The sequence below is a fragment of the Pipistrellus kuhlii genome, unplaced genomic scaffold, assembly GCF_014108245.1.
Source record: "Pipistrellus kuhlii isolate mPipKuh1 unplaced genomic scaffold, mPipKuh1.p scaffold_m20_p_15, whole genome shotgun sequence".
Lineage (NCBI taxonomy): Eukaryota > Metazoa > Chordata > Mammalia > Chiroptera > Vespertilionidae > Pipistrellus > Pipistrellus kuhlii.
Genome location: NW_023425460.1, coordinates 43,737,140 through 43,798,511, shown reverse-complemented (window position 1 = coordinate 43,798,511; position 61,372 = coordinate 43,737,140). Strand labels below are relative to the sequence as shown.

Sequence of the window (61,372 nt, the reverse complement as noted above, 5' to 3'; positions counted from 1 at the left end):
AGCGTTGGGGGACCCTGGGTGGCCGTCGGTGCCCGGCCCAGACTGGAGCCAGAGCCCCAAGAACCCAGGCTGCTGACCTAACAGCACGGAAAACCAGCCATTGGCTCAGCGGCCGGGCGGATGCCCACACCCGATCCGGAGCCCGAGCTCAGGGGCCCGTTGGTGGGCTTCCGCCTGGGACCTGACATGCATCTGCCGAGTGGCAACCAGGACCCAGATGCAGCCCTCCTGAGAGGGAGAGGTCCGGGTGATGTGCGGCCTGGGGTGGGCGGTGGTCAGAGCGGCTGTCACCCCGCTGGGCCCACCTGGCCACGCCCTTGGCTTCCCCCAGAGCACCTGGGAGCCGACCGGGCCCTTCAGGAGTGACGCAGCATTGAGGACAAAGTGACCGTCCCTAGGGCACCCCTGAAGCTCTTGCTGCATAACCCCCCCCCCAAAGCCACAAAGGGGGCAGCAGCCGAACCTCAACCCTCCACAGAGGACGGTTGGCTGTGCTGTCCTTCCTGCTGGGTTCCTCCCGGGAGCAGAGGAGGGAGGTGCCCACGTCCTAAACCAGCAGGCCCCTCCTCCTCTGAGGCACTGGAACTTGGTAGCCATGCCTAGGGCACCTAAAGACCCCCAGCCAAGGGGCTGGGCGGGGGCTGGAGACAGCGAGACAGAAGGGTCTACAGGGGCCGGGCAGCCCCTCTCCGGGCAGCCCCTCTCCGGGCAGCCCCTCCCAGCCCCGTCTGGCCTGCTTTGCATTCCGGCCAGCCAGACGCCCGGAGGCACCAGACTCCCTTTCTCACTGGCCGCCCACCGCCGTGGAAGCGGGATGGAGGCTGACTCCCCCGCTGGAAGCAGCCTCTCTCGGTCGCACACCGGTCACCTCGGTAGACCTCCGGGTCGGCTCGGAGGACGAAGAGGGGAAAGATGGTGGTCCCAGGAGCCCATCGGACCGTGTAGGAGCCGACGGTGGGGGCCACCCTCACCTTCCCGCAGCCTCGCCGGCGGGTGGGGGCGGGGAGATGAAAGGATCCTGCAAATCCCCAGCCACACAGCCCCCGCCCTCCCCCAGACATCTTGGAGCCGCGGGAGGTGTGAATGGCCGCCTTTGTGCCTCCGAATTGAAGGCAATTAGATGCTACTTATCTGGGGGGCATTTGAGCCGTCCATGCAAATGCGCTTCCCACCCCCTCCTCCTCCGGAGATATAAATGCCGCCCGGCCCTGCTAAACCCGAGATAGACCCCGTGCTCCCGCCCCGCTGGGCCCTGCCCCGCCCACACGGCGCCAGCCCCCACCGGCCGTCTGTCCCGCTGAAGACCCCAGCCCGGCCTCCACCGTCCATCCCCAGGAGGATCCAGAGCTGTCCCCGGCGGCCAGCCATGCCTCCCTCCTCCGAACTGCCCAGCGGCCAGAAGCTGACCTCCAGCTTCGGCTCCGTGGACTGGCTCTCCCGGAGCAGCCACGCCGGGCCGGCCCACACCTCCACGCCCACCGACGGCTCCTGGTGCAGACTCTCCGCCCGGGCCAGGGTGTCCAGCAGTGGGAAACCCCCGCAGGCCGTGGGCACGGAGGAGGTGACGTCCTCAGCAGTGTCTACACCAGGGACGTCCACGACTGGTAGGTCTGGGGGTGGGCAGAGGGATCCGTCCTTCCCAGACCGGGCGAGAGCTGGGGAGGGTCCGGGCGAAGGGAGGCCAAACACTCACTGAGGCTTCCCGTGTGCTCAGGTGGGAGGCGGGCCTGCGGGCTGGGGTTCCCCTGATCCCTCTGAAGCAAAAGCCACAGGGTGGGTCTTCCCTCAAGCCCCTTGGGGCTCCTCTTCTGCACCCTCCTCCTGGGGGGACCGGCCCTGGCCCTCCCGCCCAGGCCCGGCTGCCCACGGACCCTGTCCAGGAGTCTCCACCCTCGCCCAGGTCTTCTCCGGGCCATCACCCTGACGTTAGCACCTTAGTGGCTGTGGGTTTCTAGTCCTAATAGTCCTGGACCCATTTCTACAAGAGTAAGGTCTCTCGCTTTTGGCGGGACAGTCCCGATTTTTAACAATTTGTCCTGTGCCCCACGGCGTTTTAAGAAATTCCCGAATCTTTCCAAAAATCAGGACTTTTTTAAAATGCCGCTAGACAATTTGTTAAAAATCGGGACGTCTGGTCACCTTATACAAGAGACGCAGGGCCGCGGATAAGTATGTCTTAAAGCTTGCGACCCCTGCCCAAGCCAGAAGGTGGTTGTGCCCGCTCCCCCTCCCCCCAAAGCTGGGCGCCCAGGTTGGCATGTAGACTGTCATTCCAGTCTCCTGGCATCCTGCAGGCTTGATTTGGGGGCAGCCACAACCCCGGTTCCTGCGGACACAGCCTCGTGTGCATGCGAAGTGTACCTGTGACTTCCCTGCCCTCGGCCCACGCACCCTGAGCCTTACCCAACCCTTCGTCATTTACCGGCCACACTCTCCCAGTTTGCCTTTTACTGGATGTGACTTGGTCATTGCTTGTAGGTTGAGAGTGGGCATTTATGTTATCTGTTAGCTTTTATTTTTTTTAAAGTTTAATTCCTATGGAGTAGTTTTATATTTTAATGAGGTCGAATTTTAAATGTATTCTCTGCAACCAGTAGCTCCCCCCCAAAAAACAACAACAGCCAATGGCCCCGGCTCAACATCAAAATCCTTCGCGCTGGCCAGTCCCCCCTCCACCCCCCACTGCCCCTCAGAGTGAGTGTGCGCCCCTCTGGTGGACACTTCAGGAAAGTGTTAAAACCAGTTTTGTAAAATCTGCTCCTCCCAAAACAAAGGATTGGTGTATCTCATTGGTCAGACCTCTGTTCAATAAAGAGTATGTGAAGGCCCCGTGGTGGGGAGGTGGGGGGGAAGGGGGGGCGTGCTGAGCGCAGTGCCCCACCTCCTAATTTAGAAATCAGAAGACAGACTTCCAGACACACTATTGGTGCGGACTGCCTGGTTCCTGGTGATGAAGGCTGCCTTCCCAGTCAGTCCCTCCAGGCCAGTGGTCGGCAAACTGCGGCTCTCGGGCCACATGCGGCTCTTTGGCCCCTTGAGTGTGGCTCTTCCACAAAATACCACGGCCTGGGCGAGTCTATTTGGTAGAAGTGGCGTTAGAAGAAATTTAAGTTTTAAAAACTTGGCTCTCCAAAGAGATGTCCTTCGTTGTCCTGTTGGATACTTGGCTCTGCGGACGAATGAGTTTGCTGACCACTGCTCTAGGCCTTGCATAGAACGGACTCGACCTGCCCCACCCCTCCCAGCCCCTCTCACCTCCTCGCTTGGTGAACAGAGTTCCCTGTCCGCAGGCAACAGAAACCTGCTGACAGGCGTTCCTTGTCTGCTTTCCGGAAGGAGGTGGGGTGGGCGGAGGTCATTCTTTTGGGAGGAACGCAATGCCCTGGGGTGGCAGGTGAGGGTCTGTGTCCCTCCCCAGTGACCTTCCTGCGGTGTCCACACCCCCGTGCTGTCCTGGGCCACAGCCTCTGGACCCCATTGCACACGTGGCTGGGCGGGGGAGCTGTTGCCAACTCCCAGCGGACTGCAGAACCCTGGGGGCTGTTACAGAAAGCAGGCGGACAGCAGAACCCTGGGGGGCTGTTACAGAAAGCAGGCGGACAGCAGAACCCTGGGGGGCTGTTACAGAAAGCAGGCGGACAGCAGAACCCTGGGGGGCTGTTACAGAAAGCAGGCGGACAGCAGAACCCTGGGGGCTGTTACAGAAAGCAGGCGAGGGAGGGCCGTGAGGCATGTGGGTCACTGTGTCTGTCACCTTCAGCCACAGAGCTTGTGGCACCCACCGAGCAAGGGGAGAATGTTTCTTGTGAGCCATGTCATTAGTCAAATGAATCCAATTCCCTTCCTCCCTCCCTCCCTCCCCCAGGGTTGAGCAAGGAGTCAGGCAGCCTTCGGCCCCCTCCTCCTCGCGTCCGCACAGCCTTCTCTGAGGAGCAGGTCAGCACCTTGGAGAGGTCCTTCCAGCAGCACCGCTACCTGGGCCCCCAGGAGCGGCGGAGGCTGGCCCAGACCATGGGGCTCTCGGAGGTGCAGGTGAGGCCCTGGGCTCAGCAAGCCAAGTGGGACTGGGGCGGGGGTGGGGGGTGGGGGGTAGCCTGTTTGCCCACTCTGACCTTGTTTTCCCCACAGATCAAAACCTGGTTTCAGAATCGCCGCATGAAACATAAACGCCAACTGCAGGACTCGCAGCTGAACGGTTCCTACTTGCCCCTGGCGTTCTGCCCACCCCTCCGTTCCATGAATGGCACCCTGCAGTTGCTGCAGCCGTGGGCAGCCCTGCCTGGGCCCTGGGCCCTAGCACAGCCCCCTGGCTCCTTCTGGGACCCCTGCCAAGGACCCCTGGCCTCCACATGGGCCTCGAGCCGCAGCCAGCCTCCGGTGTGCTGCCTGCCAGACCCTGGGAGCCAGGCGCACACTCAGGGCCCGGCCTTGTCCGGGGAAACCTGGCCCCTCTGTGTCCCGCCGGAGCCCCGAGTTGCGTTTTGAGGAAGCGGGGTGGCCCGGGAGCCCACAGCTGGGGTGGGTCAGAAGCCAAGCCATCCCACACGCCCTGGGTGCGTGCAGAGCGTGCCCGGCACCCCCTGGAGAGACAGACCGTCCACGTGTCGGTTGACACCCCCGTGACACCCCGTGTGGGCCGTGTGCTGACGCAGAGGGGGGGCCTGGAACCCTGGCCCGCCGGAAGATTCTGGAGGGTTTACAGCTGGAGACATCTGACAGCTGCCCCTTTACTGAAAGCTATTAAAGGGTTTGTGATGGCGCAGAGAACAGAATGGAAAGCAGTAGACTTGTTCTGGGCTGGGCTGTTCGCACCTGGTGGAGGGTAACCCATTGAGTCTAAGGTGTCGAAAACATGTTTTTCCGGTTGGAAAAAAATAAAGGTGGACCCTTTCTCTACCAGGGCCAGGCACACACCCCCATCCCGAGCCTCCCAGTCTGTCGCTCAGGCCACGATCTGGGGGGGTGGGCAGGGAAAAGTTGCTCAGACCCCTCCCATAAACCCCACAAGGAAAGTGGGCATGGGTGCCCCCCCCCAACAGATGCAGCCCTTAGGGCACCGGGGTGACCCTGCACACCCCCTCCACCCTGACCTTTTCCATCGGGCTCTCTGGGACACGAGTGCTGTCCCTGACCTCCTGGTTGGGATGGTGTCTTCCTGCCCGGGAAGCTGTGGGCAAGAGCCCTCCCCCCACTGGGGCTGGGGTGCAGCCTGTGACCCACAGGCAGTTAGGGACCCTGGGGGGTGCTGGACGCCTCTTCTGGGCCCGGGAGCCTTGCAGCGGCTGTGAGGGTAAAATGGAGAGTGAGGCGGCGCCTTTGGCATCCTGGATTCAGCCATGCCTACAGCCGGCCCACAGCCGTTCCACTCCGCCACCCGCCCAAACGGGGCCAGACCATCGTGGGGTCTGCTCATGGGATGTGGATGGGAACGCCCTCGCCTGCATTGGGGTACCCTCACACCTGCTTCCCTCTCACTCGAGAGTCCCACCGTAGCCGACCCCCCAGCCCCATTGAGGAAGGAGGGGAAGGGCCTGTTTGGGGCTGGCGTTCCTGCGGCGCAGACCCCTCCCCCAGAGTCTGCGTCTTTGGAGGGAGGAGCGGATTCCTACAGGGAGATTAGGGGAGAGGCCGTCTGGGCAGGACCCCGGCTGATGGAGCTAATCGCTCCATTTGCTCCCTGTGGGCGGACAATTGTCTAAACTCAATCCCCAGGCCTCTGTCCTTTTCTTCGCCTAGAAGTTAAGCCGGGGCGGGGGCCGCTGTGCCCTGGGGGCCTGGCCTCGGCATTCCTGGCAGGCCCATCCTGCTCCCGGCCACCCAGTTATCAGAAGGTCATCAGGAACCACCACCCATGCGGGTGGGAGTCCTTTCTTTACCCTCAGGTGTGTGTGTTGGATTCCTTCCCGCTCCGACCGCCTCCCCTGACCCACGGAGACGAGAGGAAGCCGGCACACAGCAGCCACAACTTTGTTTTAAACTGATGGTCAAAACAACACCACACTTCCCGGGGAATTCGCTTTATTGACATTCCTGGTCAGCACATCAGCTCCCGAAGGTGATTACGAAAGTGTAACGAGGGCGCCAGGAGCAGAAAGGGCTTGTTGATGTTCACGCCATTCTCGTCTCCACAGGAGACCCAGTCCGCTGCCCCACGCGGCCTCCTGCCCCCAGGGAGAGTCTCCTGCCCCCAGGGAGAGTCGGAGAAGGGTCTCGGCTGCCCCACCTGGCTCCTGGGGACAAAGATCAGGCAGGGTTGGGGCCCCGCACCTTCCTCCCCACCCCTCCAGGGCACACACACAGAAAAACAGAGGTTTCCTGATTGCTCATCCCGGGGTACTGACCACGCCGCCCGCCGAGGAGGAGGAGGAGGAGGAGGAGGAGGGCGAGGAAGGGTGCTGGGTCCCGTGGAGGCCGGTGCAGCTGAAGAAGAACCTCGCCGCCCCATTTTCCCATGCCTTACACCTCTTTAGGCCAGTCCCTCAAAGAAGTATACGCATAGGAAAAAGGAACCACGAGAGACTGTGGGTGGCTGCGGGCTCCAGGGAGGCCGTCCAGGCGAGGGTCCCGCGGCGCCGTCCGGAGGAGCTGCTCGGTGCGTCCCGCGGGTGTGCGCTGTGCCGGGCGGGGAGGCAGGGAGGCCCCGCGCCTCCACCTTACCTCGTCCGGAGTCAGTCCCCGGCCCCGGCAGCCGCCGAGGAGCTCGGCCCGCCGGGTGTGGCACTCTGCGGCTCCTGCCGGCTGCGCCCATTTATGGGAGCCGGAGACCTTGGCGCCGGGCGCGGGCAGCGGCCGTCACACGTGGCTGCGGGCTGTGCCGGCCAAGGACCCGGCCGCCCCCGCACCTGCGGGATCGGGGCACAAAGCCCTGCTCTCAGCAAAGTGCTGAGTTGCGCCTTTGGCCGGGAGAGCGGAAGGGCGGGCGGGAGGCCCACGGGGGCTGGGGGCTCTGGCGGGGGGGCTGGGACGGGGCCAGCCCTGGCCGGCCGCCCTCCTCCGGCACTTATCTCCCGACCTGCGACTGCCTGCGTCAGGGCCGGACGTGCACCCTGACGTCTCTCCATCCCCTCCACTCCCCTCCCTGCTCCCAGCCGGGGACAGCAGCACCCCTGCCAGGGCACTGCGCCCCAGGACCACCGCTCTCCCCCAGTCTGCCCAGAGAGCCGGGGGGGGGGGGGGGGGGGGGGTTATCCCCATCACCTGCCTGGTGTGCTCAGCTCTGCTCCCAGGGCCCCTGGGGGTGTCTGCAGTCTCAAGGGTGAGAATGCAGCGCTGCGGGGAGATCTAAAACCCAGGACTGCCCACAGAGAGCCCAATGCAGACACACAGGCGGCCCAGCTCCTGGGATGTGTGTGTGTGTGTGTGTGTCCACGTGCCTCTGTGTGCAGCAGCTCTTACCCTGTTTAGGGGTTTGGGGGCTCCTTGGGCTGTTACATCCATCTCTCTGATGGAACTGGGCTTCTGGGCAGACAAAGACAGGCCCCTCAGGGGGGACAAGTGGACAGGTGGGGGGAGTTGAGTGAGGGTGTTTCCATCCATGTCCCATGAACAGACCCAGGCCCTCTTTTTTTCTTCTTTTTTTTAAATATATTTTATTGATTTTTTTTTTTTTTTATAGAGAGGAAGTGAGAGGGATAGAGTTAGAAACATCGATCAGCCGCCTCCTGCACGCTCCCCACTGGGAATGTTCCTGCAACCAACGTACCTGCCCTTGACCAGAATCAAACCTGGGACCCTTCAGTCCGCAGGCCGACACTATTTACCAAGCCAAACCGGTTAGGGCTACCCATGCCCTCTGAACACAGACCCCAGGTGCTCTGAACCCCCGTTTGGGCGGGGGGTGACTGAAACTGCAGATCCAGCTGAGCAGGACAACAGGTGTAAGTGTCCTCTGGGAGGGACCGGTCCCCCCGACACGGACTGGGACTTCAGGCCACTGCTCTGTGGGTGATACGGGCAGAGGTCAATGATCAGTGGGTCAGGAGCCTGCTGGGCCACCCAAGACCTCTGGGCTGGATGCTCCCTGAGGCTTGGGGATGGGAGACAAAGAGGGTGCACTGTGAGGGAGGGGGGGAGCTCAGACATGCTCACACTCGCTCACACAAACACACTCACGCTTGCACACTCACCTATTGACATCCACAGACACTCCCCACACTCAGAGGCCTCAGAGGGGAGCCCTCCACTGAGCCTTGGGCTGACAGTGAAGCCCGTGGGGAGAGGGGAGAGGGGAGTGGTCCTCCCCCTCACAGCTGTCTCCAGGGCGTGGGAAAGCGCTGCTGCTCTTGACCTTGGGGCTCCTGGGGCCCAGGGTCTGCAGGAGGGAAGGAGGCCAGAGGCAGACAAACAGGGAGACAGAGATATGGAGACAGAGAGGCGGGGGGGGGGGTGGGGGAGGCCCTGGATTGCCCTAAGGCCTCGTTCTTCACTTAGTTTTCCTAGTCTTTTCCTGATTATAAAATTAATGTGGCTGGTTGTAAAGCACTTTTAAATTCCAGAGAGGTGTACTGTAAACACAAAGACAGGCAATCAACCAGCCCTCTGCCCCTGCTTTTCCCTTTGAAATTCAGGAGCCAAGGACTGTCCTTGTTTTTTGGGGTGGGGGAGGGGGTTTGAGCAACTCCCCACCCACTGGGAGGAGGGGGCCAGACCCACTGTCTGTGTTTCCCGGAGGCCAGGCGATGACAGGTAGATTCTGTGTCCAGGTCCCTCCCGCTGGTGCCCTGTGGAGCTGGTCAGATGGAGGAGGTGGCTGGGGGGACGCGGATGGTGGTGTTCCGATCCCACCCCCCACTGGCTATGGACCCTGGAGAGGCCTCCTCAGGCTCTGAGCCCCTCACATGTCTGTCCTGCGGATCTGGGAGGGGAAGGATGGACTCAGGGACCGCTTCCGCCCAGAAAGCTGCGGTCAGGAGGCCCCAGCAGTGTGCCTGCACCCCTGCCCTACACTAAGCTCGGTGCCAACACGGCCACACAGCCTGGCTGCACCCGTCCAGGGACCCAGGCCAGACTTCCCGGGAGCGGTGTGGAGCAGGAACACTGAGCCTCCTCCCCAAACAATGAGGATGGTCCTGCTGGGCAGACGTGGAGGCCAGAGGCCAGATGAGGGACAGGGCTCCAGTTCACATGGGGCCTCCAGACAGACCCCCTACGCCCAGGAAGCCTGGCCTCTGTGCCCTGGTGGAGAGAGAGAGAGAGAGACATACACGGAGGCAGAGGCAGAGGGGGTGGGGAGGAGGATTGCCCCAAGGCCTGGTTCTTCACTTTGTTTTTTAAACTCCCTGATTATAAAATGAATGTGGCCGGGGCAGGGCTCCCTGTGGGATCCAGCCAAATCCTGGCCCTGTGGACCCCAAGAGTGGCTCCTGCAACATCAAATGTGCCCGGCCTGGCCCTCCCCGCGCCCATGAGACAGAGTATCCTTGTGGGCTCTGGGAAGACGTGCTTGGCACGGAGCTGCAGCGAACGGCGATAAGGGGTGGCCTTCAGGGCTCCGCACTCCCTCTGCTCTGTGCCTGGCGGGGGGAGGGGTTCCCACAACTGTCTGCTTAGCTCGGGCCTCAGCTGCCAGCCCCCGAACGTACCCTGCCCTTCATCCTTGGTGGATGCTCCAGGCCCCCTACCAGAGGGAGGCCACCACCCTGAGAGACTCGGAGACCTCGATCTCTGCACTGGCTCCCGGGCTGCCCTGCAGCCCCTGGCGAGCACCACGCCCCTGGTTACTGTCCACTGCGCTCCCCACCCGAGGGGCGGGCCAGGCAGCCTCAGGGGCCCCTCCGCAGAGTAGCTGAGGCCTGGATCGGGGCTCACCCCGCTCTGTTGTGCAGACCTCCTCTCCCGGCCTCGGTTTCCCCACCTGTCCAGGCGGCCGTTGAAAATGGCCAACCCCTTTGGAGACATAAGACTAAGCATGTGACTCTGTGACTGTGACTTGGCAATTCCACGCCCAGGGGTCTCCCCCAGAGAAACGGAAGCATTGGCCCCAAGTGGACCGGACAAGAACGTCCCTGACCAGACGGCCCCCAGGCCCACTCTCAGAGGGGCGATGCCCACCCACTGGCCCGCAGGCCCACTGTGGAGCACAGCTCAGCGACGAAGAAGACACATTCATATAAATTACCGCGTATCTGGAACTGGGTATCCTGAACTCGGATTTGTTCAGTCTGGAGAGAACTGTGCTCAAAGAGGCAAAGTGACAGGGACCAAGGTCTGGACCCCAGGCCTCAGCGTGTGGATGGGGACCTGGGGGCTGGGAGAAAGTCAAAGGTGCCTGTGGCTCCTAGGCACCAGGCACCAGGCTTCCTGAGCAGCCGCCTGACTGGGGAGCAGGGGCCTGAGCTGGGGGTGCAGAGGCCTGAGCTGGGGTATAGGGGCCTGAGCTGGGGTATAGGGGCCTGAGCTGGGGGTACAGGAGCCTGAGCTGGGGTATAGGGGCCTGAGCTGGGGTACAGGGGCCTGAGCTGGGGTACAAGGGCCTGAGCTGGGGTACAGGGGCCTGAGCTGGGGTATAGGAGCCTGAGCTGGGGGAGCAGAGGCCTGAGCTGGGGGTGCAGAGGCCTGAGCTGGGGTACAGGGGCCTGAGCTGGGGTACAGGAGCCTGAGCTGGGGTATAGGGGCCTGAGCTGGGGGTACAGGAGCCTGAGCTGGGGTACAGGGGCCTGAGCTGGGGTACAAGGGCCTGAGCTGGGGTACAGGAACCTGAGCTGGGGTATAGGGGCCTGAGCTGGGGTACAGAGGCCTGAGCTGGGGTACAGGGGCCTGAGCTGGGGTACAAGGGCCTGAGCTGGGGTACAGGAACCTGAGCTGGGGTATACGGGCCTGAGCTGGGGGAGCAGAGGCCTGAGCTGGGGTACAGGGGCCTGAGCTGGGGAGTGGGGGGGCAGGGGCCCAAGTTGGAGCTGTCTCTGGAAGGCCAACGTGACCAGGATCAGAGGGTCCTGTGGAAGCCCTCGTGGGTGCTGGGTCCCTGAGACCTGTGCTCCAGGTGGGCAGTTCGGGGTATTGGCCGTGTGCCGTGGCTGCAGGGTGCGACAGGCTGGGCCGGTGGCTCTGGGGTGGGACAGGTGGGACAGGGGTGAGAGAGGAGGACAAAGGGTTAAGCCTGAGCCCTGGGAGGCCTGCCTCTGCGTCAGGGCTTCAAGGCTGGTCTGTGTGACTCCCTCCGGGGAGAGAGATAACACTGGCTTCTTGATATTTTCTTTCTCTCTCGCTGGCCGCTGGCCGTATCAGGAACGCACCGGCCCTGGGAACTTTCCTCTGCCCGCCAAGGCCACCGTGCAGCGGCCTTTCCGGAGCCCCCGCCCTCTGGAAGGACCAGGCCGCTTGGCCTGGACTGCTGACCTGGCAGCCCGGCCTGCACCGCGGGGGGAACCAGCTGAGCACCTGGCCCGAACCTGGGCCGCGGGATCGCCACACAGGCATGCACACCCCCCCATGCATGCACCCTCACACGCGTACACGCACACTCACACATGTAGACGCATGCTGAGCCTGCCCCTCTCCTAGCCACTCCCTCTGGGGTCCAGCCACCAGGCTTAGCCCCGTCCCCGGCTCCCTTCCTGCCGGCCTGGGCGTCGGTTAGGAATTGAGAATGCTGGAGTGGGCTCAGCCGGACACCAGCCAGCCCCTGCCCGCATGGGCGCTGGCCGGGCCTGCGGGGCCCTGGTCCCTGCTCCCCTACTTTGCTGGAGGGGAACCGGGTTAGCAGGCTGAGCTCGGTTCCCGGGGACAAGCGCCAGCCAGGGTCAGATCCAATATCCCCCAGGTTCAAGGTGCCTCTGAGGAGACCCTTTCCCCGGAGGAGTGTGTTTTGACCCGAGGGCCCTCAGCTGAGCCGGATCCCAGAGGCTGCGGGAGGGGCGGCTCTCCCACACGCTGGATTCCCGTCTTCCCCGATTACAGAGCACGCGTTGCTCTTATGGAAGGTGCAAGCAGTACAGAGAAGAAACCACCGTTTTGCCATCACGGGAACCCTGTGAACCACCTGGTTTTCCGTCGGCCTGCTTTCCGGCATCATTTCACCGCCATCACGCAGGCCCGCCTCCCGCCCCCTCCTGGGACAGCGGCACCCGCTCTGGGCGCCCGCGGTGCAGGACGGGGTCCGAGGCAGCGGTGGGTTCCACAGAGGTGCTCCTCCCTGGCCATGTCTGCCGGGCGTCTGAGTGTCTCCCTGAGTCCGGGCCACCTCCACACGGGGGCCACATGGCCCTGCCCAGCCTGTCGCTTGCCAGGCCCCCTCCAAGGCTCCCACCCTCCTCAGGGCAAAGTCCCAACCCTACCCCCCACCCCCCACTGTGACCACAGCCCACACCCCACCCCGTGAACCCCCTGACCTCTGGCTCTCTGCCCCAGGCCCTTTGCACCTATTGCTCCTCTGTCTCAACCCCCGTCTCCTCGTTCAGTCGATCTTGGTGGGCACCCCGGCCACCCACTCTGAAGTGTCAGGCCCTGTTTTATCCCCCTCCTCCACCCCCCACACCCCACCAGGCCCCGCTTTCCACGTCTCCATCCCGCCCTGTGCGCTCTCCGCCACTGGGGGGCGTGCACCTAGCGCTCACGCTGTCACTCGGGTTTCCTGAGCTCGGAGCCCAGCAATCCGCGGGGAGAGGGTCCTGTTTCCACATCCCTGGCCCCCGGGGCCTGCTTGAGATCACTTTTCTGCCCCGCACGGCTAGATTCCCCTAGGCAGGGGTCCTCAAACTTTTTAAAGTGGGGGCCAGATCACGGTCCCTCAGAGAGCTGGAGGGCCGGACTATATGAACTACTAATTCCTACTGTAACACCTCGGCTGCGCTCACTGCCCCAAAAAACCTGGCGGGCCGGATCAGACTCCTCTGCGGGCTGCCTGTGGCCCGCGGGCGGTAGTTTGAAGACGCCTGCTAGAGTCCCGCTCAGACACACGCCCGAGTGGCAGGCTCCACCCAGCAGGGGGCGTGCAGGACCAAGGATTCCCTCTCCCCATTGATGTTTCCTCCTCTCCCTCCCTCCCTTCCTGACTCTGAAATCAATAAAAACACTTTAAAAACGGACTTTTCTGCCGTCACTGAAGCCACTAGGGAGTCCTGGGGCCCGCCTGGCCTGGAGCCCCCTGAATAAGGTGACCAGATTTTAACATTGGTAAAGCGGGACACCATTGCCAATCCCAAAAAATGCCATTGTTCATTAAGTCCAAACAGTGGTGGTCGAATTCTAACAACTGACCAACAATTCGAACTTTGATAAGCAGTTCTCAACAATTATTTGTTATTATTAAAGTTTAACATTATAAAATTAACAAAAATAATATAAAACTCATATCCTGGCTAAATAGCCACATGGTCACCAAAAACCTTCCGTTCTCCAGCTGTTCCCTAGCTTGTCCTGCATTCTTTCCAAAAATCGGGACTTTTTTAAAACGCTGCGGGACAAATTGTTAAAAATCGGGACTGTCCCGTCAAAAGCGGGACGTTTGGTCACCTTACCCTTGAGGTGTGTCCCCAGCAGGGTGTGTCTGGCCCCTGCTCTCTCAAGGACACACCTGGCGATGAACACTTGAGTGCACGAGTATTAAGCTGAATCGGTTGTTTCGAAGTTCAGGAGCTGGAGCATCAGGTGGGGGCCTCACAGAGCAGAGACCACCAGGGGTCCCGTGTGTGTGCCCACCGCCCACCCTCACACAGGGTTTTGGGTGAAGTGGCATTCTCAGGCCTTTCCTGTCCAGCTGAGGAGGGCAGGCTGCTGGTCTTTAAAGCCCCAGGTGTTGCCAGTTTTTAAAGGACCAAGAAGGCGAGATGTACACACCGGCCACACGGGGTCGCCCTTGGGCCGGCCACTCTGGGCTCCTGGGGCGGTGTGGGTGTGGCCAGGCTCACCCAGCCAGACTTTACCGGCCACTCCAGGGCACTTTTGTTCCCCATTTCTCAAACGAGGAAGTGGGTTCCAGATGCCCCAGCTCCCAGGGGTGGGGGCTGGGGGTAGGCCGAGGGCCTGCCAGCTGGGTTTGGGGCGGGGAGTGGGTTTCTGATCACCATCCACATCAACACCTGTGTGCATCCTAATGTTTCCCCTCTTATTGTTCAGTTATGAAATGTCTAACGGGCAGAAAGACCCGCCTCCCTGCTGAGGAAACACCTCCACTCTCAGCTGTCCAAACTGGGGCGTGGGGTGCGGAGCTGGCTCTCACTCCCCACTTCCTCTCTGCGGGGTTTGCAGCAAGAGGAAGCGGAGTGAGTGACCTGAATCTGTACACGCAAGGCCTCGGCTGGGCCCGAGGGCAGCAGCTGTGTGGTGTCGGGTGGAGGAGGGCCTGTCCACCTGACTTCCCGAGGAGCCGCCCTGGGGAAGGCTCGCGGCTCCCGCGCTCGGAGCATCTTTGCCAGCTTCGTGCTGCCTCATCTTTGGAAGAGGGACGAAGGTTCTTGTCCCCGGGGATCGCTTTTGCACACAGTCACTAGGTTCTAGTATTTTCCTTGGTACCTGTGTCACCGAGGGGCAAGTCCAGGGGTCGGCCCTCACTCCCTCCTAAGCCTGGGCGCCTCTCTGAAGTGATGGCTGAACCCAAGTCCAAGTGCAGAGCGGGTGCCGCCGGCGCCTTCACCCCACGGGACAGGGACAGGACGGGAAGGGACTGGCTTCCGACTTTGTCCTAAGTTTGCCCTCGAGCCTGGGTTCTTTCTAGGGTGAACCGGGAAAGGCACTGGCCAGCGTGACTCACAGCCGCTTCCTAACTCTGGAGTCAGCTTCTTGGACCCCCGCCGAAGCAGGACGTCTCTTTCGGGGGGGCTGGAGACCAGGCCTGAGCCCCACCTCCAGCCCAGGCCCGGCCCCCTTGAAGCTGGCCTGGAGCAGGCTGGGGCTCACAGGGGCCGCCAATGGGCTTGTCTGCAGCCGGCAAGCCCGGGCCTGCGAATGGGGTGTGTTTGGGGTGCAGTTCCCCTAGTCCCTGGCCTCCAGGCACCTCACACGCAGCACCTGCTCCCAGGGCCCTGCCAGGGACTTCCATCGCCAGAGGCCGATTCCCCAGACTCCATCTCTGTCTCCACCCAAACCCCAGCCCTTGGGGAATGGCAGGCAGGCCCTGGAGGGAGGAGGGGGCCAGGGAGTCCTCCTCAGGGGTGCCCACCCTCCCCACCTCCTTCCTGCAGCCTCTGGGCCCTCCCTGCCCTGCCTGGACCCAAACCCACCCCTGAGGCCCTGGAGAGCACACGGCGCACACACACACACACACACACACACACACGCGCGCGCGCGCACAGCCTCTGCTCAGCATGAGGCCCGGTGGGTGCACGTGTGTCCGTGCCGGTCTGGGCACTGGAGCCAGGGCAGCCCCTGGCGGTACACGGAGGCTGCAGGGCGGGCACCATCTCCTGGCTCCGAGCTTCTCTCAGGGAGGCAGCCGGGTCTGGGGCGTGAAGCTGCCTGGGCCAGTCTGGACTCACGCTCTCCGCCGAGCCCTCCCCAGCTACTTCCTGCCCCTCCCCCAGCTGCTAGCCACTGGGAGCCTGGAGCTGTGGAGCCACCTCCCCCATCTCTGGGTGGATTTTCCCTCTCCCAACACAGGGACCAGCGGGAGCTGTTTGTAGCCCCCGATCCCCGCAACCAGAGGGTCTGGTCCCCCAGCCTAGGCTTACCCACCCAGGACCCACCATGGCGGCCCGGACCCCACTCTGAGGCCACTGGAGCCCTCCTGACCCGTGAGTGCTTCCTGGGCCAGCAGATCCTCCTCCCCAATCCTCCCGGGCCCCGGAGCCCTCAGCGCCGTGCTGTGGGCCCGCCACGCCTTCTGACTCAGCGTGTGCCTGGCTGTGTGACTCAGGCTGAAACTCTGCCGGAGGCTGTGGTTCTGAGCCTGATGCTGCTCTGCCACTGGGAGAGGGGGTGGGCCATGAGGCAGTGGAATCCAGGAACTGAACCAAGACTGAGGTGGCCCCAGCCCCCGACTCTGGGACTCTGGGTGTGGAAGCGGCAGGGAAGCCTGGATGCCAGGACAGGAAAGCCCTTGCCCGCCCCCCAGCCAACCTCAGGGCCTGGGAGCACCCTGGAGCCCCGTCTCAGGGCCAGAGGCTGCTTGCCTGGCACCTCCCTCCTCATCCTCCAGGCAGGACCGGGGCAAGTTCCTTCCAGGGGCCACAGACTCCGGGAGGACCGGTGGGGCCCATCCTGCAGGCCCAGCTCCTCCTTGATCCCCTACACCCCTGGCAAAACAGGGTGACCCGTCCTTCTCAAGGGACTGCAGCAGGGCACCCAGGACCACCCACTGAGGGTGGCCACAGAGCCCCTGGCGGCTCCTCCCGCCCCCAGGGCCCCGGGCAGATTGGACCAGGCGGGGACACATGCTCCTGTGGGCAGGGCCTCCCACAGAACTTCAGGTGGGTGGGAGCAGGACACTGCCCGGGAGAGGGGGGACCGTCCATGTCCACGCTCAGACACAATGACGACAAAACCCCTCAAGGCTCCAGGTAACCGGACCCAAGTCTTCACTTCCAAACTCAGCTGGGGCAGGGCGAACCTCAGAGGACACAGCCAGGAGCCAGCGTGCAGCCCCAAGGCCCGACCTCCAGGATCGTGAGTTCTGCACCCTGCTGCCCACCCCGGGTCCTGGTGCACGATGTCCCTCAGCCCGCTGGACAGGACGCGGCCAGGGCTGGTCTGGGCGAGGTCCATGTGGGGTCCAGTTCCAGGTCTGGCTGATGTGGGAGCCTTTCCCCGAGGCCTCGTGCTCACTGGGGCTCAGTCCCCCGGCGGGTCAGCTCACCGATCCGCTGGTCCTTCAGCTGCACCAGGTGCTCCAGCCTGACCACCTTCATCTGCAGAACCTTCAGGGAGACAGGCATCTCTCGCCCCGCCCCCCTGCCGGCGCTGGGCAGTTCCAGGCCGAGCCCAATGTCCGGCCGGCCGTGCTGCAAGGCCACACGGCCCACAGCCAGACCCAAGGCCATTAAGGGGGACCCGGGGAGAGGCCCCGCGGACATCACAGTAGGGGTGGCCCTCCTGCCCCCTTGCCACAGGTGCAGGCCCGTTGTGCCAGGTTTACGTCTAAGCGTTAACAGTCAAGCGCATGTCCATGTGCAGGTGATGTGCTGTAGAATTGTACACTTGAACCCTATATGATTTCATTGGCCAGTGTAACCCAATAGTCATTTTTTTAAAAAACCTGCCAATAAATCCTGTTTTATCAGGAAAAGAAGTTTCGTGAAGAACAAGGAGCCACCGCAGCCTCCTCCACAGGGACGGCCACGTCAGCAGCCTCCCCTTCTTGGAAGCGCAGGCCCACCACCCGCACAGGCGAGTGGGAGAGAGGATCTGAGGCCCCTCTGCCCCCAGCACCGTGTCGTGTGTGGAGTGAGGTCAGCAGCGGCCGGCCCACACTCCGCTGGGCACAGACTGCTCCCCGGGCCCAGCATGGCGCGGGCCGCCCGGTGGCGGTCCACACTGCCGAGTCCTGGCCACCCCCTCCCCCAGGGCCCACTCCCTGCCCTCCCCCAGGGCCCACTCCCCAGCAACATGCAGCGAAGGGCGGGGGCGGCCCAAGGCTGCCCATGTGCAGGCTTCCTCGTTGGGCCAACACAGAAGGTGCCTGCTCCCCACCGAGGCCCTGGCCCTCAGCTGCTGCCCCCCTGGCCCCTGGGCACCTGTCCCCCATTTGGAACATCCTGAATGGCACGTAGAGCTGCTTCCCTCTCCGGCTTTCACAAAGAACTCGGTTATAATCCACTCTGTCAGCACACGGGCCAGAGCCCGGGGCTGTGTCAGACCTCCAGAGGTGGTTGCTTCACATCTCATCACTTCCTCTCTGCCACCCCTCAGCAAAGGCAGACCACACGGTGACGTCACGTCCTGCATTCTCGGGAACACAGCTCACCCAGCCCGGGACACGGGCCGGCCGGGAACCACCCTGTCATCACAGTTCCTCCGGCCCCTCGGACTCAGGGCAGACTGCTGTGGCCTGCGCTGCACCCTCCCACACACACACCCCTCCCACCCCCGTCTCAGGCCGGAAGCTGCGACCTGTCCTCTCATAGGGTGGTCACTGTCTGGCAGCGAGGGGCCTGCGCACTTCCTGAACTCGGGACTACTGCAGACTCTGGTGCTCTCGGGACGAGGCCTGCACCTGGAGGACCATCTTCTGCTCCCAGACTCGGTCCTGGGCCTGCTGCCCATCACATCTGGGTAGCTGTCTGCAGCCCCTGGAATGTGGGCCCTGGGGCTTGGGAACTGGGGGGCTGGATGGCGAGTTCTTGGGGAGGGGGCACTAAACTCTTCTCCACGCTTCTGGAAGTGTTTTGCATATTCCATAGTTAAAAATAATCAAGCCCTGGCCAGTGTGGCTCACTGGGTTGGGACCTCTCCCTGTACACCAAAAGGTGGTGAGTCGGATTCTTGGTCAAAGCACATACCCTGGTCTGGGTGTGCAGGTGGCAACATTGACCAGAATTGAACCTGGGACCCTTCAATCAATGTTTCTCTCATATCAATGTTTCTCTCTCTCACACATCCTCTCTCTAAAGTCAGTTGAAATTTTTTTTTATTAAGGTATTATATGTGTACGTATCTTACCATTGCCCCTCCACCCCACTCCCATACATGCTCTCACCCCCCAATTATTTGCATCCATTGGTTATTCTTACATGCATGCATATAAGTCCTTTGGTTGATCTCTTATCTCCCCCTCAGTTGAAATTTTTAAAATAAAAATAATCAAATTAAATGTGGGTTCTCCCTGGTTAGAGATCCTGCTTGCCCCCCCCCCACCATGCCCCCCCCCCCATGGGTCTGAGCTGCACAGAAAGGAAAGCAGTGCCTCCCGTAATGCCCACAACCGACTCCTCTGCTCCCTGGGGGTGGGCACGGAGGGACACCCCGGTCACTGTACCTTGACGGTCTCCTGCAGAATGGCCAGCGCCTGCTCCTTTTCCTCCAGCAGCTGCTGCACCCCGGTCTCCGGGTGCTCCCAGGGCCCACCGGCTGGGTCCCGCCTGAAAGGCAAACGCTTGGCCTTTAACCCGGAAGGACAGGGTGGCTGGGGCGCAAAGGCAGAGGGTTCGGGAGACGGGGGCCCACCCTCTGCACGCACAGTGTCCCGTCTTCTCCCAAGCCCTCTGCCTCGGAAGGGTCCTCACGCCGGAAGCCACTGGGGAGCTCGGCAGGCCTGGGAGACAAGTGGACACGGCTCAGGTCCCCGCAGCAGCACCCGGGGGAGGCTGAGCCACACAGAGAGCGCCCTGTGGGCCCGGCCCGGCCTTACGCCGTCCCGAGGTGCAGCTGGCTGCCTCCGAAAGGCTTCCGTTTGGAGATGTGCCCATGGAACAGCCGCCCAGCGTGGCCCCTGGACAGAAGCCAGGAGGCGACGGCATCAGGGCCCCTCTCGGGCCCTCAGACCGAGGAGCTGCCCCCCTGGAGGCCACCCGCCCCGCCAGGCCCTGTGCCACCCAAGGACCCCTGCCCTCCCTTGCAGGTGCGTGAGCGCGAGGGCACCACACGCCTGTCTCTGTGGCGCTGCCCCTTCCACGAGGCTGTTTCCCACACGGGGGTCTGGGTACTACCGGCGTGGGGGGTGGCGGCGAGGCCCGCCCACAGTCCATCCGCGTCCGCACCGGAGACTCCCGGGTCCTGCAAGGATTTCAGAGGAGGGACCGTGAGATGCGGCCCCCCAGGGCTCACCCCTGGCCGCATAGCCAACTCGCCTCTCTGCACTTCCCAGCCATGGAGGGAGGGCCACGAGGAGGGGGATGGCCGGTGCCGGCCTGGGGAGGAGCATTATGAAAGGTGAGCTTCCCTGTCCCAGGTCGGCCAGGGGACCGGGGCCTTCATCACCCTTATTTTTTTAAAAAAAATATGTATTTTATTGATTTTTTACAGAGAGAAAGGAAGAAGGACAGAGAGCGAGAAACATCGATCAGCTGCCTCCTGCACACCTCCTACTGGGGATGTGCCTGCAACCAAGGCACATGTCCTTGACCGGAATCGAACCCGGGACCTTTCAGTCCGCAGGCCGACGCTCTATCCACGGAGCCAAGCCGGTTTCGGCTCATCGCCCTTATTGCCTGCGTCCAGCTCTCACTGGCAGATCAGGAGACCACGTCCACGTGTGGCGGGCGGCGGGCCCACGGCGGTACGTACAGATGCACCGGCAGGCGCGCCCGCGCCGGGCGGGTCCTCGTGGACAGCGCCGGCCGCCACCTTGTCCCTCAGCGAGCACAGGATGGGCTCGATGGCCCCCGGCGTGTTGGCCACCACCTTCCGGATATCGCCCTCTGAGACACAGAAACGCAGCTTGTGGAAGACTTTCCTGTGAAGGAAGCGGGGGGTGGCCCTCAGAGCAGTGCCCTGGCTCTCCTCCGAGGGGATGCGGGGACCAGGGCTCCTCCTCGCCCTGCACCTGCAGAGGCCCTGAGGCCATCCCGTTCCCGGCCACCCCACAGAATACGGGGTGCCCTGTGGGGTCAGGCCTGGTGTTCCTAAGTGTCCCCCGGGGATCTGCACGGGAAGTCACCTTCCTGCTTGAGTCACCCTTTGCTCTGAGGAAGTCTGAGGTTCACCTCCAGCGCCCAGAATCTGGCTTTTCATCGCCGCCACAGCACACATCTGCCGGCAGCTGCCGCCACCACCACCACCCCGCCTCCCTCCCACAGCCTCCGGAATAGGCCTCAACCCTGCAGTGCCTCTCAGCCCCAGGCTAGGAGCAGGGTCCTCAGCACCGTCTCCAAGGACCCGGGGTGGCTCCGAATATAAGGACCCTCCCCCTCCAGCTCCAGCCCTCTGCCCTTACTGCAACCCCCTTCGCACCCACAGGTCGCCTCCCATCACTGTTCCGTCACTCGCTCGGGGGCCCTGCTTCCTCCTCCATTGCACTCATCACACCTGACACGTGTCTTCCCTCTAGACTCATCCCCTGAAGGCAGAGGCCGTGTCCGAGGTGCCCGGAGCAGAGCCCTGCGCCCCGATTGTTGTTGAGTGAGAGGTGTGGTCGGACAGGCTGGACACACGGTCGGTCCAAGGTGAGCGAGTCTCAGGCTGACCAGTGCTGTCCTCGTGGCGGGAACCCCCAGGAGCCCCAGGTTGATGGTGAAATTCTGACAGCCAGGAACAGGGATACTGGCACGGCGTCAGGGAAGCCCATAGCGAGGAGACAGCCCGAGAACTTGTCCCGGAGACCAGGAAGGTGGGGGAGAGGGAGTCCCCCAGCCCCTGAGCGAGGACTGGGCGCTCCAACAGGAAAAGGCAGGGAGGAGGCGGAGCAGGGAGGAGGCGGAGCGCCTGCCTGTTGAGGGTGCTCCAGTTGCTGAGCTTCTGGTCCGTGTTGCAGGTGGGCACGTAGTTGTGCAGGTCCACGAGCCGCGGGTGGTAATGCTTCACGATCTCCGCCAGCATCACTGCGGGGGGCGCGGGGGTGGGGGGTGCAAGTTGAGCCTGGCCCGCCCAGCGAGGAACCCCATTTACTTCCATCTTGTGTCCACAGCCCCGAGGTGGATGAGGACAGGGAGCGGAGTCCTGGGGGAGCGATCACTGGGACCAAGGTGTGGGTGCTCCTGGGGCAGGAGTGTGGAAACCGGGCTGGGTTCAGGGGTGCTGGAGGACACCCCGAGTTTGCACCACCCGCCGCAGGGAATGCCGGACGGACGGAGGGAACTGCCGAGTGACCGGGCTGAATGCACAGCGCGGCCTCTCTCTGCTGCCACCTTCCTCCTCCTCCTCCTCAGGCGTCAATACCCCCATCCTCCATCCTGCCCGCGTGCTGCGCATCCCTTAGGGTAAGGTGACCAGACGTCCCGATTTTTAAACAATCTGTCCAGCGGCGTTTTTAAAAAGTCCCGATTTTTGGAAAGAATCTTTTAAATCTTTTGGATTTTTAAAACGCCGCAGGGCGCGGGACACACTGTTAGAAATCGGGACGTCTGGTCACCTTACTTTAGGGGCGCCCCTCACACCCTGTCCTGGGGGCTCCAGCACTTTGCAGGGAGCCCGCCGGGCCCTCACCGCCGTCGCTGAAGTCGCGGGCCAGGTGGCGCTTGGGCCGGCTGAGCGGGAGCCGGTCCAGCCAGCCGTACAGGCCGCGGAGCGCGCGGGGCGACAGCGGCGGCGGCGGCGGGGCCGGGGCGCTCGGTCCGGCGGCGCCCAGCATGGCTGCAGGGTTGTTGACCGTTGCTAGGAGACGGCGCCGGAAGGGGCGGGCTGCTGGGCCGTTGCGGGGAGACGGGGGCGGGGCCGGAAGAGCGGGAGTTTTGTAGGTGAGGGTGGAGGTCAGTGGTTGGGCTGCGGCCTAGGGTGCTGCCCGCGCGTCCCTGGGTCAGTGCACCCCCGGATGCTCAGATTTGGGGGTGCGGGGGTGTCTTAGGATGACGTCAGGGAGCAAAGAAGGTGAAAAGCCGCCGTCCTTGTACAGTGTACGTTTTATTTTAACAAGCGTCGGAACCTTAACTATTATACATTGAATCCCACGTGGTTTGGCTTCCTCCACAGTCCACCCAATAAAAATCTCCAGTCATTTAAAAGTTGATCAATAATTTAATTGTAAAAACATGCTTTTTCTTAAATAGCAGGGAAACAGGAAATGAAAATGGAGGGGCTTGCAGTCTGGGGGTGCCGGAGCACACCAGCAGGAGAGGTCTTCCCGGAAGCACAGCACACAGGCCTCCCGCCCGGAGGGGCCTGGAAGTCCAGAGACACCCATACGCAGGCCACACAGCAGCTGACCCCGGCCTGGGGGCCGTCAGAGCTGGGGTGGCCAACGTGGGTGAGAAGTCAGGAACCCAGCAGAGTCCTGACCTAGAGGCCCTTGGCTGTGACCCTGGGCTGCAGAAGCCAAGACCTTGGCCACAAGGAGGTAGCTCTTCTGCTGGGACTTTCCATAGTGGGACCAGCCCGGGGCGGCACCGAGGGCTTGGGCAGAGGCACTGCAGGGGCTGGCACTGGGTTCTTTCAACAACTTGCAGAGAGGTGCGCAGGTGCCCCAAGGGGCATCATCTCCTTAGGACGGGGGGCTTCAGAGCAACCTTTGGGCCAACTCCCTTGAAGGAGGAAAAAAAGGAAGAATAAAAACCACCTGCTACAAAGAGTACAAGTGAATCTTACTTCCTTTTACACTTAATAAAATTTAATTCTTAGTTCAGCCAACAACATGATGGCCCCTGCACACAACAGTAACAGTAACAGTGCCTCCGTGTTCATAGCGGTCACCGGATAAAGGACAGGCTTTCGAACTTAGACTAGTGGGTGAAGACAAATGACCAGCCAGTGGAGCAGCCATCCATTGAAAAGCTCTCTGGCAGAGTATGAAGCAGAGGCTAGAATAGGGGTGTCGAACTCAATCAGAGAAGGGGCCAAAATCTAAAATCCAGCCTAAATTGCGGGCCGAATGGTTTACTGAACAGTCATAAACTGTCATTGTGATGGAAACGCAGCGGAGTGCAGTGATGACAGCGCGGTGTGGGCCACATTGCAAGGCCTGGTGGGACGGATTTGGCCCGCGGGCCTTGTGTTTGACACATGTGGGCTAGAATATACCTGCAGCTGACATATCCCCTTTGAGCTGACAGCCTGCTCCACTGCCCCTGCTGTGGACACTGCTGGGGGGTGGGGGGAGGCTCACCTCAGTGGTTCCAGGGTTGGCCCCTCCAGCCTTGGGCTTGACTGGTGGTACTGGGGGCACGGAGGTTGGCTTGGTCACCTGGGAGGAAGCAGACACAGTGTCAGTGGATGACACCTACCTGTCCCGGCCTGGGCACAGCACTGTCTTTCCAGGCGCCCTGCTCTGCTTTTCTCTGCTGAGCTCTCCACAGAACAGTCCCATCCCACCCCCGCCCTCCACCGAGGCCACCTGCAGAAAGAAACCCGAACCAGCAGGCCATGGCTGCCCTCTCCCCTACACCGCCCCAACCTTAACAAGAAAAAGCCTTAAAAACTGCTAGAATGTGGCTCTTGGAAGTTCAAAACCAAAAATTAGCTACTAAAATTGGCTTTTTTTTTTTTTTTAGCTTTCCCAGGGTGATGGGGATGGGACTCGGGAGGGAGGTGGAAGGCTGACCAGGCCTGGCCCAGCCTTGCTCAGCCCTGGCCACACCCCCTAGCATCCAGGAGGCCTGGGTGGGCCCAGCATCTGTCGTTTCTGATAACCCGGAAGGACCGTACTGAGCAGCCGGTTCCTCCTAGCCTCTGCCTGGCTATCTCCACTTCCTGGGCCAGAAATCTCTGCCCACCCTGTGGCCCCCTTCCGGCTGGTCAAACCCCTCCTTAGACCATCTCTGTAACTCTCTGTAAGTCTAACATTAGTTCTAAATAAAAAGCTTAAAAAGAAAGCAATAGGGAACATCTATTAAGCAAGCACCACGTGAAGGCTGTTGCAGGGAGATCCCTGTGGGTCAGTTTAAAAATTAATAGAGCCCAGGCCAGTGTGGTAAGTGGTTAGAGTGTTGGCCCACACACGTAAGGGTCCCAGCCCGGATTGGGGAACGTGGGGAAGGTAACCAATAGATGTGTCTCTCTCACATTGATGTTTCTCTCTCTCTCACCCTTCCTCCCTCCCTTCCACTCTCTCTAAAAATCCCTCCGGTGAAGGTTAACAACAAAAAAGTTATACGATTTGCATCTCTCAAAGTTCCTCCAAGATATCGAGGCCACAGGGAGAAACCTATATGAGTCAACATCTCGGGTTAATGACAGACAGGCGGACAACAGGACACCTGGTGGGTGGAGCCTGTCCCAGGAGCGGGTGGTGGTGCCGGTGGAGAAAGCCTGGCCGTTCCTGCCACCCCCACTCTGTCAGAAGAACAGGCTGGTGGGTGGTGAGAGAGACGCTGGGGTAAGCCTAAAGGTGGTCAGGCCAGCAGGGGGCACCACAGAGAAGAGCACCCCACACTCGCCTGTGGGGTTTGGGTTGCAGGGAGGTGGGGGGTCTGGCCAGAGGGGAAGGGAACAGGCATAGCCAAGGGAGTCTACTGAGTGGCCACGGGGCCAGGTCCTCTCACCTGCTTGGGCTTCCGCTCCGGGAGGGGCTTGGTGGGAGGAGGAGGTCTGAGCTGGAGGGAGGAAGAGTCAGGAGCCCAGGCCCCGGGTTAATGTCCTCACTGGGCCCAGGTGATCAGCCTTCTGAAAGTGGGGCAGCCATACCCTGGGGTCCCAGACTCGCAAACCCATCCCTTGTGCCCCCCACCTCCTGGGACCCCATTTTCGCCACTTAGACCGCCTGGCTGGGGGCCCCACTCACCTGGGCCGGGGCCTGCGGGGTGTACATGGGAACGGGGAAGGGTGGTCTGGACGTGGCGGCTGGAGGCTGGAGGGAACAGGGTCGTGAGCCTGGATCGCCCCTCGCTGTCACCCCAGCCCCCCAGCTCAGGACCTCAGGTTCCGCCCCTCCCAGAGGGAGACTAAAGCTCCAGGTGTGCATATGGCAGCTCTGCCCCACCACCAGCAGGGCCCACAGCCCCAATGTGACCCTCACGTTCCCTTTGCTCAGCCGGTGAGCGCTCTGAGGCGCTGGGTGGCACCAGAGGGAGACTGGCCCTACAGAGCCCTCGAACCTGATTCAAGTTCAATGGCCAATTCTGTCATCAGTTCCTGTGGGTCCTCAGAGCCCCCATCCTCAAGCCTCCTTCCTGCCTTCCCCCAGGGTGGCCATGGCTGCTGCGCTAGGCCCTGGTGGAGCCCTGGCCCGGGACTCGGTGGTCTGGTGCTTACAGCAGGGGGGGGCCGTTGAGGGGTCACTATGGGAGCCGTGGGCCGGGGGGGCGGGCCGGAGTGGACAGTAGGCACGGTGGGGGCCGGAGCCATGCCCTTCGCTGGCCCAAAGCCCCCCTCTCGGAACAGGGGGTTGGATCGCCCCAGGGCGGTCTTGGGCGTCTTGTTCCTGCCAAGAAAGTAAGATGAGTCAGTGCATCCCGGCCTCAGGGTCCTATCCAGGGATGTGGGGTCCCCTGAGCACGAGGCCCCCTGGCCTGGCCAGGTACCTCACAGCCGCCTCAGTCCCTGCCATCCCCCACGGGGGGCAGCAGTCACAGCCACTCGGAAAGGGGAGGCAGCCTCGTGGGTGTTTTCCTGCGGCCGCACGAGGTCCAGGTCCCGACCGGGCGGGCGGGCGGCTGGTGAGCCCATGCTATCCCCAAAATGCCAGCGCCTACCAGGGTCAGGTGTGCGTGGGGGTCCGCGACCATCTCTGGGCTTATCCCCCACTGTCACCAAATCTGTCACCAAATCTGTCACCTGTTCCCGCCCCACGAGAGGCCCTCGGGACCCGCTGTGGTTCTCTCCTTCCTCCCGCGGCAGCAGGCCGTTTCCCAACAGGAGGAGGGGATGTGCCTGTTGCACGGGGATGTGGTGCAACCAGGGCGCGCTCACCTTCCTCGGATGTGGCTCCCGGCCTTGCGGTAGACGACCACGCCCAGCACAGCCAGCGCCAGGGCCACCAGGAGCAGCACGGGCACCAGCACGCTCGGCAGGAGGCCCCCGGGCACTGTGGGGAGCGGGAGACCAGGGGTCAGTGGGGCCGTGGGGGTTGAGAGGGCAGACAGGCGGCCCCTGGCCCCTTCCCTGCAGCCACACACCCATCCGAAGACCCGTCTCCTGTGGGGCTGAGTGGGGGTTACTGGCTCTAGGCCAGGCGTCTTCAAACTACGGCCCTCAGGCCACATGCGGCCCGCAGAGGAGTCTGATCCGGCCCGCCAGGTTTTTTGGGCAGTGAGCGCAGCCGAGGTGTTACAGTAGGAATTAGTAGTTCATATAGTCCGGCCCTCCAGCTCTCTGAGGGACCGTGATCTGGCCCCCACTTTAAAAAGTTTGAGGACGCCTGCTAGGCCCTACCCTAGACCCGTGAGGTCAGGATGCCCAGGCCTGCAAGTCTGTTTTTTTTTTTTTTTTTTTTTTTTTTTTTTAATATATTTTATTGATTTTTTACAGAGAGGAAGGGAGAGAGACAGAGAGCCAGAAACGTCGATGAGAGAGAAACATCGACCAGCCGCCTCCTGCACACCCCCCACCGGGGATGTGCCCGCAACCAATGTACATGCCCCTGCCCGGAATCGAACCCGGGACCCCCCAGTCCGCAGACCGACGCTCCACCACTGAGCCAAACCGGTTTCGGCGGGGCCTGCAAGTCTGACGCTTCAACAGCGCACCAGTGGTTTGGGGGCTCCCAGCTTCCTTCTCACTGCCCAGGGGGCCCCGTCCCGCTGCCCATCGGGCTGTGAGGGTGGGAAGGCCCAGGGACCGCCGGGCTCTCACCTGTGTGCAGCTCGGCCCGCAGCTCTGTGCAGTGCGGTGGGGCCCAGCCCGGCTGGCAGTGGCACTTCCCCTTGTGGTTGCACACCTGCGGGACAGCCAGGCGTCAGGGATGGGCCCCGGACCCTGCCTGCGCCCGTGCCACACCGCCCGGCGCCCACACAGGAGTCCCCAGGCCAGCCGAGGCCCGTGAGGGCTCTGCCGTGACTGACGGGGACAGGCTGGGCTGGTCCACGGACCTGGCTCCTACGTCCAGGCGTCCCTGGCCGTCACACACGCTGACGGCAGCGGCCCAGCCCATGTGTCCACGGCCACCACCACCGCCGGAACTCGGGGTCCACCCGGGGCCCACGGATCCTCGCCAGCTCCAGGCCTCCGCCCTCTGTCCCCCCAGGCCTGCCCTGAGCGTGACCCACAGCCTCCTCCGCCCGAAGGGCGCGCACCCCATGGCCGTTGCACTGGGCGGAGCAGTTTCTGGAGCGGTACACGTGGAAGTCCTGGCACAGTCCTTTCCAACACACCTGGAAGGCAGGGGGGTCTCATTAGGAAGTCGCTCTCCACCCCTGACCCCCTGCTCTCCCCCAGCAGCGGACGGAAGCCCCCCCGGAACCTGCCGGTGAGCTTCAGGGGGCAGGCCGCGGCCACCGCGCCACCACGGCCAGGCAGGCCTGGTCTGCCGCCCTTCTGCTGGCAGGCGGGCCACCAGGGGCACCGAGGACCGGCTCCCCCCTCTTCCCCCCCCCCCCCGGGCCTCTGGGGGGACGTGCAGACGGAAAGGTCTTCAAATCATGCTAGCCTTGCTTGGGACCACCTGAGTGTGCGTGCGGGGCACTCGTCAGGGACACGGAGCCCTTCGGGGGCACAGCCAGGCGTGTGTCTGGTCACTCACCCGCTCATCGCCGCACTTGGTGCCTTCCAGCACCTGCTCGAACTCAGAGCCGCCGACCAGGTTCAGAGCCTGGCACGTGGCTGAGCTGTAGGTGAAGGAGCAGGAGCCCCGCTCTGGAGGCTCCTGCCCGCCGTTGCAGAGCAGGAAGTCGCACCCGGCCCTGCGAACAGAGAGAGCGCGTGGTCGCCTGCTCCGTGCACGCTGACGTGCTCCGTGGGGACCCAGGGGGCTGCCAGGAGACGAGGCCCAGGACCCCGGGAGGGGCTGTGGGGTTCACTGATGGGGCATCCACCCGCCTCCCCCGAGGGCAGGGTGGTCAGGCCTGGCGGTCCTGGAAGGCAGGGTGGGCCCCTCCCCCTCCCCCTCCCCCTCCCCCTCCGTGCAGAGGACTTTCTTGGGAGCCCCCGCCTGTGGGGACATCCCGGAGCCAGGGAGCGGGGCGGGGTGGGGCGGGACGCTCACCTGTCGGCACTAAGGCGGACCGTGCCCCTGCAGCCCGGCGAGATGCTGCGGGAGTAGCACGTCTCCGAGGCAGCCCGAGCACCTGCAGGCCAGGAGCAGGTGAGCGGTCCAGCAAGGGGCCCGCAGCCGCCCCCCCCCCGCCGGTGGGCCCCCGCCGCCGCCTCACCTGGCCCCCACAGGTCCTGGCACCGCTGGGCCCGCGTGGGGCAGGCCCCGTCGTAGCAGTAGCCGCCCCGGCAGGGCGTGCCGTTCTCCCGGAAGGCGTCCTCCGGGCAGGAGGGCCGCTGGCCGTCGCAGTACTCCTCCAGGTCGCAGGCGTCCTTGCTGGGGCGGCACAGCTTGCCGGGCGGCTTCACCTGGGCCAAGAGCGAAGTCACCATGGGGACAGCAGGCCCCAGGCTGCTCTCCGTCCCCGCCATCCCAGGGGCCCCTCCCCGCCCACTGCCCCGGGGCACGGCCGGGCCGGGGGCCGGACGGGGCCCCGTGCTCACCCTGCACTCGTGGCAGCAGGGGCCGTGGGCACACTCGGCGCCCTCGGCCAGCTGGCAGGTGGTGGTGTTGCAGCAGTGGTTCTGACAGTCCTGGGGGACGGACGGGGCAATGCGAGGGTGTGCACCTGCCCAGTGACAGTGGGGCCCACCTCCCTCCATGGCCCCCCATCAGGGCCGGGGCCTTCCCACAGATCCCCTGCAGGCGGACGGGGTGTCAGAAGGTAGGGGTGAGACTGGCCGTGGGCAGGCAGGCCGCTGGGCGGGTCAGGAAGGACGCCGAAACCTGGGGGATTGAGACCCGGGGCGGGGGCGGGCAGAGGGGGGCGGTGCGGGGCCCGGTACCTGGGGGTAGCCGCAGTCACACTGCTCCCCTTGCTCCACAAACCCGTTCCCGCACACGGGGCCGCCCACCAGGCGGTCGGGGTCCGGGGCATTCTCGATGCAGGTGATACGGGGCTTCTCCACGAACGCCTCCAGGTCGGCCCGGCTGCAGTGGCTGAACGTTTTGGGGAACGTGGAGCTGTGGGGAGAGGGGTGGTTCAGGGGGAGGGGGGCAGTGAGGGGGCAGGCCGCCTGCTCTGCAGGGGCCCTCCGCCAGGCCCGGGGTGGGCCTCACCCGAGGCTGCCTGCCATGATGCAGCCGCCGCTGGTGCGAGGCTCCGGGCAGTAGCAGCCCTGGACGTTCTCGTCGTGGTCCATGCCCAGGTTGTGACCCATCTCGTGGGCCATGGTGGACGCCACGCCGATTGGGTTCGCGCTGTGGTCCTGCAGAGAGAGTCTGCGCTGGACGGTGCCCACTGGGCCCAGACACCTTCCTGCCGGCCCTGCTGCCCCAAGCAAGGCTGCCATCACTTCCTGCGAACGCTTCTTAAAACGTGAAGCGCCGCCCGGCGGCTCCGCTGGCTGGAGCGTTATCCCGCGCACCGAAGGGCTGCGGGTTTGGTTCCCAGTCAGGGCCCGCACCCAGGCTGTGGGTCCGATCCTCAGTCGGGGCGCTGGGAATCCATGTTTCCCTCTCCCCCGTCCTCCCTCTATAAATACTGATGAAAAACATATCCTGGGGTGAGGATTTTAAAAAACACCAAGCACCGTCCTGGAGAGGCAGCCGGTCAGGGGTTCACGGGGACAGACTGCTGACCGGCAGGTGGACTGAGCCCCGAGCTCTCCCCCGCATGCATTTCAGCTCACGCTCCGAGCCCGGCTCCCCCCCCCCCGCCGGCCCCCTCCGCACCTGGTTCACAGCGCCTGAGTGCTGGGAGCACATGGCGGACACCCTGGCCAGTCCCACCGTGGTCCCCGCGAAGTCGATGCCGCTGCGAGCAAGAGAAGTGTCTGCGGGCGGGCTCCCCTGCGCGCCCACCGCGGTCCCACGGCCCCTCGCTGGCCATGGCTGTCCTCCCTGCCCGCCGCCTGCTGCCCACTCACGTGATGAGCTGGACGTTGTCATGGGGGTGCCGGCCCACCAGGTTCTGCGTCCGCCAGGTCAGGAAGTTGTCCAGCGTGATGCTGGCGTCGGGGTTGACCTGAATCTTGTCCCCGTAGTTCCAGATGTCCAGGCCCACCAGCACCACGCGGAACTTGAGCTCCTGATACAGCTGCAGGGAGACAGGGTCCCACGGGTCAGGGGCCGCCCACACCGCCCTCCAGTTGCTCCTCCTCTTTGACAACCAGGGTTCTGGCAGGCTGGGTGGCATCTGGTCCAGAACGGGCCTGTGTTGCTTTGGGTCCTGGAAGCCCCTGCTGGGGGAGGAGCCCCTGGGAGACCCCACTCCCGCCACCCCCCGCCCCCGCCCCCCCTACGTAGAAACAGCCAGCACCTTGTCCACGTGGTTCACCACCTCCAGCACCCGCCTGCGCACAGCATCTCTGCTCCCCAGCTTCTGGAACTGATGACACAGACCCTCAGTCAGCAGCCCACGGGCGGCCTGCCCCCTCCTGCCCACGCCCCTGCCCACGGCACCTCGCTGCTGTCCACGACCACATAGAGCTCCACATAGCGGGTCTTCCGGGACATCGGCCCGTTCTGCAAAACAGCAGCGAGAAGCCGGTCAGCGGCCCCAGCACAGCCCCCTCACCTCGGCCCCGCCTTCACACGGACCAGGTCCAGGGCCCCTCAGTGTCGGGGGACCGGGCTAGGAGGCGCCAGCACGGACTAAGGAGCCGTCTCCGCGGCTGCTGGGCAGTCAGGCCCCCTGGCCGTCCGGATGACGGCGGGCAGCGCCCTCATTCGCTGAGAGCCCGGGAGTCTGGGGGACGCGCAGGCCCAGGAGGACAGGGATGAAGCTGGACGGGGCCTCCTCACCCGGGGCCTGAAGGCGGCCAAGGTCCGAGGGCCCAGCATGCTCTCCAGGCTGGTGTTGCTGACCCCGCAGGTGCCCGCCTTCTGCCGCAGGTGCTGGGCCTTGTAGAGCGCGTGCCGCCCCTCCTCCCCGCCGCCGCCCAGCGGCTCGATCAGGTGCACGGCCGAGCCTGCCTGGAAGAAGCCCCTGTGGGCAGAGGGAAGCCAGAGGCTCCGGTCAGTGCCCGCCCCCGGCATGCTGCCCAGGGAGGGACAGAGCCTGGAAGGTCAGGAGGCCCCCAGTCGGCCCTGGGGCACGCAGGCGGACAGTGTCCTGGCCCAGGGGGAGCTCTGCAGGTGGGGAACCTGCCATCATAAACAGAGCCCAGACACCCAGGTGCTCAAAGGTGTCCCCGAGTCTGGCCCTGGCCCCTCTTCTCAGCCTCAGTTCACTTCCCTGGAGGGTGTGCTGGGGCCCTGACATGCTGACCCACGGCGCCCGGGTCCGGAGCACCCACCTGAGGCCATCACAGGTGCTGAGGCTGGCAGCGGACAGAGGGTGCCCTTCCACGTGGCCCTGGTAGAAGCAGTGGTCCTGCGGGAGGCGGGCATGAGGGCTCTGCAGGACCCACCCCCAGAGCCCCCAGCCACCCTGGGAGGCCTCCAGGCCGTACCTGTGTCTGCAGCGGCTCGGTCACCTGGGAGCCGTTGGCAGCCGTGAAGGTCTCCGTGTAGCCGGAGCCCACCAGGTCCCTAGGAGAGAAGCCCTGTCGCTCACTGGCCCCCCTGCCGCCCTGGAGGGGCAATGCCAGGGAGGGCGCCCGGGACACAGGGGTGCTGGGCGGGCCCGGGCCCTGCTCACCTGTTCTTCCGAAGGTGCAGGGTGAAGGTGTCCCCTGGGGCACCGAGCACGTAGCTCACGCTCTCTGGGTACAGGCCCTGAGCCGGCAAACAGGAGGGGTCTAAGGTGGGGGCCTTGTCTCAGGCGGCGCCCATCTCAAACCTGGGGGGGGGGGGGAGCTCAGAGGACAGGGATGCAGCCCAAGGCCAGGGCCCCCAGCCCGAAAGCCCTTCAGAGGACCCTAGAGGTCGCTCGGCATCAGGCTGGGCTGAAATGCAGGGGTCCTGCCAGGCCTCGGGCCTCGGTTTCCCCATCTGTCCACACAAGGTCAGTGACAATAATGCTCTTTCCCCAAGGAGCAAGGGGAGGGGAGATGTAGCCCTACTGGCAGCTGTGGGTGGGCCAGCCCCTCCAGCCCCTCCCAGCCCCACCCCAGCCCCGTACTCTCAGGAGACAAAGACCCTCCGCTCCTTGTCAGGGACAGCATGCACCTGGCCCTCAGGGTGGGGTGAGGGTCCAGGGGGCTTAGTGTCCTTCCCAGACTCCAAAGACAGGACAGGGCTACCCCCACTACACAGGCAGGCACATCCAATACACACACACACACACACACACACACACACTGCACACCCCACATGGGAATGACCCCGGGCAGCTCTGGGTATCTGAGCCCAGGCCAAAGCCCCTAGGAAAGGGTGTCCCTGTGACCACACACTGCAACAGGCTCTGGGGAGCCAGCCACCCCGCTAGTCTGAGGAAGAATTTGACTTGTCACCGCTGATCGAAACTGGGGAGTGCCACAGGGAGAGGCAGGGTGCCAGGAGGTGAGGCCTGGAGGACAGCCAAGCCAAGCACCAAGGACGTCACTCACCCTTTCCGGGTACAGGACCCGAACCAAGAAAACAGGGGGTCCAGGATGCGGAGCCCAGGTGGGCAGTGAGCCCCTCAGGGCGCTGCCCCAAAGCCCTCAGCCCCCAGGCTGGACCCTCACAACCGGCTGGGACACACAGGAGCTACAATCTTCTAACTGGGCACTGTGGGAGCAGACAGGGACCCCCGAAACCACCACCAGGCCATTTTCCGGCCAAGACTCACCTCGCCGGAGGGCAGGGCCCGGCGGGCACGAGGACCCGGCAGGCGCTGGGGCCTCACCACCTTGTACTGCTCCACATGGGGCAAGGGGGGGCTGGGGGCGGCCACTGCGGGAAAGAGAGGTGTCAGCAGGTGCGCAGGGCACCCATCCTCCTGCCAGGGGAGGCCCCTTCCTGGTGAGACAGGGTGGGGACCGGACCTGCACCTGGCATTGGGAAGACAACAGGACCCCAGCAGGTGGGGCCAGGCAGACCCTGTCCCGAGGCAGCCCTTCCAGGAGCCTACAAGTAACGCAGTAACTGCGTCTAATGGGGGAGCTGACCTGCCTCCCTGCCACTAGAAGCTCCCACATAGCCCACACAGGCAGCAGGCCACACAAGACCCCGTCCTTTCCCTTTTAAGGTATTAACAGTCCAAAATCAGGGGACCAAATCTTGTGACCGTTATCTTGTAAACCTCCAGGCTCAAGAGGCCCCGGGGCGCCCAACTCAGTCCTGCAGCCCCAGCCACGCTCTTGGTTGCCTCCAGGGGGCGGATGGGACACCACAGAATCCAGACAGGAGGTTCGGGGAGCCAGTTAGGGGCCAGAGCCAGCAGTATGCTTGGTTCTCCCCAAACAGGTGGGGGGGGGAGGGGGTAGGCCCCCATGTGGCTAGACCTCCCCACTCTCAGCTCAAGGCCACTCACTGCTCCTCAGTCCTACCTTCCTTCCTGGGGTGGGGGTCCGGGGAGGGATGGGCAATCACTGCTCTATCCGGGCCCCAGTTCCCACTAGGAGCCCAGCAATGACCGAGGCACGCACGGGTTTCCCTCAGTTCCCTTTTTAAGGCCCGTCTGCCCCCTCCCAGCGGGACCAGCGCAGAGCAGTGCCCGGTGCGGGTACAGGCCAGGCGACCAGCACTCACCCTGCAGCCACCACGCGCTGAGCAGCCAGAGCCCGAGGTGGAGCATGGCCGAGGTGTGCATCGGAACTCAGGGGTCCGGGGGTGCGGGTGGAGGTCTGGGATCCGGAGGAGGGGAGGGTGGTGGAGTGAGGATGGGGTTCCGGTGGCCTGAATGGAGATCCGGGGGTCTGGGGTCCAAGGGCACAGATGGGGGGTCCAGGGGCCAGCAGGCGCAAACAGGACGTGGGGATCCAGGTCCAAAGTCGGCGGTGTGTACAGGATGTGGCTCTGCGATCAATGGGGCACGTCTGGCCCCAGCGCTGGGCCCGGAGGCTCTCCCAGGCGGCCCGCCCCAGACCAGCTCTTACCCACTAGGCCCCGCCCCCCGGATGCTGGGAGGGGCGGGGTCTGGGCACCTTAGTCAGGGTGCCCCTCCCCTCCCTTTCATCCTTCCTGCCCCATGCTCTGGTGTTCTTGTGGCTACTGCTGGTCCCTTGGGGGCTCCTGGATGGTGCCCGCTGTCCAGCACGTGGAAAAGCTTCATAAATGTGAACCGAATTAAGGGAGGGGGAGGCAAACAGACTGGGCCTTGGTGGGGGAAGTGGCGTGTGAAAGGCTGTCTCTGGTGGGTGCGTCTGAAGGTGGGGGATACCCTGACTTCCTGGGGAACAGAAAGCTTCTGCAGCAGCATGGAATCCACCCAGTGGGGAGGGGAGCACCCGGGGTGCCATCCACTTCACCTTCACAGACCGTTCTTTGCAGAGGCCACTTCCGGGTGGGCCTGTCCATGGGGGTCACCCAGCCTTGCTCTAGGGGTCCCCCAATAGTAGCAGAGGCAGTTTTTCCATTGGGCCTCCCCTTGGTTTCTGCCCTCCCTGTCCTGCTGGATGGGGCCACCCCACTCTGGCCTGACACGGAGGCTGGGGACCAGGCCTCCTGCAGCTGAGCCAAGTGCGTTTGCCCACATTCCAGACATGTCCCCTGAGATGCTGGGGGGAGAGTATGTCAGGGACGCAGGTGGTGGTGGTGTCCACAGGTGGTTCCAGACCAGAAGTTCAAGTTCAATGGACCATTACTTCCCCGAGGCAATGGCAACAAAGGAAAGGCAGAGGGGCTGGCCCAGACTTTGGAGGCATCTTGGACAGAGGTGCCAGGGAAGCCCTGGCCTCAGAAGCAGTGTGGGCACAGCAACCAGGCCTGGACCGAGTGGGCCCCTGCGGAGGCCCGTGGGGACCGTCCCTGTGCTTACTCATGACTGTTCACTGGTAAATGCCGGGTGAACCGCAAGCCCCCTCTCCCCCCGCGGATTTACTTCTGTCCCTTCGTCACATATTCCAAGTTGTTTCACAGAAATTTGTCTGCCGTGACCATGAGGCTTTCCAGCGAACTGATCAGACGCCTGTGCGCAGCTCATTGGCAGGGACCTCACAGCAGCAGCCAGGACCCATGAGGGCCCAGGGGCTCCTGTCACACAGGACCCTCCACCCACCCATAGGACGCATCTAACTCTCCCCCAACCAGTGGCAGGTGCTGCTGGGGTGCCACCACCTGCAGCCTGGAGGTGCAGGCCAGGACGGGGACAGGGTACCTGGGCTTCAGGGCCAGGCAGGTCCCTCACCGAGAGCCAGGGGGTTCCCCTGCTCAATCCCCAAGTTGCATAACACCACGACCGGCAACGGGGTTGGCCGATAAGCTTGTTTGCTCACAGATGGTATCTATGCAACACGCAAAGAACCGTTTGTGGCTTGCCTAGCCCTGCAGGGCAGCAGCCCAGGCCAAGCGCCACTCCCACCTTCACCCCAGGGACCTGTGTGCCTAGGCTGCTTCTAGTCTCATTCCTCCTCAGTTGCCAAGGACGCCACCTGGAGCAAGTGGTTCAAACTGAATTTCAAAAATGACATGTATGAACCAGCAGAGTGGCACAGAGGTGTTCGTGGCAGCATCATCCTCAAGCTGGTGTGCCATCTACTGCCAAACGGGGGAGGTGGGAACAGCAAGGGCAGGTACTGCCAGATGGGGAAGCCAGGTCTGTGGAATGGGCCGCGGCAGGCATGCCCACTCAGGGCTGTCCTGGGGGCAGTCGCCTCAACCACTGCCTCAGGCTGCGTTATCAGTGGACACAGATCACTGCTCACCTACAGCACAAGGAGCTGCTGCCCCCTAGCGCCAGGAGCGAACCCAGCACATGGGTTTGAGGGACTTGCTCCACAAGGCACCTTGGCCATTAACCCTAATGTTGCTCAAATGCCCTTTTCTTTGAGGCCAACAACAAAACCCCCTAAAGTGCCCTTGCTCTACTTAAGCGGCTCACAGGTAAGCACCCCACCGGAGTGCCACTCTGGTCTGGGAGGCTGCTTGGCCCGAGAAAGACAAGCTGAGCGGGGTAACATTCAGACTCCACACTGAAATGGTAACAGCGCACCAACACGTCCTTCAGGAACATTTATTAGAAACCCTCCTTCGTGTGGTGGTGCAGGGCTCCGAGGGCCTCACTGGGCGGTGACGGCGACTCTGGGCACTGGTGCTGGGGGCCCCCGCGGGGTAGGCACTTGGGGGGCTGCCTTCTGGCTCCTCTCTGCAGACAAGCGCTCCAGGCGCTCCGTGTAGAAGCCGTTGAAGTCGAGCCTGAAGGGTGAGGGCAGAGCGGGAGCCTGTGGGCATTAGGCGGCAGGGACACCATCCCATCCCCGTTCCCCCACTGCCCCCCTCTCACTGCTCATTGACTCGAGGGAACACTGTTGATGGGGGAAGATAGAGGGCTGAAGGGGGTCCTCCCTGGGTCCTGGCTCTGGGAGCACCACGGAGTGAGGCTGACCTAGGCCCGTGGACATGGACCGATGTTGGGGGCATTGCCGGGCGGCTTGGGGAATGCACACCAGGCGACAGATGCGTGCTGTCACCTCAGGGAGTGACGGGGGACCAGCAGCAGCATAAGGAGGCCAAGGACAGACACCCTCAGGCCTAAGCAGAACTGGCCTCACGTTGTCCGTGGTGACCCAAGCAGGTGAAGGTGAGAGAAGATGGCAGGGAGCCAGCGAGGGAACCTGGGGCTCGCAGTCTAGGGGGGCAGGGACAGTGCCCACGACAGGAAAGCTGCCCTCACCCACCTGGAGATGACGCTGGCCATGCCGTGCTCGCAGTCGCTGGTACTGTAGATGCTCAGCCGGGCCAGGAGGTCAAGTAGATGGGATGAAAAATTCTTATCGAACTTATTGATGGTGGCCTCGAAGCTGGAGGCCAGCTGCGGCGTGTCCACGTGCTCGGCCAGGTGCTGGAAGACAGGAGCCCAGCTCGCCTTTACCGTCCTTTTAGGTTCTTCCAGCAGAAGGACGGACTTCAGGGAGTGTCCAAGTGATAACAGTATTGGTAGGGCACCATAAAAGTTCCCGAGACCGCCCTAGCTGATCTGGCTCAGTGGATAGAGTACTGGCCTGTGGACTGAAGGGTCCCAGGTTCAATTCCAGTCAAGGGCACATGCCAAGGTTGTGGGCTCAATCTCCACTAGGGGGCGTGCAGGAAGCAGCCGATCAATGGTTCTCTATCACTGATGTTTTTCTCTCTCCCTCTCTCAAATCAATATATATTAAAAAATAAAATAAAATAAAGTTCCTGGGACCACAGGATGGAGCCGCCCTGGGCAGTTGGGCCTCTCCCCCTGCCCACAGGGCACCAGGGTTTTCTCTGTGCAGCTCAGACTTCAGTACAGTCCATGTTCTCTCCTGCCCGTGAGGGGGACGAAACAGGGACCACTGGAGCTGGCACCTGAACCCATGATGGGAGCGCGCGCGCGCGCGTGCACGCGCGCACGCGCGCACACACACACACACACACACACACACGCACACGCACACACGCACACGCATCCTGGCATCTGAGAGCAGCCTGACCTTCAGGTAAGTAAACTCTAACCTACGCTTGCTGAGCGCCAGGTTCTGCAGGGCAGCCCTACAGCCTGTTGTGCAGACAAGCTGGCCTCACCGGCGCTCAGCTGGGCTGGGGTTTGAGGGTGAGGGGATTTCTGTGGCTTGTGTTTGGAACCTAATTTTAAGATGGTTGTCTTTTAACCAAACAAAAGGCAGAAACGGAAGGGTAGTAGCAGGTTTCGTTTTTAAGTGTTAGAATCCTAACACTGTCCAATCTCTCAGGAAAATGGAGGACCCGAGGCCACGCACCTTCCTGGCGAGCTCCTTCCGGGTGCGCTCCTCCGCCCGCTCAGCCTCGGTGGGCGGCCCCTGCATCGTGCCGTGTTCCAGGGTCAGGCGGCCCAGCTCGTCGTCCAATCGCATGCTCTGTGTAAACCTCTGGGGGCCCCAAAACACTTTTCGTTACAACCTACTTGCTCCCATTGACACCCCCCTTCCCCCTGCACCCCGGACATCTGCAGACTCGAGGTTAGAGGGTGGGCCCTCAGGGAGGCTGCAGACAGCCACACCATTTCCAGGCTTATGGGCCTATTTTTCTGGAAACACTTGCTTTCCATGGTGTTCTCCAGTTTGCAACCCAATATGGCTCCTAAATATCTACGGAACCGAGTTCACCTACTCCTGACCCCTTGGTCATCAGCCATCCCATCGCAGGCTTACTCCACCTCCCCACTGGTTCGGATGTCCCAGGAGCCTTCAGCCCTGTGAGCCCCCACGTCACTCCTTCTGCCTCCTGGCACTGTTTTCGGTACCACTGCTTTGGAGCCACTGCTTTTGACAGGCGCCCAATAAAAATGGAATCAGTAAGCTCTAACAAAAGGAAAGCCAGGTATTCAGGAACAGGCCAGGACAGAACCTGCAGCTGGGGTCCGGCCCATGGGCCAGGTGGGCTCAGGAAGGACGCTCAGGAGCACCTGCTGCCTGACGGACGGACGGACGGACGGAGAGGGACAGGGTGGGCAGGCCTGCGGCACGCACCTGCATGCAGTTAGTGAACATGACGCACACGGACATGAGCTTGGAGAAGACCTTGAGCAGCTCGGGGTTGGTGAGCATGCAGTCCTTCAGGCAGTTGTCCAGGAAGCTTGTGTGGTGGCCCAGCACGTCGTCGATGTTGGAGGCCTGCGGGAGCACCCCCAGATTGTCGTGTGCCCGGGGCTTCAGCCCTGGCTTTGCGCAAGTCTGTGTTAGTTCCATTTAAAAACTGGCCCTGTGGTCTTTTGAGGGAAATTCCTACACCACTCAAAGGAAATAATACTGAACATGCCCCAAAGTCCAAGCTTTGATTCCTAACGACAGGAAGCAAGAAGGAAACACTGCCACTTGCCACTTCCTGCTTTTGGAATTTGGTAACAATTGGTTCTTCCAGCTGAGAAGCCTCCGAGGGCCCAGAACGTGCTGGGGGGAGTGCAGGGCCCCCAGTTCTGAGGCTCTCAGAGCTCCCAGAGGACAAGGCACCCATGATGTTCAACAGCTCAGTCCTGGGGCAGATCCCGCACACACACAAACCCCCCGTGTCACGTGAGGAAGGACAGCGTGTGTACAGGGGCCCAGCTTCTCCCGATGAGGCCTCGCTGGTAGCATCACCCTGACACCCACCCAGCACCTTCCTCTCTGAGGGCCTTGAATGTGAGGGCCTGGTCGCTGCAGAGTCGAAGTGTCACAGTAAAGTCAGGACTCACGGACTTCAGGTTCTTCTCGAGGATGTGCCAGGTGGGCTCCATGACCTCGAACATCATGTAGTACTGAATGTTCTGAACAAAGTTCAGCATCCGCTGTCGCAGCGTGAAGGCGCCGGCAAACCTGGGTGAATAAAGACATCCAAGAGGCGCTGTGGAGCTGGCACCTGTACAAGACTCTCCTGCTCCCCACCCACCCAGCCGCAGTGTGGGGAGCCCGTGAAACCCATGATGCAGCTCCTGAGGCTCAAACACAGGCATAGCAACACCTGGGGCCGCAGACCAGCGAGCAGAATGCCTCGGGCTTAAACAGATGAGTGCTGAACCACAAGGGTCCCATCCCAGGAGCAGACTCACGATCCTTTGAGGGCTCCCGCCCACACAGGCGTGGTGGCAGGCCCACAGGTCTGTGCAGGCGGCTGGGGGGACAGGGCCGGTGCACCTGGTGGTCAGCAATAGCCCTGCACTGCACGGGTGTGCACGTAGGACCGCTTCCCCGTGAGGACAGAGAACGCACCACTTGGCGGAGTGCAGTGCGTGCTGCTTGGCGGCCTTGTTGCTGATCCAGACGCTGCAGAGCTGCCGCTCCACGTGCTTGCAGTAGAACATGTGCCGGAACAGCATCTGGTACCGCGTCAGGGCCTTCCTGCGGAGGAGAGGGCATGGGATCCCACCGACACCTGACATCATAAACAGGCTCCGGCTGTCAGACACACCGCTCTGCATCCAGGGCACCAGGCTGCCAGGTAACCCCCACAGCACACAAAAGGCTACAAGACAACGCCGGGGGCAGGCACCTCTGACCCTTCTCCCTGCAAACCATTCACTGAAGCTGGTGCCCGGGCCCATACTCACCTGTTAATGATCAGCGACAGGGGCCACCTGACCACGTAGTCGAAAGAGAAGGCCTCCAGGCCGCTGAGAGAGAGCTCCGTGGGGCCGGCCTGCACCATCGCCTTCTCCTGCTTGGTCTCAATGGCCAGAACCCGCAGAAGCTGAGTGATGAGGTCATGAGGCATCAGGTCAATCTTGGGGGAGAGAAAGAAAAGAACATGGAGAATGATCCCTTTGTAAAGTGTGCAGATGTCTAATCGCTGTGTTCTCACCTGGAGGCAGTGCAGTCATGTACGGTAACTGTAACTGAAAAAAGTGTGTGTTTTTTTTAAAAATATGGAACGCTTTACAAATGTGTGTGTCATCCTTGTGCAGGGCCATGCTAATCTCTGTGTCGTTCCAATTTTAGTATGCGTGCTGCCAAAGCGAGCACAGAATTTTTCACTTAAAAATTTAAAATAACTTATTTTTAAAAAGCATTAAGTCGTGACCCTTACCCCACCTGTGCATCTCAGCTAGAAAAGCAAACCCAGGACTGAGGTAAGTTCCTCTAAAGATGGGTTCTAAATCTCGAAGGCTGGCTTAAAAATACCAACCATTCAAAAAATACTGCTTCAAAAATAATACCACTTTCACTCTGGCCGGGTAGTTCAGTGATTAGAGCACCATCCTGATTAACCCAGGCCGTAGGTTCCATCCCTAGTCAGGGCACATATGAGAACCGGCCAATGAGTTCATGAATAAGAACAAATCCATGCTTCTCTCTCTCTAAAACGAAAAACAAGCAAAACAAGAATCCAGAGAAACTGAAACCAAAAATTGGTTTTTTGAAAGATCAATAAAATTAACAAACTTGTAACCACATTAACTAAAAAAGAAGACTCAAATGAGAAACTGAGACATAAAGCAGAGACATTACAGAAATGTCAACCTTACAGAAATGAAAAGGATCATGAAAGCTAATTCTAGCACCTGTGCTAGGTACACAAACGACCAAACTGACTTGAGAAACAACAGACACTAGACCTGCAGCCAGCAAGGAGATGGAGACGTCGTCAATGGAAAATTCTACCAAACGTTTAAAGAACCTAACACCATTCCTCCTGAAACTTCCAAACACTGAAGAGGGAACACTTCCCAGCTCAATCTATGAAGCCAGTGTTACCTGGGAACCAAGCTACAGACACCACAGGACATTCCAGGCCAATGACCCTGAAGGACAGGGATGCAAATATCCCTAACGCTGCAAACTGAATTCAGCTGCACAGTAAGAGGGTTACACGCCATGACCAAGTGGGACTTAAAATGCAAGGATGGTTCAACCCACAAAAATCAGTTTAATACACAATGAAAGGGAAAAACAGAGTATTATCTCAGGTGAGGGAGAGAGGAATAGAAACATCAGTGGTGAGAGAGAATCATCCATCAGCTTTCTCCTGCACGCCCCCTACTAAGGATCAAGCCCACAACCCGGGCATGTGTGCTGACTGGAAATCAAACCATGAACTCCTGGTTCATGGGTCGACACTCAACCACTGAGCAGCACTGGCCAGGCTCCTGGGCTTTATTTCAAGCATCTTTCGCAGGTGGAGGCCCACCTTGAGGTCGTCCTTGAAGGGGTCTGTGTTGGCGGTGCTCATGCGCAGGGCCAGCTCCAGCAGCGCCTCCAGGCGTGTGGGCGTGATGTCGTCCACTGGCTTCTTCAGCTCCTCCTCTGTGAGGTCCATGAAGTGCACAAAGAAGTCCCCCTGGTCCATCAGGAAGTAGCGCTTGATGGACCTTGGAGAGGTGACAGGTAGACATCAGTGAGACCACCGGGCATGCAGGCCAGCCCAAACTCTGGAGAAATGGGGGCAGGTGACTGACAAGAAAAAGCCACATGCACACAAAGGGCTCCAGCCTCATGCATGCAAAGCGACATGCATGGTCAGCTTATGATGAGCTGCAATGAGCTCTCTCAGGCAGGGGCACAAGACCACTGTGCCAGGACCTGCAGGGCAGCTGCCATAAAGGGGTCACTGCAGGCCAACGAGGGAGGCGCAGAGGCGTCACTGTGGGAGCCAAGGAGGAGCCTGGGGACCCCGGGCAGGGAGCAGGCTGGGGAGGATGTGTCCACAGGTGTCAGGCAGTAAGACTGGAGAGGACCTGGCCGTGTGCCCATTTGTGAAACAACACATAGAACTGCTGGGAGCTCCATGTCTTGGCCAAACCTTCTGCACATTTGCCCGCACTAACAGGGCGGAAGCACACACCTCAGGTGCGCCACGAGGTCCTGCTCCTCCATCAGGAAGTCCAGCAGGACTTTGCTGGCGTAGTTGAATGCCTTCTCAATCTGCTCCACATATGCTCGCTCCTTCAATGTATAGATGACCTCTTTGGCCACTGGGCAGGTGACATCATGACCACACTCTCTGACCACATTGAGATACTTTCCTGAAAAGAGATGGAGGTAAAGTAGGAATTCTGTTGTAGTGGCCACACACAAGCTGGAGGACTGGGCACAGAACAGACTGTGAGAACCACTCTGGAGCCTGCTCTAGCCATAGTGGAGACAGCACGGTGACCAGCCGAGGTCAGAAGCAGTGGTTTGCCGTGACTGTTTACATCCGATTTCTCTAATGGAGAGCACGGAAGCAATCTCAAGAAGCCCTGAGAACCAGCTTCTAAACCATCTTCCAACCCGTCCCAGACAGCCCCGCGCTCACCAAATGCCCAGACCCTGCTGCCAGCCCGTCTTCAGTCACTCCCCATGCACGTCTCTAAACCAGGCTCCTGCCCCAGGGGGGTGACTAAGAACCCAGTGGGCCTGTGTCCTTGGTGGCTTTCCCTGCAATGCGTGCAATACTGTGATATAACAATCAATACTCGGTTTTAGTCTGTTTCCAGCACCGAGTTCCTAAAACCCTTGAAATCTTTGTTATTTAGAAGCCCCTTCACACATACCTGAGTTTATGCTAATGAGGTGACTCTTGGCAGGCCCCGGAGAGCTGAAGGTGAGGCTGGTGGCCAGAGGAACCAGCCAAGTGATGATAAGGCTGGAACTTTTAACCTTGCCCTTATGTCTGGGGAGGGGCCAGGGGCTGGGATTGAGCTAATCACCAGTGGCCACTGCTTTACCCAATTGTGCCCATAGGATGGGACCTTCAGGACAACCCTAAACAAAGGGGTTTAAAGAGCATCCGGGTTGGTGAACATGTCCACCTGCCAGGAGGTGGTGCACCCCCGCTCTCTGGGGACAGATGCTCCTGTACTGGGGATCCTTCTAGATTTCACCCCACAAACCTCTTCACCTGCTGTTCATCTGAATCCTTTATCAAATCCTTTATAATAAACCAGCTTAGTTGCTAAATTGGTTCCCTGAGCTCTGTAAGCCGCTCTATCAAATTATCAAACGTGAGGAGGGGTCATGGGAATTCCCAGTTTATAGTCAACTTGGTGGCCTGGGACTCACGGCTGGTATCTGAAGTGAGACAGTCCTGTGCTCGCTTCGGCAGCACATGTACTGAAGTGGGACAGTCCTGTGCTCGCTTCGGCAGCACATGTACTGAAGCACATGACAATCTTGAGCGACTGAGCCCTTAACCTATGGGGCCTGCATGGCATCGGGTAGTGCCGGGACTGAGTCAGACTGCAGGACACCCAGCTGCTGCCCACAGAGAACTGGGGACCTGGGTGTTGGTGTGTAAATCTGGTGCAGTATTTTGAGAAAGTTTTCCTTTAATAGCAACAGAGTTCTAAAAATGCAATAGTTATGAGGAAGAAGAGGCACTTATTGAGACAACCTCTTAGGCTCAGGGAACAAATGCAGTCAACCAGACCACAGGAACCAGACACAGCCTGCACAGCCCGGCGCCTGCCTGCCTACCCACCCCTGCCCACCCCAGGACACAATCACAGAGGACACTGGGCATGTCCGGGAGGATGGGCCCCTCTTGAGGCCTACTGTTCTCCCTCCCCCGCCCCAGGCATCACCTGTGCTGAGCACCTTGCCCGCCATCTTCTGAAGGAAGGACGGGATCTGTCGCTGCACCACAGTGTACCGCTGGTCCCAGTACCTGTCGTTGTAGTCCTCCTGGATCTTCTCTTTCCGCAGCTCGTGCTCCTCGACCATGAACTCGCTGAAAGCAGAAAGGCATCTTGGGTCACAACCATGGAGGCCAACCACGGAGGCCAGGCACAGTCTCACTACCGTTAATTCTCAACTGTGAGTTAATCAAACCTGCCAACCACACTTGGGTTAGCAAGGTGACCTGGGGCCAGAGAGAGTTGGGGTCACAGAGCAGGTTGGGAGGCTGGTTCGCCTCTCAACAGAACCAGCCTGTCCTTCCACCTTGCATGTGGCTAACAGGACATGTTGAGGACGCTTTCCTGTCCAACAGAGTTGACACCTCACATCCCGTCTCAAATATCATCTACGCACCAGGACCTCAAAATTGCATCCCTTACTCAGCCCATCGCAGCAGCTTTTATTTGGGTCATTAGAAGAGAGACTATTCTTAGACCACAAGTCTATTTTGACAAGTCCTGGGCCATCTGGCTCAGCGCTCAGAGCGTCGGTCCATGGGCCTACGGGTCTTGGATTTGATTCTAGGCCAAAGGCATGTACCTCCATTGCATTTTATCCCAAGCCCCTGTTCAGACACATGCGGGAGGCCACCATTTGATGTTTTTCTCTCATGTCAATGTCTCTCTCTCTCTCACTCCCCCTCCTCTCTCTCTTAAAAAAAAAAAAAAAAAAAATCAATGGGAAAAAAGTATCCTTAGGTGAAGATTAAAAAAAAAAAAAAAGATATTTTGACAAATACATTCCTCAGCCTTTTGGCTAAAATCAAGTGTATAATGTTCTGAGAAATAAATCTCAACCTAACAGAACTCTGAGAGCTGACATATTTCATCGTATGCATTTACATCCGTCACACTGAGGAGCCCACACAAAGGCAGCTAAGAGGCCAACCTGGGTCCTTCACGTCACCGCACAACAGAATGAGCTGAAGAGCTGCCTGCCCGCCCTCCGCGTCCCAGCCCCACCTGTACGGGTCATTGATGATCCCCCTGTAGATCCACTTCTCTAGAATCTCAAAATAGGGCACGCTGGCGGCCTTGGTGAGGTACAGGCACAGCTCCTGCGCCTGGCTGTCGCCCGTGTAGTTGAAGCTCCGGTCGTGGAGGAGGCTCAGGGTGGACCCCCCAACACACTCACCTTTATCCACCGAGGTGGCTGCAAGGGGAAGGGGTGCTCAGTGCGGAGAAGGGGGAGGCCACGCAGAGCCTCACCTCCAACCTCCCCATGGGACAGGTGCTCCTTATGGGATACACCCAAAGCTGTAGGTGCAGAGCTTCCGGTTTCCTCCCGAGAATCAGTAAAACCTGAAGCTCCGCAGCTTTGGCCTCACAACCACAGTGACAAAAGCAAGACATGAATGACTAGCAAGCTGGCCCAGGGTCCCTCCTGCGACACTACCTGGCCTGGGGGAGACGTACCGAGGGAGGCCAGGATGTCCACGGTGCGCATGGCCGGCTGCACGTAGAACCAGAGCTTCTGCAGCGACAGGAGGCCTTGCCTCTGCAGCTGCTCCAGCTGCGTCACCAGAATCAGGTACTCCTTCACTAGGGTCCTCATGGCAGCCGCCAGCGCGTGGTTCACCTGCCCGTATTCGAAGGAAGATTTCTCCTCAATGAACCTACGAGGAAAGGAAGTATCCAGCACCCTGGAGAAGCTGCGAGCTCCGTTTGCAGATGAGGTTAGACAGTCTGTGTCTGCTCTCAGGCCTGGACTGGGCTCCCTGCACCTGTCCCCACCCCAGGCCCTTCACATTGTGCCAGGAGTGAAGCTGGTTGGCACAGGCTCTGGGCCAAGTGTGCCCGAGAAGGCCGGTGTGCAGCGCCTACCTGGTCACAGTGGAGTAGCTGGCGGCCACCGGGAGGATCCTGTTCACCAGCTCCTTGATGGACAGGTCCAGGTTGGGGTCCACAAGGAAGGTCCGGCTCTGCCTCCCGGTGAGGGGCTGGGCGGTGATGTATCTGCCATCCACACCCACCAGCACGTAGAGCAGGTCCTCCACGACGGCCGACTCCTGGGCGGCCAGGGGCAGGGAGCCTGTGGGTGGCAAACACCAGCTGAGGCCACACGCCTTGACTCAGAGCTCCCCGTTCCCACTGCCTCTCTCTGACCTAATCTACCTGCTGGGAGTCACGCTCTCACTCATTCTCCTCTAATTGCCTCAAATAACTACGGACGTAAGAACTAGTTGTTCATTTGGCTCCAAGTGATCCCATCGGGGCACCAAAGGCTGAGATTCCAAACCACCAGGGGGAACAGCGCTGACCGTCCAGCAGGCTGGGCTCCCAACGGAGCCTGAAAGCATTGGGCAGGCAGAAACCTCTACACGCAGGGACCTGCCTGCACTTAAAAGAACAGTCAGGAATCCGAAAAGCACGTCCTGTGGGGTCTGCATGCAGTGTTTGTTACACTCAGTAAGTCTTGTTGCTCTGGGATAAAAGGAGGTCTTCCTTAAAGACCTTAAAACACAATTTCTATCATAAACTAAACACACAATGAGATGCCACCGAACAGATCTGAGGTCAGTCCCAGGCCATTGAATAGGGCTGCCACCACATGCCTCAGGGCCCAGGCAGCTCCCAGCCCTAGAAGGACCCTCAGTGTCCTCCCTGACACCTGTTGGGTCAGATGGGAGCTAGAGGCAGCGCCAGGAGAAAGGTGTCTCTGAGAATCACCCCTGCTGCCCATACACAAACTTCCCTGGGGGCCCCGAGACCACGGCCCGGCAGCACGATCACCCAGCACCACAAACATGCTGGCAGCACACAGCCCACCCCACTGTCTACCTGTGGGCACAGGACGGGCTCTGAGCACAGTGGCCACCCGCCCATGGAGTCACCACACAGGCAGTTAGACGTAAGTGCTTCACGTACCTATAGGCACAGCTGTGTCCGTGCTTAGGCCTGAGCCGGTCAGAAAATCCCCGACCAGCGTGGGCCGCTCGTACACCCAGGCAGGGAAGACGGGGAGGCGCTGGCCTGAATTTTTTTTGTTCTGCTTGTCTCGAAGCATCTTTCTTGTAAGTTCCAGAGACTGGTGAGAATTTTTTTTAAAGTGAAAAACAAAGAGATACTTTTAGTACAAACAGTTAAAACTAACACCACTGAGCACGAGGGTTCGATAAGTACATGTATCAATGAAATGACTCCCAGCCCGTCCCCATGCAAGGGGCTGGGGGCAAAAGAGATGGGACCCAGGCCCTTGACAGGGTGTCGGTCTGTGCAGGCCTACATATTAAGGAGCACTGGCAGTGAGGGCACCTCACCGGGGCAGGCTGACCCTCGGAACACCTGTGCTTTCTCCTGGCAGTTCAAGGTCTAGACATGAGCTGCTGGGTGAAGACAAGGCCCTAGAAACAGATGGTTGGAGAAGGGGAGCCCCTTGGGTACAAGGGACGGATGGAGAGGGCCACACCAGCAAAGGATGGCTCCAGGCACATGCACGGAGCAGTGTCCTCCTGAGGGACTGGCCGCCAGAAGATGACCAGGGCCATGGAGGTGGCTTTCAGAAGCACTGGCTCAGGCGTAGTGAGAAAGGCAGGTGCCAACCCAGTTTTCTCATCTGTCACCCGGGTGTTGGTGTGAGGGCTTTGTGAGGTATGGACAGTACATGCCCACCAGTGCTGGCCACTGTCCCTTTCACAGCTGCTGTGCTCAGCAAGCACACATAAGCGCACACCCTCATGGGGACACAGCTCTGTGGGGCTTGAAGGCCAGAGGCAGTGCTGTGAGCAGATGACATACATTAAAGGGAGAGGGCAGTACATAAACTCAGAAGCAAGGAAGAGCAGTAAGTATAGAAGAAAACGATCTAGAGAAAAATGTGTATAAGGTATAAATTTAAAAAAGAACTAATGGTTAAAAATTAACAGAGGGAAATGGAAATTGCATTGGCTGAACCCACAAACTGCCTGGGTGGGACAGAACTTCCTGCCATTCACTGTGCCCAGGATCCTGTCCACACCCCGCTGGTCCCGATCAGCGTCTCCCCGTTCAGATTCATCTTTAACAGATGACGGGGAGATGTGCACCCCCTGCTGGCGCTCCCGTCCCCGCTGCAGTGAGTGTGGGCGTGTGGGTGGCGGGTCACTACCTGCTGCAACGTGGAGCCCGTGGCCACGCTGCCAAGCTGCTTCCTCAGCTCCTCGAGCTCCTGCATGGAGATCCTGGAGGCCGTGGCGGGGGCGCTGAAGCTGGTGGTGCTGCTGGCAGTGGCCGTGGCTGCCAGCTCGGCTCTCTCTCTCGCATTCTGCTGTAAATACTGCAGAGTCTGCGCACACAGAACCCTGAATGACAAGGGGCCGCACACGTCTGCACTCTGCCTGGCACCGACACCCCACCCCTCGCTTTCCCAGCCCCAAGGACCACATGAAGCACGAGAGCAGGGGCTCCCGTCAGTCCCCAAGCTGCAGTCTGCTCTCCCAATGCTTCCTGTCACCAGGTTCAAGTATTCTGCTCACAAGGAGGGACACTACAGCTGCTTTCACAGCCAATTCCCAAACTCCATTCCCAGGGACACTGCTTTTTCTCTACACACGACTGGCCCCCTATCTGTACTTGGCACTGGAGGGTGCGCTTGCACCTCTCAATAGACCCTGAGCTTGGGAAGCAGGAGGAAGGACCTAATGCATTCCTGAGCGCGCCCATGTGCCACAGCTCCCCCAGCTCGATATGTGCTTTCCTTAGCATCAAGTACACAACTTTAGGCTAACAAAAAACCCGGCACAAGACAACAACAAAAAAGCTCTCCCCACCCTCCCCGAGTAACTGTCAGTACTTCCCGTGTTCCTGACTACCACTCTGAGCTGTTTTCATTCTGGCAGGCGGGCAGAGCAACAGGAGGGGCACCTGCGACAGCAGGTCACGAGGCGTTACCTCCACCGTGCAAACCGGTGTGCTTACAACACTTGCCGGAACTGCCCACAAGGCAAGCTCCCCACGCGCCTTCCCTGATGTGCCTGACCCTGAGCACAAGTTACCTCTTTGTCCTCCGTGAGCTTTGACAACAGGTACACCAGTGGGTCAAGGTTCCTTGTGTTTTTCGATTTCAATTCATCATATTTCTTCAGAAAGTCTTCTGGAGTACGAGAAAATTCTGCTATTTTAACCTCAAAAGAACAAATATAAGTGATTTAGTGATGATTACTAAGAACTTTCAGAAAATTAAACACAAAAAACCAAATGGAGTAAAATTAGGTAGGCTAAATAATAATCATATATTGCTGAGCCAAAACCGGTTTGGCTCAGTGGATAGAGCGTCGGTCTGCGGACTGAAAGGTCCCAGGTTCGATTCCGGTCAAGGGCATATACATTGGTTGCGGGCACATCACCCAGTGTGTGGGGGGGGGGGCGGTGCAGGAGGCAGCTGATCAATGTTTCTCTCTCATCGATGTTTCTGGCTATCTAACTCTTTCCCTTCCTCTCTGTGAAAAATCAACAAAATATACTTAAATAAATAAATAAATACACATAATCTTTAAAAAAAATCATATATTGCGGAAATAAAACTAAGAAGACTCCTCAAATAATCTGTGAAAACGTTTTCCTCCAAGGTTTCCCTTCCCAAGCCATATGTCACAGAATAACCATGAATTTTCCCCCTGGTAGCTTATGCCTTAATTTTTCTGTTTTTTCTTGAATTTATTTATTATCATGTACTGGGTTCAGGGGTTAAGTTTTCTCACTGGCTTTTAATGCTCCCTTTGAAATAGATTAAACGTAACATGTGTTCCTAAATTAGTGTGCTCAGTGAATCTTTCTTTTTTCTTTTCTTTTTAATCCTCACCAAGGATATTTTTTCCTCGGCCTTCCACGGATTTTTTTAGAGTGGAAAGGAGGGAAGAAGGGAGGGGGAGAGGGAAAGAGAGAAATATCAATGTGAGAGACACATTAATTGGTTGTTTCCTGCATATTCCCCAACCAGGGCCCGGGATCAAATCTGCAATCCGGATATGTCCTGTCCCTCTTGACCAGGAATCGAACCCACAACCCTTTGGTGTCTGGCCAATGTTCTAACCATTTAACAACACTGGCCAGGACTCAGTGAATTTTTCTAATTATCCTGTGCCAGTATTAAACTGGCTAAATAACTGAAGCTTCTTAATGTGTTTTAAAAAAGATTTCAAAGTTACCTTTTACTGCAGATCTATGATTTTGAACCATATAATTTTTGAATAAAGAAAAACAATACACTTTAAAGAGATTTCAGTGTGGCCACTGCGTCAGCAGAAGCACTGAGCTGAGCAGACACCTGGTCCATGGAAAGCACTTGCCATGTTGTCTGACATCATCACTTGCACTGCTAGGGCCACCCAGGAGCCAGGAAGGTGAGCTCTGTGCCCAGCAGAGACAGAGCAGCGCGGGGATGGGCACTCACCTTGGCACTGTGTGCGGACACGTTGGTTGTGACGTATGGGGTCCTGTTCTTCTGCAGGAGATCAATGTAAACCTCAGCCCCATCCCCTCCATGCACACGCAGCAAGCTGAGCAGCTCATTGACATCGTGGTGAATCCGAAATTCACTCATGGTTTTGGCCCTGAGACATCACAGTATGTTCTCCTAAAGACAGGAGGAAAGCTATTTATAAAACAAAACCCTTTTAATAAGAAATTTTGAAAGCAACCAGTTTTGGCTAATGTCAGGTCTATGAGAAACAAAACCACACCATGCCCCTCGTAGACCACCATAACCACCGACAGCCGGCTGTCTACTCCCCGTAGGGCTCACTGGAGTGTTCTCCTCTCCCTGCAGGTGGCGCCCTCTGGTAGGGTTTGTTATTTCTTACAGCACAGTCTCCAGTGGACAGGCTCCCTTTGGCAACCCACACTCCAGCCAGATTCTAGGCCCACTCCTCAGCTCCCAGCGGGCAGGTGCACAATGCAGACTCCAAGGCCTGGGCCCTCCTTCTCCCCGGGCGACATCACCACGCAGGCTCTGGGCCAGTGGCTGGCAGACAATTTTCTCGTCTTGGCTGGGCAGACCCAGTGGACCTGATCTACACAGGCCTAAGCTACTGCCCCCTGCCCCAGGTGGGTACCAACTGTTCCAGTCCACGAGGCCCACACCTGGTTCTCAAATCCTGCTTGATTTCAGGTTTGTGTGTTCTCTGCACTCTGGTACCTAGGACATTTCCTTCTATTGCCCAAGCTTGGCTGTGTATGCAGCAGCTTTGGGGAAAATTGCTACACATGTCCTGTGCATCTGAGTTGGGTGGGATTCCACTTCAGCTCAGTCTACCCTGTCAACCAGTTGTCCCATGGTCTCCCATTAGATACAGAATCCACGGGCATCAAAGTCATAACTGAGATATTATATTCCCAAGGGGACAGTAGTGGCCTGAGCGGCAGCTTGTTCTCTCACTGATGACTGACCCAGTTAGCCATCACCATCAACAGTGCTGATAAAAGGGAGTGAATAAACACATAGTGGTAATTAACTATAGATTAAAAAAAATAAAGATGAGCAAATTTTACACGCTTCACATAAATATTTCAATCTATCTACGTCAGGTTCTTAACTTCAGATTCATGAACAAAAAACTGTTATCAAGGTCAAGGCTCTCTGTGAATTTCCTGAGAGGCTTTTTCAATAGATCCTCAAGGGCTCTGTGACCCAAAAGAGGTTAGGAGCCCCTGTGCTGACAGCTGCAGTGAAGACACCATAGTCAAACAAAACACCAAGCAGACCCAGCCCACACTCCACGGCTAATTACCAATGAATTAATTGTAACTGTGATCTTGGGGGTGGAAAACAGGTTCTCCGGATGTAATTACAGTTCACAATGTACAAGCACCAAACACCGGCTAGGTGCAGATGTCTCCAAACATGAGGGCAGAGAGTCAGCACGAGCTGGAACCCAGGTTGCCAACACAGGAGCTGCTACAAGAGGCGCTGACCGCGCCGAGCGGCTGCAGGAGACGGAAAGGCAAGCGGAGCGTGCAGGGCCGGACCAGCCGCGAGAAGGACGTAAGGCACTGAAGGCCTTGGACAAAGAAGGCTTCCAATAAAGCCTGAGTCTCCTGGGGACCTCTTTGCTGACTGATTTGGAGACGACGATAGCCCAGAGGCCGCCGAAGCCAGAGGCAAAGCCGTGCGGGCGAGGGTGCCGGCAGCGGCCCGGGAGGGATCGGGGTGGGAACTTCCACCAGAGAAACCCTGCACCACTGGGATCCGGGAAGGACCGCGGCGCTCCCTTCCGGAACTGAGCTGCCCCAAAGCACGGCTTCTGCTCCGCACGGGCTGGGGTCGGGTCCGAGGGCAGCCCCGCCGCGCACGGCCCCCGCGCGCCCGTCCGCACTCACCGCCAGCGCCGCGCCACTGCTCACACCCGCCGAAATCCGCCGCGCAGCCTGAGCCGGAAGCGGAAGTGGCGCGCAACGTCACTTCCGGCCCCGGCAAGCTCTTGGACGGTGGCCGACAGGTTGCGGCTCCGCGGCGAACTGGGCGATGCAGCTGCCGCCCGCGGTGCACGCCCGCCTGGCGGCGGGGCCTGGGGCGGCTGAGCCGCTGCCCGTGGAGCGAGACCCCGCGGCCGGGGCCGCGCCTTTCCGCTTTGCAGCGCGCCTGGTGCGCTTCCCGCGGGAGCATGAGTTCTTTGAGGTGCGTCAGTGGAGGAAAGGGGAGTTACCTAGGGGCAGGGCTTACAGCTGTGGGGCCGGGGCCTGGGCGGGGCCTGGGCGGGGCCTGTGGCTCCGCGGGGCGTGGCCTACAGCTGTCGGGCGGGGCGGGGCGGGGCCGGAGCCCTGCTGGGCGGGACCTTCAGTTTTGCGCCCACCATGTTCTGCAGGAAGGGGACGTGCAGCGGCACCTCTACCTCCAGGATGTGCTTACGGGGGTCGCCGGGGTCCCCGAGAGGCCCAGGTGAGCTGCTTTGCACCCAGCGCTGCCTCTCCTCGCACCCCACTTTGTCCCCTCCCGAGCCCCCAGTCCTGTCCCTCCCTGGTGTCCTGTCACAGCGCTCACTCTCTGCTTGAACCACCATCCAGCCCCGCTTTGTTGGGTTCTCCACTACCTGGTCTTTGAAAATTAACTTCTCAACAAAGAAAGATTTGGGCCCTGGAGGGGTAGCTCAGTGGGTTAGAGCATCGTCCCTATGGGCCAAGGTTTCAGGGAACCTGGTCAGGACACGCACAAGAATCAGCCAAAGAATGCATAAATAAGTGTAACAACAAATTGATGTTTCTTTCTTCCTCTCCCTTTCTCTCTCTAAAAATCAATAAATAATTTTGCCGAGACCGGTTTGGCTCAGTGGATAGAGCATTGGCCTGGGGACTGAAATGTCCCAGGTTCGATTCTGGTCAAGGGCATGTACCTCGGTTGCAGGCACATCCCCAGCAGGGGGTGTGCAAGAGGCAGGGGATCAATGTTTCTCTCTCATCGATGTTTCTAACTCTATCCCTCTCTCTTCCTTTCTGTAAAAAAATCAATAAAATATATTAAAATAAAATGAAATTTAAAAATTATTTAAATAAAAATCAATAATTTTTTAAAAGAAAACAAAAGAAATCTACAAAAAAGAAAGCAAGATTTGGAATTGGGAAAGAAACATTCCGAGCTTTACAGACCACTTAAAGGGAAGTTGTGAACAGCCTAATGTTTTTCGTCAGCCAGCCGTGGTTTCCTTTGCCAGGGTGCCTGAGTTCACCTGTCAGATGGCCGGCTGCTGCCAGGTATTCGACACCCTGGAGGATTATGAGCATCACTACCACACTCTGCACAGAAACGTGTGCTCCTTTTGCAAGCGGGCCTTCCCCTCGGGGCATCTGCTGGACATCCACATCCTGGAGTGGCACGATTCCTTGTTCCAGGTCCTCTCTGAGCGGCAGGACATGGTGGGTGATGCAGTCAGCCGCGGGCTTGGGCTGGAGCAGACTGCCTAAGGGTCAGAGCTCTCACTCCTGGGAGGGGCAGGACCAGGGCACCTTCCCTCTCCGGCCCCCATCCCGTGGATGGCAGGACACCATTTCTGTTTTAGTATCAGTGCTTGGTGGAAGGCTGCACAGAGAAGTTCAAGACCAGCAAAGACAGGAAGGACCACCTCGTGAGACATCACCTCTACCCTGGGGACTTCCGGTTTGATAAACCAAAGAAAGCCAAAGGGTATGTGTGGCCACCCCTGGAATTCAGAGAAGTCTTTTGAATATATACACACAGAATCGATATATGTCTTTCACATCGATGTTTCTCTATCTTTCCCCCTCCCTTCCAGTCTCTCTAAAAAACAATGGAAAAATAGCCTTTGGTGACGTTTAACCAGAAAATAAATAAATAAACAAACAAATAAAGGCAAAGTGAAATTGTTATACCTAAATTTATAAAAAGTGGCATCATCATGTTCACTTTTGACCTCGCCATAATCCTTCTCCTTATTCCGGTAGCCTAAAAATCACACAATGCCAACATAGTTATAAAATGTCTGCAGGAAAAGTCTCTTTCTGGTGAGTTCATTTCTGCGGCAGATGGGACTGAGCTGCCCCAAAGCACGCTGAGCCCTGCAAGCCCCTCTGCTTCCCACAGCCCAGCCTCTCCCGTGGCTGCCATGCAAGTGCCGACAGAAGCCGTGGGGGACGATGGGGACACCATGGAAGTCTGCTCTGACCACATGACGCCACCCCCAGAACCCGTGGGTGAGAAGCGGACCTCCCGCCACAGGTCAGTGGCTGAGTTGCTGAGATTGTGCAGGCGCCGGGAGGAAAAGATGCCGGCTCCTCTGAGCGTCTGTGGGAGGTGGACTCTGGCCGATTCGGTCTTGGCCTCCAGGATAGTAACTTAGTGTTATTGCTTAAATTACAACTGTGAGTCTGTCTTTCTAATATAACTGCACTTTTAGTGGGTTAAACTTGAGTTCACATCTAATTTGGGGGAAATGTTGGACAAATGAAAAAAATCACCAAGGAATCCAGACTGATGTGAAAAGGACTCGTGTCCCTTCGCTGCCGTCACACAGCTGCCTGGACTTTGGCCAGCAAGTGAGTCCAGATGCCAGTGGGCAGTTAGGGTTTCAGTGCATGGAGGGTGACAGGAAGTCAGCTCTGAAGAGCTTGGTGGGAGCCGGTCCCCATAGGAAGCGGGTCAGAGGCACTGGCCAGCTGCAGTAAGGAGCTGCCCCAGGGCCCCAGAGCAGAGTCTGCAGGAAGGAAGAGCCGCCATTAGCAATGTCCCCTGAGTGAAAGCGCATTCTGGGAGAAGAGGAAAAAGACAGCAGGATTTGGGCTATTAGTTGGTAGAAGTATGACTTTCTCGTCTAAAGATTTTTTCCATTTCAGAATACCTTCCACCATCTGTTTTGGCCAAGGTGCATCGCGAGGATTTAAAAGTACCAAGAACAAAAATAAGCACCAGTGACGACTGAGCTAGAGAGCGGGCCTTTGGGAATGGCGGATGACACCAGTTGCCAGTATCGTCAGAGAGACCACAGATTTCAGCAGTGACTTTGCTCCACCCCCCTCCCTCTGTAGGGGACTATCCTACAAATGTTCTTTATAAAGCACATGTTTTTTATTTATGGTCTCTAGTCATCATTTCTATATTGTTGAACTAAGCAGGGAATTGAGCACTAATTACGTTTGAGCATTTTGCTTTCAGCATTCAGCTTCCAGAAAGACTTATTTATTTATTATAATTACTTTTTATCCTCATCTGAGGATATGTTTCTTTGTTTTGTTTTGTTTTTTAGTGAGAGAAAGAGAGAGAGAGAGAGAAACATTGACCAGAGATTGAACCTGCAACCTTTTGGTTTGCGGGATAACGCTACAACCAACTGAGCCACCTGGCCTGGGCAGTTCTCAGAAAGATTTGTGAAGTCTTGGCACCTCTGGAGGGGCTAAGTGGGCAGGGTGCCATCAGTGAGAACTTGTGCCTATTTGAGAGATCCTGGGTCATCCTCTACTGAGCTCTGAGCAAACCTGTTTAGAGGCAGTGACAGAGAAGACCTGCAGGTGGCGCCTGGGGCAGGGCCGTCAGCCTCCCCAAGGAAGGACAGCCACAGGCAGAGGGAAGGGCTGGCACCAGAGCTCGAGTGCCTGGCTTGTGTCTTCCTGGAGGGAACAGAGCGGATGAGAGTCTTCTCATTGGTGGTCACCAGCTGGCTAAGGAGAGAGCGCACCCCAGGGGCACGTGGAGCCACAGCAGGCAGAAGCAGGCTTGGGCAGGCATGTGGAACCCAGACCCATGCTGAAGGTAGCCCGTGGACAGAAACAACGGGTCAGCTCTCTTTTGATCAAATCGGGGTTTGGGGGTAGGCCTGGCAGAGTGGGGACCACCTGCAGGGCCTCCCTCCAGAGGCCTCCTCTCTAGTAGGGCTGGAGTGCTTTTAAGAACCTCAAATGTGCTCTAGCTGGTTTGGCTCAGTGGCTAGAGCATTGACCTGCAGACTGAAGGATCCCAGGTTTGACTCCAGTCAAGGGCACATGCCCAGGTTGCAGGCTGGATCCCCAGTGTGCAGGAGGCAGCTGATCAATCATTCTCATCACTGTTGTCTCTATCTCTCTTCTCCCTTTCTGAAATCAATATAAGTATAATTAAAAAACAACAACAAAACCTCAGATGTGAGAAGAGGATCAAGGTTCTGAGTAGCCTGAAAAAGCAATGACTATGCTCGGTGAGGCATAAGGCACATGGTCAGGTCAGGTCATGGGTCATGGCACTCAGGCCCTTCGGCCCCTCTCATGCTCCCTTCTGGGTGTATTTACAGGGTGGGTCTGTCCTTGACCCTGACAGGAGTTGGGCCCCGAGTTTAAACAGCTCGGCCCCCTGGGCACAGGCCTGGAAGGGATGGCAGTGTGGGATGTGAGGATGCCTCTCTCATTATCAGCCTTCATTTCCAGCAGCTTCTACTTCAAGAATTGGGTTAGTTTCCATTTAAAATCCATCATGAATTATTTTCCAGAAACACGGAGAATGGCCAGTCATAGGCAGTTTAGTGCACTATTATCACTACTTCTGGGCCTTCCCCATGGCTGTTCCCTACGGGGCAGCACCTCCACAGCCCCCTGAGTAAGTAAAACTGAGGGGCAGGCCCGGGAGAGCCAGCACCAGTGACCCAGGGAAAGGGGCCCGGGTCCCCTCCCTATGGTCACCTCCAGGGCCTGGCGACAGCTGGGAGGCAGGGTGAAGCCGGGGGGGAGCCGCCCACAACGAGGATCAGGCTGAATGGCCCAGGGGGCTTCCACCCACCCCAGGCACCTGGTCAGGCTCAGTGCAGGGTCTAGTAGGAGAGCTGAGGCAGCTGGGAGAAGCCTCAGGAAGGGTCAGACCCACCCCTTCCTCCCTCCTGCCCTGGAGACCTGAGCTGACAATGGGTTGCAAAGAAGCAGAGCAGGATGACCAGCAGGTCCCTAGCCATCCTGGCCGAGTTAGCCAATGCCCTTTGTAAGGACCCTGAGCCTTAGCAACTCCTCCTGCTCCCAGCCTGCCACAGCCCAGGACCCCTGGGGAGCCCAGGGGGCAGAGCGTGTGGCGCACACCGCCAGCCTGCTCTCCATGCCCATCTGCAGCTCCTTGGCCATCCTGCCTCTCTGCGTGGACACACACCCACGTCCCCACACATACACAGACACACGGTCCACAGACAGCACCTTACCCCAGGCTTCAATAAAAAACAAATACGGGAAAAATCCCCTCAACTACGAGTGAGTTTCCATTCTGCCACGATGGCAACGCACTCGTTAGTAACCAGTGCGCTTCGTTTCAGTATTCCTGGCACCAAACTGTTTTCATTTCTTTTGCGGGATCTGCTTCTTGCTGCCCCAAGACAGTCTGGCGAATCCTTCTGAGAGGAGCCGGCTGCGTCGGAGGGAGGTCTCACAGAGGAAACTCCAGAATACTTTATTGGCTGCCTTGTACAAAATAGAAGCTCCACCCGGCCCATTTCCAGGCACCGCACGAGACTATGTTCACTGTCTTTCAGCAAAGTGTCTAGAACGAACATGATTTTTTAAAGTTCTTAAATAGCTGTAAGATACCCACAAATAGGCTTGAGGCATCAATAATAACATTGTATCAACAACAAAATTCTGAAAAGCAAAACAAAAAAAGACCGATGGGACGCAGTGGGTTTGCCTGGAGAACTGGGGCGCGCAGCTCGCCCTGTCCTGCGCCTCCCTCCCCAGCGGTCCCCCAGGCCACCACCTGGCCAGGCATGTGCCCGAGTCCCCTAGGAGAGGTAATACACGCCGTAAGCGGTGACGGGCGCGGCGAAGAGTCCTGGCACCTGAGGCAGGGCGCCCGCAGCGCCGCCGTAAGCGCCCGGGGAGCCAGGAAGGTGGGCGCCCAGGGGGAAGGGCAGGGCGAACGCGGGCAGCAGCGGCTTGGCCTCCAGTTTCAGCTTCTCCAGCTCGGCCTCCTGCAGCCGCTTGGCCTTGGCGCGGCGGTTCTGGAACCAGATCTTCACCTGCGTCTCGGTGAGGCTCAAGCTGCCGGAGAACTCGGCGCGCTCGGCGATGGACAGGTACTGCTTCTGGCGGAACTTGCGCTCCAGCGCCAGCAGCTGCGCCGTGGTGAAGGGCGTCCGCGGCTTGCGGTTGTTCTTATGTTTTCGGAGGGTGCAGGGCGGAGGACTGGGGGCGCCTGGGGGGTGGGGAGAGAAGCACACATCACATTGGGTACCCCGGGCCCTGCGCTCCCCTTTCCGACGCTCTCGGATCCCCTCTCGGGCTCTGTGATCGCGGAGATGAGACCCCAAGCGCCACAGGTAAGATAAGCCAGGCACCGGGGAGACAGTGCTTGTAGGGGGCGGGCCACTGTGGACTCGGGCTCTGCTCCCCAAATCCACGGCCCCGCACCCGCGGGAGCAGGGGAACGCTGCCCACTGGGAGAGGCGAGCAGCTTGTGCTGGAGGCGCCTCCCTAGCGGCGGGGAGCGCAGAGAGGGGGGCTTGGCGAAGCGGAAGTTCGCCGTCCGGTGGGCGGCCGGGGCTCCAAGAAGCCTCGGGGCTTTGGGGTGCCCACTCCGCGCCCAGGGACAGCGAGAGTCCAGCTGTGTGGGGCGCGGAGCGGCTGCGGGGCGCGCGCCCGGGGGCTCGGGTGGGTGTGCTGGCTCCTCTCTCGGTCCTAGGGCGGGGCGGCGAGTGGCTGGTTACTTTCCCAAGTTAGAAGCCACAGCGCCCTCCCGCCCTGCTCCTTGGAGCTGCCCCAGGCGGGCCCCCTCTCGGCCCGGGACCGCGCGACCGGACACTTACGTGGGGAGGACGGGCGGGCGGCCGGCGGGCACCTGGCCCCGGACTCCGCCGCGCCCCGCGGCCTCTCCTCCTCGCGGGGCGCCGCGGGCTCCGGGCCCAGCCGGTGCTGCGCCTCCAGCAGCGACTCCACGCTGAAGGGCAGCGGGCCGGGCCCCGCGCCGTCCCCGCCACGCGCCCCGAGCCCGGAGGGGTTCATGGCGGGCGACGCCGGGGCCATGCGCAGGCCGGCGGGCGCGTCGCGGGGGCAGCAGGCGTGCGGCTGCCGGGGACTCGGGGGCGCCCCCGCCCTCCGCACCCTATAAAAAGGCGGCGTCCTTTTCATGAGCCGCGGTCCAATCGCCTCGGCCGCTGTCGACTGGCCCAGGCGGCCATTGGCTTTGCTGACCCCGGGGGCGGAAGGATGGGGAGGGCGGGGCCGCCGCCTGGCACCGCTGCTTGCCCGGCCACCTCCTGCTGTCCAGGAGGCTGCTGAGGCTCCCTGGGGGGGCACCCGGAGCTGACCCGGCTTCCCCACTCCGAAGGGTGGACGGGGGCCGATGGCCACGGGCGCTGTCGTGGTCCCAGCACCCGCCCTTGACCGCGCGCATCCCTCGCAGAGAAGAGGTTGGCGCCAGGTTCCTCCCGCCTCGCCGTCTCCCGGTCCCGCGCCGGCTGTTCTTCCCGCTGCGCCCCGACCCAACCTGGAACCCGAGGCACGTGTCTACTCTGGCCCAGGCGCTCTCGCCTCGCCCTGGGGACCCATTGGACGGACCCCGCACGCAGACTGGACACTGGGCTTCCTCCACGCCACCATGGCCTTGAAATAGGGCCGAGGTGCCCTCGCCTCTGAGCGCTTTTCACGCACCTGTAGCGGCAGAGCGTCCTGGGGTCAGGGGCCGCCACGCCTGCTGCCGGGGCGGCCAGGCCCGGCTCTAGGAGCAGCCGGTGGGGGTCTAGGGGGAGACGACAGGGCCCAGCCTCCCGCCCGCCCCCGCCGCCCGCCGGGCTGGGGACCCTGGAGGGGCGCCTGGGCAGGAGCGCGGAGTCCGCCTCTGGGTGTTGGGTTCGCTTTCAGTCTCTCTCTCTCGCCCCGCACTTGCTCGGAAAATCGTCCTGAGACCAGGGACCTGGCGGAGGCCCGACAGAAACCCGTGCCTCCTCGGATTCTTTTTCCAAAACTGGACCAATCTTTGGTTTAAACCCTTTCTTGCGTGCTGCAAGAGGAGGCGCCCCTCCGCAATCTCCCCTTGATTTTTCGAATAAACCGTGAGATTGGTTTGCTGGTAACGACTTACTATCTTGTTAATATCCCAGAACACAGAAACGGCAACCTAAACCCATTTATATTTATTTTTGAGAGACTAACGTTGCCTTAATGAAATCCAGCTTTTGGGGACAGTGTAACCGTCTAGCTCAGCCAGAAACATTCAATTAGAAAGTTTTCTTTTTTTTTTCCTCCATGCAAATGTACAAGCAAGGCTGAAAGGGGCCCTCCGGCCGGCTCCAGGGCCAGGCCTGGTGTCTGCTGCAGGATCAGCTCTTTCTATATCCCAAGATGGATTGCCCCTTACTAATGTAATAAAGATGTTCTGAGTTGATTGA

General features: G+C 60.0%; 6 protein-coding genes and 1 non-coding gene across 10 annotated transcripts; 2 read left to right on the top strand and 5 right to left on the bottom strand.

Annotated features, from left to right (window-relative positions):
* The first annotated feature begins 1,195 nt into the window (after positions 1-1,195).
* VENTX (VENT homeobox) lies at positions 1,196-4,485 on the top strand. Its single transcript, XM_036438009.1, has 3 exons — positions 1,196-1,604; positions 3,866-4,032; positions 4,129-4,485. The coding sequence occupies exons 1-3, from the start codon at positions 1,196-1,198 to the stop codon at positions 4,483-4,485; spliced, it is 933 nt and encodes a 310-aa protein (XP_036293902.1).
* Positions 4,486-12,375: 7,890 nt separating this feature from the next.
* On the bottom strand, positions 12,376-34,463 carry ADAM8 (ADAM metallopeptidase domain 8). The gene is made up of 21 exons (XM_045582221.1): positions 34,142-34,463; positions 33,240-33,343; positions 32,166-32,242; positions 31,978-32,056; positions 31,822-31,898; positions 31,328-31,511; positions 30,986-31,048; positions 30,843-30,911; positions 30,451-30,620; positions 30,257-30,338; positions 29,642-29,790; positions 29,368-29,545; positions 29,026-29,115; positions 28,701-28,890; positions 28,535-28,616; positions 28,073-28,232; positions 27,627-27,704; positions 27,187-27,271; positions 26,305-26,419; positions 25,723-25,816; positions 12,376-12,543 (listed from the first exon to the last, which is right to left on the bottom strand). The coding sequence occupies exons 1-21, from the start codon at positions 34,200-34,202 to the stop codon at positions 12,376-12,378; spliced, it is 2,355 nt and encodes a 784-aa protein (XP_045438177.1). The 5' UTR covers positions 34,203-34,463.
* Positions 13,630-53,054, bottom strand: TUBGCP2 (tubulin gamma complex associated protein 2). Of its 4 annotated transcripts, none has more exons than XM_036439247.2 (20): positions 52,917-53,054; positions 50,992-51,174; positions 49,595-49,723; positions 48,709-48,885; positions 47,490-47,649; positions 46,446-46,653; positions 46,038-46,237; positions 45,585-45,774; positions 44,529-44,674; positions 42,809-42,989; positions 42,155-42,335; positions 40,578-40,750; positions 40,240-40,368; positions 39,726-39,846; positions 39,022-39,165; positions 38,293-38,421; positions 37,228-37,391; positions 36,575-36,745; positions 25,154-25,156; positions 13,630-13,646 (listed from the first exon to the last, which is right to left on the bottom strand). In XM_036439247.2, exons 2-18 carry the CDS (start codon positions 51,139-51,141, stop codon positions 36,610-36,612), a joined length of 2,718 nt encoding a protein of 905 aa, XP_036295140.1. In that variant the 5' UTR covers positions 51,142-51,174; positions 52,917-53,054; the 3' UTR covers positions 13,630-13,646; positions 25,154-25,156; positions 36,575-36,609. The 4 variants fall into 4 exon arrangements, 2 of the variants coding, with proteins under 2 accessions (XP_036295140.1, XP_045438112.1); XM_045582156.1 differs by lacking the exon at positions 25,154-25,156 and adding an exon at positions 33,139-33,141 and having other exon boundaries at positions 13,631-13,646; XR_006741736.1 differs by lacking the exons at positions 13,630-13,646; positions 25,154-25,156 and adding exons at positions 28,358-28,368; positions 35,592-35,612 and having other exon boundaries at positions 36,574-36,745.
* LOC118719559 (sperm flagellar protein 1-like) lies at positions 16,429-22,147 on the bottom strand. The gene is made up of 7 exons (XM_036439267.2): positions 21,952-22,147; positions 21,236-21,347; positions 20,095-20,263; positions 19,518-19,584; positions 19,036-19,123; positions 18,848-18,950; positions 16,429-16,790 (listed from the first exon to the last, which is right to left on the bottom strand). Exons 1-7 carry the CDS (start codon positions 22,094-22,096, stop codon positions 16,695-16,697), a joined length of 780 nt encoding a protein of 259 aa, XP_036295160.1. The 5' UTR covers positions 22,097-22,147; the 3' UTR covers positions 16,429-16,694.
* On the bottom strand, positions 40,887-40,989 carry LOC118719644. The gene has a single exon (XR_004988209.1). It is a non-coding gene; the product is annotated as a U6 spliceosomal RNA (small nuclear RNA).
* A 7-nt stretch (positions 53,055-53,061) lies between the features above and the next one.
* ZNF511 (zinc finger protein 511) lies at positions 53,062-56,119 on the top strand. Its single transcript, XM_036439261.2, has 6 exons — positions 53,062-53,214; positions 53,402-53,475; positions 54,245-54,446; positions 54,590-54,714; positions 55,132-55,266; positions 55,881-56,119. Exons 1-6 carry the CDS (start codon positions 53,062-53,064, stop codon positions 55,957-55,959), a joined length of 768 nt encoding a protein of 255 aa, XP_036295154.1. The 3' UTR covers positions 55,960-56,119.
* Positions 56,120-58,422: 2,303 nt separating this feature from the next.
* Positions 58,423-60,202, bottom strand: LOC118719556 (homeobox protein MSX-3). The gene is made up of 2 exons (XM_036439262.2): positions 59,792-60,202; positions 58,423-59,181 (listed from the first exon to the last, which is right to left on the bottom strand). Exons 1-2 carry the CDS (start codon positions 60,111-60,113, stop codon positions 58,769-58,771), a joined length of 735 nt encoding a protein of 244 aa, XP_036295155.2. The 5' UTR covers positions 60,114-60,202; the 3' UTR covers positions 58,423-58,768.
* Between the last annotated feature and the right edge of the window lie 1,170 nt (positions 60,203-61,372).

Excerpts from the sequence above, each read along its gene's own strand:
- VENTX (XM_036438009.1), top strand. The coding sequence starts at position 1,196 with ATGCCGCCCGGCCCTGCTAAACCCGAGATAGACCCCGTGCTCCCGCCC. Across the intron at positions 1,605-3,865 it reads ACCAGGGACGTCCACGACTG|GGTTGAGCAAGGAGTCAGGC; the intron begins GTAGGTCTGGGG and ends TCCCTCCCCCAG. Across the intron at positions 4,033-4,128 it reads TGGGGCTCTCGGAGGTGCAG|ATCAAAACCTGGTTTCAGAA; the intron begins GTGAGGCCCTGG and ends TTTTCCCCACAG.
- LOC118719559 (XM_036439267.2), bottom strand. The coding sequence starts at position 22,096 with ATGCTGGGCGCCGCCGGACCGAGCGCCCCGGCCCCGCCGCCGCCGCCG. Across the intron at positions 19,585-20,094 it reads GCGCGCCTGCCGGTGCATCT|GACCCGGGAGTCTCCGGTGC; the intron begins GTACGTACCGCC and ends AAATCCTTGCAG. Across the intron at positions 19,124-19,517 it reads CGCCGCCACCCCCCACGCCG|GCCTGCCGAGCTCCCCAGTG; the intron begins GTAGTACCCAGA and ends CTTGTCTCCCAG.
- ADAM8 (XM_045582221.1), bottom strand. The coding sequence starts at position 34,202 with ATGCACACCTCGGCCATGCTCCACCTCGGGCTCTGGCTGCTCAGCGCG. Across the intron at positions 28,891-29,025 it reads CCTGCTGCCACGAGTGCAGG|GTGAAGCCGCCCGGCAAGCT; the intron begins GTGAGCACGGGG and ends CTCTTGGCCCAG. Across the intron at positions 12,544-25,722 it reads GCATGGCTCCGGCCCCCACC|GTGCACGCCCCCCAGTGGCG; the intron begins GTGCCTACTGTC and ends CGTGAGCGCTAG.
- TUBGCP2 (XM_036439247.2), bottom strand. The coding sequence starts at position 51,141 with ATGAGTGAATTTCGGATTCACCACGATGTCAATGAGCTGCTCAGCTTG. Across the intron at positions 48,886-49,594 it reads AGCTCACGGAGGACAAAGAG|ACTCTGCAGTATTTACAGCA; the intron begins GTAACTTGTGCT and ends CTGTGTGCGCAG. Across the intron at positions 46,238-46,445 it reads AGCTACTCCACTGTGACCAG|GTTCATTGAGGAGAAATCTT; the intron begins GTAGGCGCTGCA and ends CTTTCCTCGTAG.
- ZNF511 (XM_036439261.2), top strand. The coding sequence starts at position 53,062 with ATGCAGCTGCCGCCCGCGGTGCACGCCCGCCTGGCGGCGGGGCCTGGG. Across the intron at positions 53,476-54,244 it reads GGGGTCCCCGAGAGGCCCAG|GGTGCCTGAGTTCACCTGTC; the intron begins GTGAGCTGCTTT and ends TTCCTTTGCCAG. Across the intron at positions 54,447-54,589 it reads TCTCTGAGCGGCAGGACATG|TATCAGTGCTTGGTGGAAGG; the intron begins GTGGGTGATGCA and ends TTTCTGTTTTAG.
- LOC118719556 (XM_036439262.2), bottom strand. The coding sequence starts at position 60,113 with ATGAAAAGGACGCCGCCTTTTTATAGGGTGCGGAGGGCGGGGGCGCCC. Across the intron at positions 59,182-59,791 it reads CGCCCGCCCGTCCTCCCCAC|GCGCCCCCAGTCCTCCGCCC; the intron begins GTAAGTGTCCGG and ends CCCACCCCCCAG.